We start from the raw sequence: 53,284 nt of genomic DNA, 5'->3' as shown, positions 1-53,284 counted from the left end.
GACCTGGTCGTCGGTCCACACTTTTGCAAAATTTTACCAGTTGGACGTTAGAGGGCGCACAGACTTAGCCTTTGGGCAGGCGGTTCTGCAGGCTGCAGTCTAGATATTCGCGTCCGAGGGCGCCCATACGTTTTGATTATTGTTTACTGGTTTCCCTCCCCTCTTTTTGGCATTGCTATGGGACATCCCATATAGTTATTACTATTCCGCTCTGTGTCCTGTGATGTACGATAAAGAAAAAGGGATTTTTAATAACAGCTTACCTGTAAAATCCTTTTCTTGTAGTACATCACGGGACACAGATCTCCCGCCCCTCTTGGGAATATTGGAACCTGTATTGCTTGCTACAAAACTGAGGTACTCCCTGTGTGGGAGGGGTTATATAGGAGGGAACTTCCTGTCTTTGATTGCCAGTGTCCATCACCTGAAGGTAGGCTCTATAACCCATATAGTTATTACTATGCCGCTCTGTGTCCCGTGATGTACTACAAGAAAAGGATTTTACAGGTAAGCTGTTATTAAAAATCCCTTTATTTTCATTACTGTGCAAATGTTTTAGGTGGGTGTGAACACATGCTGTAAAGTAAGAATGTGTTAATTTAATTTATTTTAAATTGTTAAAAAAAAAAAAATTTACAAAATGAAAATTGAGAGAACATTTTTAATCAAATCAATATTTGGTGTAACTACCCTTTGTCTTCAAACCAACATAATTTCTTTCACTTGCACCTTTGTAAAGTTGCAGAGTCAGGGATTTTGTAGGATTAAAGTCAGGTGTATGATTAACCAATTATACAAAGCAAGTACCAATGATCATCAATTGGTAATCATCAGATGATCAGCCAGTGGGACCCAGGTACACCCATGTTCTGTCTGGAAAAGTCTGTCTAGAAGTGGTCTTCATGGAACAATTAGAGCCAAAAAGCCATACTTCTGACCTGGAAACAAGGCTAGGCGACTCAGCTATGCATGAATACAAAGGAACTGGGGTACAGGAAAATGGCAATAAGTGATGAGTCAAAATTTCAAATATTTGCTGTAGCAGGAGGCAGTTTGTTTGCCACAGGGCTGGAGAGCGGTACAATAAGGCTGCTTTCACACTGAGGTGCTTTGCAGGCGCTATTGCGCCTACAATGCACCCTGAAAGAGCCGCTCCTTTTATCCAGTGTGAAAGCCTGAGGGCTTTTACACTGGAGCGTTGTGCTGGTGGGACACTATAAAAAGTCCTGCCAGCGGCATCCTTGAGGCGCGGTAGGAGCGGTAAAAATACTGCTCCTATAGTGCCCCTGCCCGTTAAAATCAATGGATTAGCACCTCCAAACCACCCGCAAACCGCCGCAATGCAGCGTTTTTGCGGGCGGGTTTAAACCTTTTTTCGCCCGCTAGCAGGGGTTAAAATCTCCCCACCAGCACCCGAAAATCGCAGCAAACACGACAGTAAAACGCCGCTAAAAATAGAGGCGATTTACCGCTAGTGCACCAAGCGCCTCAGTGTGAAAGTACCCTAAAGCCCTGTACACACGATCGGAAATCAGATGGGAATCTAATCCCATGGATTTTTTTGTCAGATATCCTATGAAGCTGACTTTTATCAGTCTTGCCTACACACCATCAGTCAAAAATCCCACCGTGCCAAAACGTGGTGACGTACAACACTATGAAGAGCCGAAAAAAATGAAGTTCAATGAAGAGCATGCGTCGACTTGATTCTGAGCATGCATGGATTTTTGTCCAATGGAGTTCCACACAGACTATCGGATTTTTCTATTGGTTTTTTATCCATAGGAAAATTTTTAAATATGTTCTATTTTTTTTCCCCGATGGAAAAAAAACGATGGGGCCCACACACGATCGGTTTGTCCGATGAAAACAGTCCATCGGTCTGTTTTTATCCGACAAACCGATCGTGTGTACACGGCTTAAGTGTCTACAGGCAACAGTGAAGCACGGTGGAGGTTTCTTTGGGGCTGCATTTCTGCAAATGGAGTTGTAGTTTTGGTCAGGATTAATGGTGTCTAAATACAGGCAGATACTTATCCATCAAAACAAAACAAGGATGCTCCCATGGGCTTCAAGGCAGCAAAGGAAGGTCAGACTAATACAAAAATGTATGTAGAAAAATCGTTTTTATTGATACAAAAGTATTTGTTAAAACATCAACATGGCTAGGTTAAAACATGAGCTCTGGTATGCATAACCTCAACCCCATGCACACGAGACGCTGCTAAACTCGAGTTCAGAGGCATTTGGGCATTTTTTTCAACTGCCCCTGAACACATTTAATGTTATCCTATGTGTCCATGCACACGATCACGTTTTTTGGCGTTTCAAAGCAGTTGGGTTTAGGGCCGTTTTTCCAAACCCAAAATTTTGGGTTCAGAAGCTTTCAGCTTTTGCGTTTTAGACGCAAATCGCGGCAAAACGCAGCAAAACGCCGCTAAACGCGGCAAAACGCGGCACAAATAGTTTGATTCTGAGCTTGGGGAGGGTCTACAGTGTTTTGGGGATAAACGCTGACAGCCGCAAATCGCGGTAAAACGCCGCAAATCGCGGCAAAACGACGCGCAATTAGCGGCAAAAACGGGCGTTTTAAATGCCGGCTTTTGCCTTTGAAAAGCTGAGATTAGAGGCGTTTGTAATAGCGTTTCGTGTGCATGGGGCCTAAAAGATGTCCCTATTCTACTGGCAGGAAACAAATATTCATATACTTTTTCCAACTTGTATTACTGCCAAGAAGGGACCCCAATTGGCAGAAGAGACAGAAGGTTTTGAGGAAGTCTACATCCATAGAAGATCCGTGGTTAGTTGGAACAACCTACCTCCCGGGTTTCCGTAAAAAACGCATAAATGTGTAAGCCCTGGTTCACACTGACAGCGGCAATGAAATCGTGTGAGTTCAGCTGAACTCGCACAATTTAATTCCTGCATGTCAGTCTCAATTTTGTGGGCGATTTCAGAGACACCTGTGCGGGTTTCTGCCAGATGTCAATGGAAATCGCACCCAAAAATCGCCAAATGTAGTACAGAAACTACTGTAGGGAATCGGTGCTGCGCCACAAATGCGGCATCGCACCAATTCAGACGGTGCCATTACCGCCAATTGCTGCCAATTTGGCATGCGATTTGACATGTCAAATCGCATGCCAAATTGTATCAATGTGAACTAGGGCTAAGTGTACCCTAGAAGAACTGATGCTGTTTTGAAGGCAAAGTGTGGTCACACCAAATATTGATTTGGTTTTCTCTGACATGCATTATGATCTGGGGAGTCACAGGTACCCCAATATGACACTATGCATAACATCAGATAATCAAAAGGCACAAAGGATTGAATTTATTGTTCAAAACAGCACTGTATGTAAGTACAAATCTGGTGCTTATATACAGTGCATCCGGAATGAATTCACATCGCTTCACTTTTTCCACATTTTGTTATGTTACAACCTTATTCCAAAATGGATAAAATTAATTATTTTCCTCCAAATTCTACAAACAACACCCCATAATGACAACGTGAAATAAGCTTGTTTGAAATCTTTGCAAATTTATTTAAAAATGTAAAACGAAAAAATATCATATACACAAGTATTTACAGCCTTTGTCATGACACTAAGGCCCCTTTCACACAGGGCGGATCAGTAATGAACCTCTGTATGCTCAGCGGGGATCGCTCCGTTGATCCCCGCTGAGCCAGGGGATGACAGGGCGGTCCCCGCACTTTGAGCAGGGACCGCCCTGTCTTTTCTCCGCTCCCCTCTATGGGGGGATCGGATGAACACGGACCGTCTGTCCGTGTTCATCTGATCTGATCAGCAGACGGAAGGAAAAATAGGGTTTTCCTCCGTCTGCAGAATCGGAGGAGTGCAGAGGCGGGCAAGATCAGGTGTCAGCGGATGTTCATGACACCCGCAATCTCATAGGGACCAATGTATATCCCTTTTTCATCCGCACACGGATGGATGAAAAAGCGGACATACGGGCCGCAGGTGTGAAAGGAGCCTTAAAATTGAGCTCAGATCCATCCTGTTTCCACTTATCATTCTTGAGATGTTTCTACAACTTGATTGGAGTCCACCTGTGGTAAATTCAGTTGATTGGTCATGATTTGGAAAAGCAATAACCTGTCAATATAAGGTCCCACAGTTAACAGTGCATATCAGAGCACAAACCAAGCCATGAAGTCCAAGGAATTGTTTGTAGACCTCTGAGACAAGATTGTATCAAGGCACAGATCTGGGGAAGGGTACAGAAACATTTCTGCAGCATTGAAGGTCCCTCTAAACACAGTGGCCTCCATCATCCATGAATGGAAGAAGTTTGGAGCCAACAGGCCTCTTCCTAAAGCGGGCCGCCCGGCCAAACTGAGTGATCAGGGGAGAACGGCCTTAGTCAGGGATGTGACCCCGATGGCCACTCTGACAGAGCTCCAGCGTTTCTCAGTAGAGAAAGAAGAACCTTCCAGAAAAAAACAACCATCTATGCAGAACTACACCAATCAGGCCTGTATGGTAGAGTGGCCAGATGGAGGCCACTCCTCAGTAAAAGGCACATGACAGCCCGGCTGGAGTTTGCCACAAGGCACCTAAAGAATTCTGAGACCATGAGAAACAAAGATTGAACTCTTTGGCCTGAATGGCAAGCGTTATGTCTGGAGGAAACCAGACACTGCTCATCACCTTGCCAATACCATCCCTACAGTGAAGCATGGTGGGGGCAGCGTCGTGCTGTGGGGATGTTTTTCAGTGGCAGGAACTGGGAGACTAGTCAGGATCAAGGGAAAGATGAATGCAGCACTGTACAGAGAGATCCTTGCTGAAAACCTGCTCCAGAGAGCTCTGGACCTCAAACTGGAACAAAGGTTCATCTTCCAACAGGACAATGACCCTAAGCAGTGCACACAGCTAAGATAACAGGGATTATTGCGGTGCGATGAAAAAAACCAGACAAAGTATGTATGTATATATAAAAATATATAAAAAAGGTTTATTCATTCAATTTTTACAAAATATAGTAATTCAATATACAGATAGTGCATAAATTATTTTGTGGGAGCAAGATCTAGAAATAATTTTTTCGATCAGGTCGACCCTACTAGTTTCGCCTCTTGGCTTCTTCAGGGGAATTTAGGACAAGATCGTCTCTCTAGATTACTCTAAAGAGATGAAAAAGAATAAAACAATTTTAACATATGCATACAATATAAGCTCTAAAAGAACTTCGATTATATATGTTCAACAAAACATGTCATGTATATAGAGTACAAACAAAAGTTTGGCTGGGATCTCTGGCGGGGCAAGAGAAACCAAAGTTCATAGGAGCAAATGTGCATATATCCACAGCCTGGTAGCAGCCAATGCTGTTCAGCCCATGAGAGGGGGCTGGCAGCAAAATTCCATAGGTAGGAGAAATAAAACCTACCCTAGCTTCATGCACAGCCAGTCAAGGAAAAACCCCCTCAGGGTGGATATTGAAATCCAAGTTCAACTGACAGGACTTAAAAATACAGAAGAAAAAGAATCTATCTAAATTTTCGCAACAGCATATTCAAATGCGACAGATTTTTAAAAAATTTTGGCCCCTACTTCTAGCCGACAATAAGATATCAAAATATATAAAACCATATCCTGAAATCACATTTAAACGGACTCCCTCACTGAGGGATCGCCTTGTCCAAAGTCACCACACCAGAAAGGAATGTGAGACATCTACTATTAAAGGTACTTTTTCTTGTGGTAACTGTGACATTTGTCGGTTTATATATACCAATGACGTCACTCTTTTACCCAACGGTCGCATTCACAAACTAAAGTTCCGTGTCACCTGTCAATCGGTGGGCGTCGTCTACTTGGCATCTTGCCAATGTGGATGTTTCTATGTTGGCAAGACCAAGAGACCGTTTTTTAAACGCATTAGAGACCATGTCAACCCTCTATATAAGCGTCTAATGACCACTGCTTTAAATAGACATGTAGGTTGCCTACATGACTTTGATCTTAACGCTGTAAGTTTCTCAGCCCTGGAGCATGTTCCTATACATGTTCGAGGTGGAGGAATTGACCAGACCTTACTCCAACTTGAAACCAAATGGATACATCAGTTAGATGCCACTAAATTTCCGGGGTTGAACGAATATATCAGTTTCAAGCCCTTTCTGTGAAAGAAATATTTATAAGAAATTCTATTATTATTAAATAAAATGGTGTGGCCTCTACGTTATTCCATCTAGGAAAGGTGTTATGGTCTGGTCATTTCCTCCCTCCTCATTACATCCTGCTCTATTGCCACTCTCCAGCAGGTCCTACATGTATCCTACTTTGACCACCAAACTCTTTGCCCCATATTCCACCTAGTGGGCAAGTTCCGGCACTGGCTAAAATCAACCCACCTGCTCCCATTTATGATGGGGGCAATAATGTGTTATATATTGCTATATATCATTATAACAACCACATTTACTTCCTTTGAATATTGATGTATAATTTATGAATCAATAATAATGTTGTCGATTTTTGATTGTATGTATTGAAATATACTGAATACATATGTTTGTACATATAGTGTAAACCCTACATTTTTCATTTTATTGGTAAATATGTTGTATATAATTTTTTATTTTGGCTTGGGTCTCTGGCTTGGCAATTTTTCCTTTCTGGGTTCACCTATATGTGGGACTAGCTTGAGCCCTAATTAGTTCTGGAGGTAATGCGCATCCTTCCCAATAAGCCACTACAGCCCTTTTCCATACATCAGCCCATTCACATCCCTGTTCAGGGTCTCTCTCCCCTTCCTATTAGTGAATTTTTGTTTGTCTTAATTCTTTATTATATTTTGACTTCTACAATATAGGATCTACTGCTTTTGCTTTCATGTTTGATTGCTTGGTTTGCCTTGATCAGTCAGCTTGCGGTCATGGTCCACGCCGCTCTGTGTATGTGTGACTGTCTTGGTGCTGCTGGCTGGCAATCGCTCTCTTTTAGTGCTCCGTGTTCCTCCCCTCTGCACTCATACGTTTTCTTCCTTTTTTCCTTTTTCTCCAGAGTGCGGCTCCGCTGATTGGCCGGTGTCATCATATGACACGGCTGCTTCAGCGCTAAGGAGTGTGGGAATTGTAGGCATCTCAGCGACCATGTGACCTCTGAGATCCAATCGCGATGCACCCGCCTCCCCAACAGGCTATATATAGCATGATATGATCATTATCTGTCTGCTACCAACAGGGTACTGACATATGTCTTTATTCCTCTTAAAGATAGGTAAGTTTCCATCCTGCAACCATTCACTCTCCTCACTATTGTCTCCTCTGTGTAAGGTTTGAATACTTATGGCTAAACCTTCACTTTTTCATTTATTTTCATTCATTTTCTACCCTTTTTAAAGGAGATTATCTGTGGACTTTTCAGCTGCAATTGACTGGTCCTTGATTTTTGCTGCAAACGACTAGCCTTTGACTTTCTATCACCAGCTGATGTTTGCTTGCACTCAGACTGTTCATCTAGTTAAATACTCCATGTAAGTTGATCCCTTGCTTACACTTAATAATTTAGTTACCCATGTTCTCATTAACTTTATGAAGTATACAAAATCTATTCAAACACTTTTTTTTCTTCTCAGATGAATTGAGGCTCTTCAGTGCCCATGTTATTGTCTTACTTAATTCCCCTGTATTCACCTTGATTTTATTACGCTTCAAGGTATGGCTGTTTTACATATATTAACCCTATTGACTCTATTATGGATTTGTTTAATTAGTTGAAACAGATCATAATTTAATAACCCATATTCTAACATAGATTCTTTTTCTTCTGTATTTTTAAGTCCTGTCAGTTGAACTTGGATTTCAATATCCACCCTGAGGGGGTTTTTCCTTGACTGGCTGTGCATGAAGCTAGGGTAGGTTTTATTTCTCCTACCTATGGAATTTTGCTGCCAGCCCCCTCTCATGGGCTGAACAGCATGGGCTGCTACCAGGCTGTGGATATATGCGCATTTGCTCCTATGAACTTTGGTTTCTCTTGCCCCGCCAGAGATCCCAGCCAAACTTTTGTTTGTACTCTATATACATGACATGTTTTGTTGAACATATATAATCGAAGTTCTTTTAGAGCTTATATTGTATGCATATGTTAAAATTGTTTTATTCTTTTTCATCTCTTTAGAGTAATCTAGAGAGACGATCTTGTCCTAATTCCCCTGAAGAAGCCAAGAGGCGAAACTAGTAGGGTCGACCTGATCGAAAAAATTATTTCTAGATCTTGCTCCCACAAAATAATTTATGCACTATCTGTATATTGAATTACTATATTTTGTAAAAATTGAATGAATAAACCTTTTTTATATATTTTTATATATACATACATACTTTGTCTGGTTTTTTTCATCGCACCGCAATAATCCCCCCAACTCTTCCAAAAAATTCCCCTCCTTTGAATCTATTTTGGGATGAGGTGCTGTATCCTTTTTTAGGACTCTCGATCACATACCCCCCAATCAGCTAAGATAACAAATGAGTGGCTATGGGACAATTCTGTGAATGTCCTTAAGTAACCCAGCCAGAGTCCAGGCTTGAACCCGACTGAACAGCTCTCAAGAGATCTTAAAATAGCTGTACACCGATGCTCCCCATCCAACCTGATGGAGCTTAACCACTTGACCACTGGGCACGTAAACCCCCTTAATAACCAGACCAATTTTCAGCTTTCGGTGCTCTCACAATTTGAATGACAATTACTCAGTCATACAACATTGTACCCAAATGAAATTTTCGTCCTTTTTTTCACACAAATAGAGCTTTCTTTTGGTGGTATTTAATCACCGTTTGGGTTTTTTATTTTTTGCGCTATAAGAGAAAAAAGACTGAAAATTCTGTAAAAAAAATGAATTTTTCTTTGTTTCTGTTATAAAATTTTGCAAATTTAGTATTTTATCTTCATTCTTTTGCATAAATGTGAAAGATGAAGTTACGCCGAGTAAATAGATACCCAACATGTTACCCTTCAAAATTGCACACGCTCGTGGAATGGCGCCAAACTTCGCTACATACAAATCCCCATAGGCGACGTTGCAGAGTATGGATGTTATTGCAGAGTATGGATGTTATTGCAGAGTATGGATGTTATTGCAGAGTATGGATGTTATTGCAGAGTATGGATGTTATTGCAGAGTATGGATGTTATTGCAGAGTATGGATGTTATTGCAGAGTATGGATGTTATTGCAGAGTATGGATGTTATTGCAGAGTATGGATGTTATTGCAGAGTATGGATGTTATTGCAGAGTATGGATGTTATTGCAGAGTATTGCACAGGGAGGGATGGATGGCTGGATCTGTGACTGCATTTGTCACAGATCCAGCCCACAGTGCTGCTGCTGCTGCCGCTCTCCCCCTCTCCTCTTACACTGTACCGTTCGGTACAGAGAGGGGAGGGAGGAACCGGCGTCATCACATGACACCGGTTTGTTTACTAGTGATCGCTCCGTCATTGGACGGAGCGTTCACGTGGTAAACCACCGCTATCAGCTATAAGGCGGTTGTTAACTGGTTAAGAGGCCCTGCAAAGAAGAATGGGAGAAACTGCCCAAAAATAGGTGTGCCAAGCTTGTAGCATCATACTCAAAAAGACTTGAGGCTGTAATTGGTGCCAAAGGTGCTTCAACAAAGTATCAAACAAAGGCTGTGAATACTTATGTACACTTGATTTTTTTTTTACATATAAAGATATATAAATTTGCAAAGATTTCAAACAAACTTCTTTCACATTGTCATTATGGGGTATTTTTTGTAGAATTTTGAGTAAAATAATTGATTTAATCAATTTTGGAATAAGGCTGTAACATAACAAAATGTGGAAAAAGTGAAGCGCTGTGATTACTTTCCAGATGCACTGTGTGTATATATATATATATATATATATATATATATATATATATATATATATATATATATATATATATATATATATATATATATATATATATATATATATATATATATATATATATATATATTACCACATTTCATCACACAATAAATATGCTGTTATGCAATATAGTATAATACGCTTCTACTCTTTTACAATAAGTACTGTATGCCCGTATATGCCATTGCGGAATATGGCTTTGTTGTCTACCCCCTAGAGCGAGTTCTGAAGTCAGCTTTGGTTAATATTTAACGTCTGTGTTCTTTACACCTTCTCTTCAACAGAAGAAACTTGGGGGAAGGGAAGCAGAGATAAGGAATTGGAAAAGTATGACTAAAAAGGAAGGAGAAAGTCATATGTCACTGCATGGTAATTAAAAATGAAGAAACGAAAATGTATTCTCATTGATTGCCATGATTTGTGAAGACAAATGTCTTGAATAAAAACTACTTTTGCACATCTGCAGATATTATACTTTCGATAAAGAAGTACATCTGTATTCATCATGCAGAGAGATGCATTACCAAGATGATTAACAAAAGAACGCAGACCTCACCTCATCTCTATATTTTCCCTTTGTGTACAGGCAGAGCACAGTTATCAGCTCACAAGATTCCTGGCAGGATCACCAGGTATTTTTTTTTTTTTTCAATTTTAACAGCTATAGCAAAAAAACTTTCAATGGTATATTTAGCAGACCAAAGGGGAGCAAATAAGAGAAGCTCATTGTTAGGGCAGCCCAGGTGCAGCATGCATCCTTCCATTAAGATGAAGGATGTGCACCACTGTACTCGTGTATATGGCGGTGCTATAGTAAACACACGTATAGCATATGAATAAGCAGATCATTTTCATTCATTTAGGGTAATTATATGGCTGTATGCACCTGGGCTACTGGGGTGGTAAAAATACACTGGGCTTAATACTGGCCTGGCTCAGGCGGCCTGTGTGCAAGAGCCCTTAATCTAGCCATATCACCGATATAATGGAACTGTTTTTTTTGCTAATTTAGTTTGCCTCTCTGTAACCAGTGTGGCTGCAATCATTTTGCTAGGTAAATTTAGTTGTGCTCACTGTAATAAGTGCAGCTGTATTTGATTAGTTAGGTCTGTTCAGTGTTTAAGCTGCTGCTGGTTTGATTGCTTCTTCTGCTTTCCAGAGAACAGGACATTCCTCTGGAACATAGGCATGGAGCAATGTGAAAAGTATGAATATTTACGGCATACTGTTATGCCGCGTACACACGATCGGTCAAACCGATGAGAACGGTCTGATGGACCGTTTTCATCAGACCAAGCCGATCGTGTGTAGGCCCCATCGGTTATTTATCCATAGGTTAAAAAAATTCAATCTTGTTTTAAATTTAACCGATGGATACCTAACCGATAGAAAAAAACGATCGTTTGTAGGCATGTTAAAAATCCATGCATGCTCAGAATCAAGTCGACGCATACTTGGAAACAGCATTGAACTTCATTTTTATCAGCACGTCGTTGTGTTTTACGTTGCCGCGTTCTGACACAATGGTTTTTTAAACCTATGGTGTGTAGGTACGACTGACCATCAGTCAGCTTCTTCGGTTAACCAATGGAAAAATCCATCAGACCGCTCTCATCGGTTTGACCGATCGTGTGTACAGGGCATTAGACAGGTCAATTTGGTTATCTGCGGGCAGGTCGGTAAGTGAGCTTGGAGTTTTCCTTGGAATTATCTTTGGCTTTTTTTCTAACATACTGTATGTTGCCTTCCAATGCTGCTTGCTGTAATGGCCAGTTATGCCTTGTACACAAGACCGGTTTTCCCGTCTGAAAAAAACTCTGATGCCTTGTACACACGTTCGGGTTTCTCGGCGGTCAGAAGACCGCCGGGAAATTCAAGGGGAGAACCGAGAATCGGCTCGGTCACTTTTCCCGGTGTACACATGCCCGGTTTTCCTGACAGGTCAGGAAAAACTGCCATGTGTATGCTCCACAGCAGTGTTTCCCCATAGGAAAACTGCGGGAAAAAAAACGTTCTAATTTTTTTCCCCGCAGTTTTTCTTTCGGGAAAACTTCTAGGGAGCATACACACGGCCGGTTTTCCAGACCAAAAGAAAACATGTGTGTACGAGGCATTAAGGTTTTTCCGACGGAGTTCAGATGGAATTCCGCTCAAGCTGTCTTGCATACACACGGTCACACTAATATCCGACAGTCAAGAACGCTGTGACATACAACACTACGATGAGCCGAGAAAATTAAGTTCCATGTTCCCGAGCATGCGTCAAATTGTTTCCGAGCATGCGTGGTGTTTATTTCGTCGGAAAAGCATACAGACGATCGGAATTTCCGCTCAAATTTTTTTCCGACGGAAAAATTAAAAACATGTTCTCTATGTAATTCCGTTGGAATTTCTGACGGAAAAAGTCAGATGGGGCATACACACGGAATATCCGATCAAAAGCTCCCGTCTGACTTTTTCCGTTGCAAATTCTGCTCGTGTGTACAAGGCATTATAGGTGGGGACAGTGGCATCCTTTTTTGTATGAATATTTATACAGCCCTTGCCAATCTCAGGAAGGGTGGCCCTGAAGGTTGCTGAGAATCTGTATAAATACTCTGAGACACAGAGCTGCTGGGTCCTTTCCTTCCTTGAGAGGATTACAGCCTGGAGGGCTGGCTGCCCTTTGGGCAGCGTTGCCATGTGCTTGCTTATCATGAGGCCCAAGGTGGGCGAACTGAGGGCCTGAATGATGAAGCTACAGAGAGCTGACTAATGGGCTGTCATCTGCACACAGGGCCGCCATTAGGGGGGTACAGGCAGTACACCTGTAAGGGGCCCGGAGGTCCCCAGGGGCCCGGATGGCAACCCCCCTTTTTTTTTATATAATTTTTATTTTAGTTCTATATATATATATATATATTAAGGGCCCAGAGGTCCCCAGGGCCCTGGATGGAAACTCCCCCTTTTTTTATATATAAATGTTTATTTTTATTTTTTATATATTTGTTTTTATTTATTTTTTATTAAAGGGCCCAGAGGTCCCGGATGGCAGCCCCCCTTTTTTGTAATTTATTTTTATAAAAAATAATAAAAAAAGCCCCCCCCGCTTCTCAATTTCAGGCGGCAGCACCCCCACCCCCACCCCCCCCAGTTCTCTGCCCCAGGGGGCCCATGCCTGAAGCTGTGTAAGGGGCCCCATAATTCCTGATGGCGGCCCTGCCTGCACATCTAGTCTGGTATCACAGGAGAAACAGTACAGACTGCTGAGAGATCTTAGAGGCTTCTGGGCTGCTGCTATTGCGAAGGACTTCTGCTTCAGCGTTACAGAAAGGAGTTCACTGTCCTCAACTTGTACATAGTCCTCTTTTTGAATTATCTCACTCAATTCCCTCAACCTTATCCTAGTTACTCCAAAAATAAACACATCGAAGAGAACACCCCTAGACCTGTTATTCAGCCAAAGAGTGAATGTGAACCTGTGCCTGGCTGCGGGGCAATCTACTGGGAAAGGGGTCCTGGGTAATTTCCAGCAGCTTCTTCAGGGGAAGCACTACATTTCATTGTAACCACTTCAATACTGACGTATTGTCATATCGTATATCTGCCATCCTGGGTGGACGTCATATGACGTCCTCGCGACCTCCCGGCCCGCGGATGCCGATGCGCGTGCCTGGTGGCTGCGATGACCCCCAGGTACCCGCGATCGGCAGTTACAGAGCCAGGGACGTGGATCTCTGTGTGTAAACACAGAGATCCACGTCCTCTTAGGGAGAGGAGACCGACGGTGTCTCCCTTGTACATAGGGACACCGATCGGTCACCTCCCCCAGTCAGTCCTCTCCCCCCACAGTTAGAATCACTAAATAGGGAACACATTTAACCCCTTGATTGCCCCCTAGTGTTAACCCCCTTCCCTGACAGTCACATTTATACAGTAATCAGTGCATATTTATAGCACTGTTGGCTGTATAAATGTGAATGGTCCCAAAATAGTGTCAAAAGTGTCCCCAACTGTCTGCCGTAATATCGCAGTCCTGACAAAAATCGCTGATCGCTGATAGTAAAAAAAATGATAATGAAAAAAAATGTCATAAATCTATGCCCTATTTTGTAGGCGCTATAACTTTTGCGCAAACCAATCACTACACACTTATTGCATTTTTTTTACCAAATATATGTAAAAGAATATACATTGGCCTAAACTGAGAAAAAAAAAAATTTGAAAAAAATTGGGATATTTATTATAGCAAAAAGTAAAAAATAGTGGGCCAGATTCAGAAAGATATATGACGGCGTATCTCCTGATACGCCGTCGTATCTCTGAGTGCGCTCGGTCGTATCTATGCGACTGATTCATAGAATCAGTTACGCATAGATATCCCTAAGATCTGACAGGTGTAAGTGTCTTAATCCGTCGTATCTTAGGCTGCAATTTCGCGCTGGGCGCTAGGTGGCGCTTCCGTTTGTTTACGCAAGGAATATGCAAATTACTATTTACGTCGATTCAAAAACGAACGACCGCCCGGCGCTTTTTTTTTTACGTCGTTTGCGTTCGGCCTTTTCTGGCGTAAAGTTACCCCTGCTATATGAGGGGTATGTGTGGCATATCCTAAGCGTATTTTAAGTATGGCCGTCGTTCCCGCGCCAAGTTTTGAATTTTTTTACGTCGTTTGCGTACGTCGTTCGCGAATACGGCTGGACGTAATTTACGTTCACGTCGAAAGCAATGACGTTTTGCGGCGGATTTTCGAGCATGCAAACTGGGATGTTTTCACGAACGGCACATGCGCCGTTCCAAAAAAACATCAAATACGCGGGGTCAAGCCAAATTTAAGTAAAACACGCCCCCTACATCCCCATTTGAATTACGCAACCTTACGCCGCAACACATACGTTACACCGCCGTAACTATAGGCGCAAGTTCTTTCTGAATACAGAACTTGCGCCCAAAGTGAGAGCGGCGTAACGTATCTGAGATACGTTACGCCGGCCGGACAGATACGCTCAGGTATCTGAATCCGGCCCATTGTATTTTTTTTTTTTTCAAAATTGTCGCTCTTCTTTTTTTTTTAGCGCAAAAATAAAAACCGCAGAGATGATCAATCACCACCAAAAGAAAGCTCTATTTGTGAGAAAACGGGACATCAATTTTGTTTGGGAGCCACATTGCACGACCACGCAATTGTCATTCAAAGCGTGACAGTGCTGAAAGCTGAAAATTGGCCTGGGCAGGAAGGGGGTGAAAATGCCCGGTATTGTGTGCTTGGGATACATATGGAAATAAACGCTAAAGACACCTATTAAGAGTATCACATGCAACCTTTTTTGCAATTTATAAGTACATTAGGATAAGAACACTAATGTTTATATGAGTTTATAATCAACTAATATCTATATCACTGATACACATTAACCTTTGTCACAGTCTAGCACTTGCACTTTCACCTGAGAAGTGTGACTCACTGTTGCAGGTTCACTCTTTAGGTGACGGGCAGCGCCACTTACTTCTTTATCAATCTATTAATCTTCAACTGTTGCTCCTTCATTGGAGCCACTTGGGGGAGGCAGCAGCCCAGCCTACACCTAAGCGCATATTTTCCTCAAATGATATATGCATTGTATGTGTTATGTGTTTATGTAATGTTTGTATGATATATACGTTATTTCTGGGAAACTCATTATTATACCAGCCCAGCCGCATTACGTCATTATTTTCTTGTTCATAAAAGGGAAAACCATGTATTTTAAAGCACATTTGAAGAGTGTATTATACTTACCAGTGCTCATCAGCACAGCCTCATCAGTACTCATCAGCGAAGCCTCGTCAGTGTCTATCAGTGCAGCCTCACCAGTGGCAATCAATGCAGCCTCACCAGTGTCCATTAATGCAGCCTGATGAGTGTCCATCAATGCAGCCTCATCAGTGCCCATCAATGCAGCCTCACCAGTGTAATCAGTACACTCTGTAGCTCCAGACCATCCTGCCCCTCTGGACTACAATACCCATAGTTCCTTGCAGTACAGGAGGGAGTGTGCTCTGTTCTCTCCCCTATGCTCCTGGGAGAGTGATTGGAGGAGGGAGCAGAGTTAGGAGGAGAGGGGCGGGATGCTGGGAGAGGTAGCGGTCATGTGTCCCCGGGATCGCTCCGGATCTTTAGCTGACAAATGGTGAGGAGGAGTGGTGGCTACAGTAGCATACAGTCAGGCTCGAGCCGCTCCAGCTCCTCCGCTCCAGCTCTGCGAGTACTACCACAACCACGGATCTGGTTCCTCTGACAGCCCCGTCCACTGGGAAACTGCCTGACCAAGTGCCCATGGCAAAAGTAGGGACAAAACCAGGGACGGACAGGGTCTGGGGACCATACCTTCAGTCTGGAACTGTCCCTGGGAATCGGGGACATCTGGTCACCGTATATTGTAGGCCAGCACATTTTACAAAGTGCTGAATTAATGGAGTTCAGCTTTACATTTTATGCACCAGTGTTGCTGCATACAGTAAACTGTAACCTGCTAATGTTTCTGTATGTAAAAATATTGAACAAGAAAATAATATTCCCCTCTCCCCAAATCAATGGTGGTCAGAGACACTTTGATCCCCCTTCCCCAAAAGCATAAAAGCATTAGTGGTCAGTGGTAGACATGTGCAATTCGTTTAGTTTCTAATTAGTTTTTTAACGAAAATTCGGAAATTCGTTAATTTTTTATTTCCGAATTTTTCAATTTTCGAATTTTCGTTTTTTTTTTCGAATTTTTCAATTTCGAATTTTCCAATTTCAAATTTTTCGAATTTTCAAATTTTTCAATTTCGTATTTCCGAATTTTTACATTTCCGAATTTTCAATTTCGAATTTTCGTTTTTTTTTTAATTTTCGAAATTCTTAATTTTCGAAATTCGGAATTTTCGAAAATTCCGAATTTTCGTAAATTCCGAATTTTCGAAAATTCCGAATTTTCGAAAATTCCAATTTTTCATTTTTTATTTTCGAATCTTTCAATTTTAGGAATTTCTAATTTTTCATTTTTTTTTTAATTTTCGAATTTTTCATTTTCGATTTTTCAAATTTAGAATTTTTAAATTTTCGAAATTTCGAATTTTCTAATTTTCGAAATTCCGAATTTTCGAATTTTTCATTTTCGAAGTTTCGATTTTTAAAAAAATTCGAAAAATAAAAAATTTTTAAATTCGAAAATTAAAAAAATCAGAATTTTCGAAATTGTGGAGTTTCCGAAATTGTGGAATTTTCTTTTTTTTTTTAATTTTCGAATTTTAGAAATTTCGAATTAAAAAGTTTTCGTACTTCCGAATTTTTTCATTTCCGAAATTTTCCGATTTTTTTTGAATTTCCGAAAATTATTTTTTTAATTTTCATTTCATTCGTTTTTTTCGGAAATTTCGTTTTTTCGTTTTTTGCTTTTTCGAAAATCTGAAAATTCGGAATTCCGAATTTCCGAATTCCGAATTTTCGAATTTCCCGAATTTACGATTTTCCGAAAAAACGAAAAATTTTTTTTTTCGATTTTCCTGAATTTCCGAAAAAAAAAAAAACGAATGAAACAAAAACGAATTTTTTTTTTTATTTTCCCGAATTTCTGAAAAGATAAAAAAAAACAAAATAACATAAACGAAAAAAACAATTTTTTTTGGCAGTGCACATGTCTAGTCAGTGGCAAGATAAAAAATATACTTCATTGTTGCTTTGTTTGAACTTACCTGTTGAGATCTTTCCTTGCCTACTGCTCTTAATAGGCGCTGCCGAGTAGGAGACACAGGATCCAGGAAGGTTGGTAGGTTTGCTATTCACTGAAGGCTATTTGCTGTGCAATGTATAGTAGCACATTAATTATTATCATTACTTTTTGTTGCAAATTTGAATACATTTTACTAGGGATACACAGATCCCTTGTAAAACTGCTAATAAGTATGACTTTGATTTTCACTTCTCACTTCTCTTACTGCATCAGGATGGTGACAAGACCAATGCAAAACACCCAGGAAAAAAAGTTAGACAGGGCCCAATTTGAGGTTATTTACTAAAGTAGGGTTAGGGAGTTATCCAGTTCTGAGTAAAATTAAAAGTGACAGGAACAGAGAAGAAATTCAGGGATTTCCCTGCTTGTCATTTGTGTACTTTAACAAATTTAGGATTTTACTTCCATAACACCTTTTGTTGGTTGCTACTGTGTAATGATAAATACTCATTATACTGCATTTTAGTAATATGTTCTCTTTCACAAAAAGATAAAAATATTATTTTTCCAAGTGTTCTTCGGGGACAAAGTTTGTCTTCAACTGGTAGGTTGGACACACTGAAAAGCAAAAACTTCACAGTCCTATTTAACCACTTAAGGACCCGCTCACGTATATATATATGTAGCGCTACCCCCTCAGGAGCCGCTGGTTGTTTTGGGATCGGCATATTAAGTTACCTCTTATCGTTGTCTAGGGTGATTGTAGTGAGGAGAGCAATAAACGAATGTCCAATCAGCGAATGAGATTTTCCGTATGCTTTATTTCCTGGCCCAACACGACCAACATCAACATGAGGTAAAGAGAAAAGGTGGATGAAGCCGGAGAGAACTTTGCAGTATCAGGCCTGGATATGAAAAGAGCAATTCTGCTCTCAGTAGTAGTAGACACAATTCGTCGCCACTCCAGCCAGTGTGGGTGAAGTGCCTCCGGACAGACTCCTGCCACGAGCCTGGCAGCCGGAGCGCCACTTTATGGTTGCTGGGAGGAACAGGTCTCTGCCACAGACTTGGCTCTACGGACCTCTGCCACAGGCCTAATACTTGGATGAGCTAAATGGATTGAGCGAATCCTCCCAGTAGATTAGGCTAGGGTCACTGGGTGACAGTTGAAGTGTACCTGTCAATGTCCCGGTCACCGGATCCCTGATGGTTCGTTCAGGCCCCTCAGATAACCTGCCTCTGGGTTTTCCTTGAGCTGGTTCCCCACCGCACAGCACATAGCTTGGGATCTCTTCAATAAAGATGGGGACCCAGTAAGTCACTAGGCCCCCTTTCAGCAACATGGAGCTCCGCGTAGCATGCGACCCAGGCCTGGTAGGCCATATCGCCGGGGTCCGTTGGATGCGCACACCCTAAAGGTGGGTGCCGCACCTGAAACCCGCGAAGAACCAAAGAAAATGGCGTCTGCCACAGATATACTCTCCCCCAGCATGCCCCGCGAGGGGGGAAAACTCCTCTAATTGGCTACTAGGGAAAAGTGGCTCTGCCAGAACCTGCCAACTGTCGCCCAGGGGTGGGATCGGCACCCCTGGAGCGCAGACTGACCTACAGGACAGTTCAGGAATGACAGCAGCCCAAATTTAACAAATTAGGAATGGGAGCAAAATAACTCTCCCATTGTCCCACTAACTTTAGCGTAGCGCCCATACTGAAAGTAAGGGGGCGCTACATATACATCAGCATTTTAAAGATGGATATCTCGGTAACGGTAGCAGCTGCTGCCACAACGGAACTATCCATCTTTTCAGTGAGCGGTCCTGTTAACGATAACGGTGGTCTCTGCGGCGGATTCGCTGCAAGATCACCGTTATCTGTGGCGGGAGAGGGGTCCCTCGCGCCACTCACCCGCGCCCTCCGCCACTTACCGGAGCCGTCGGCAGCGGCTTCTTAAAGGCATATTTTCCTGTTGTCATTTTTTCAAATGACAAATTTTTCTTTATTTTTTTATTGCATTTAAATCTAAATATGAGATCTGAGGTCTTTTTGACCCCAGATCTCATATTTAAGAGGACCTGTAATGCTTGTTTCTATTACAAGGGATGTTTACATTTTTTTTTAAAACAGTGTAAAAATGTCTAACTAGCTCCTGGGCCTACATCTTAGTTGTGAGGCCTCAGGCCAACTTGGCCCCGAGGCGGTAACTGCCAATGCATCTCTGAGGCCAGGAGGGCCCTCATGGTGGCATCGGAAGACGAACCCCACAAAATGGCGTCTGCCCCTTCTGTACCCTCTCCCAGAATGCACAGCGGGTTAACCACGCCCTCTTGGCTGCTTCTGGGAAAGAGGTACCCAATGCATCCAGCCTGTTGCCTTTCCAACTCTGACCAGCGGTGACAGCAAAACCCACTGTCAAAGGGAAAATCATACAACCAGCTAAACTGGTAAATCTCTCTGGGCCAAACTACTGCCCAGGCAACTATAATTTCAACATATAGCGCCCACTCATTGGGAGCAGGGCGCTACACATGCAATTTCCTGAGAGCACCATTTCTGGCTGCAAACTTACAGAAACTGGGCAGTGCTTGCTCCTAGCACACTGTACAGTGGTAGTACTAGGTTTGTAGATTTATCCCCCGCTCTGACCACTTCTATTCCAGATTGAGCCTGGGTAGAAACGGCTCTGGGTAGAAACCAGTGGGACACCATCACTGGCACTCTTTTCCACTTGCCTAAATCTCAGTGAATAATTAAACAGCCTGAGAACCTAGTGCCTTGCCTTCCAATTGTGTGCTTGGCCACCTCTACTACTGCATGGGTCCTGAGAGATTGCAGTGGGACTTTTAAAGATATGCAATCCACAGCCTTTCCTTAATTTTGGCAATATGTTGACACCATAAAGCAGACTCTGATTTTGGCGAACCCACACAGCCTACTTTACATTTGCTTGTACTGTGTGATAGTGGTTGGGGGTTAGTCATTTTGCTAGCTTGAGGCTGGGTTCACACTAATGCAAATTGGATGCAGTTTCCCCTCCGCATCCAATTCGCATGAGAAGAGATAATGACCGGCTCTTGATGGAGCCGGTTCACACATCTCCGGGGCGGCCACGAAGTGCACAGCAGAAGGGTCCTGTATGTCTTTGGCTCTGTTTCAGGTCCCAATTTTATGCAACAATTCGGACCTGATTCACCCCTAAAACGGAGAACAGGGACTTACCGGACCCCGTGCTGCAAGTCGCTCCTCACAACAGTGTGAACTCAGCCTTAACCATAAGGCTCTGAAAGTGGTGTGGTTTTGTCACTCAATAAACTTCACTTTTGTTATTTCTAACCCCCCTTCTTGGGACTGCTTCTAGACCCCTCTCAGCAGACAATTGGCTGACTGCAATAAATGGTGGGAGTAAAAAGGATTTTTGTGCTCAACACAGACCCTTCCCCTCAAGTGATTACCATTTTTTGATTTGTTGGTCTGTGGATACGGTTAAGATGTTCTATTAGAAAGGTCATCTTCCATTACTACCATTTGCTCACTGATGGCTACTTCCGAGTTTATTCTGTACATGGAGTATAGTCACTAAATGTTGTGCCATTTGCTTTACCTAGTGTCCAACCTCCTAGAAGCAACAGCTATACCATTAATAGAAGACTAACCAGCCAGGTACTTTGTCTGAGTGCCCTGTGCTTCAGGTACTCTGTTCTGAGTGTACTGTGCTTCAGGTATTCTGTTCTGAGTGTACTGTGCTTCAGGTATTCTGTTCTGAGTGTACTGTGCTTCAGGTATTTTGTTCTGAGTGCCCTGTGCTTCAGGTACTCTGTTCTGAGTGTACTGTGCTTCAGGTACTCTGTTCTGAGTGTACTGTGCTTCAGGTACTTTGTTCTGAGTGTACTGTGCTTCAGGTACTTTGTTCTGAGTGTACTGTGCTTCAGGTACTTTGTTCTGAGTGTACTGTGCTTCAGGTACTTTGTTCTGAGTGTACTGTGCTTCAGGTACTTTGATTTGAATGTACTGTGCTTCAGGTACTCTGTTCTGAGTGTACTGTGCTTCAGATACTATGTTATGAGTGTACTGTGCTTCAGGTACTCTGTTCTGAGTGTACTGTGCTTCAGGTACTTTGTTCTGAGTGTACTGTGCTTCAGGTACTCTGTTCTGAGTGTACTGTGCTTCAGGTACTCTGTTCTGAGTGTACTGTGCTTCAGGTACTCTGTTCTGAGTGTACTGTGCTTCAGGTACTCTGTTCTGAGTGTACTGTGCTTCAGGTATTCTGTTCTGAGTGTACTGTGCTTCAGGTATTCTGTTCTGAGTGTACTGTGCTTCAGGTACTCTGTTCTGAGTGTACTGTGCTTCAGGTACTCTGTTCTGAGTGTACTGTGCTTCAGGTATTCTGTTCTGAGTGTACTATGCTTCAGGTACTTTGTTCTGAGTGTACTGTGCTTCAGGTACTTTGTTCTGAGTGTACTGTGCTTCAGGTACTTTGATTTGAATGTACTGTGCTTCAGGTACTCTGTTCTGAGTGTACTGTGCTTCAGATACTATGTTATGAGTGTACTGTGCTTCAGGTACTCTGTTCTGAGTGTACTGTGCTTCAGGTACTTTGTTCTGAGTGTACTGTGCTTCAGGTACTCTGTTCTGAGTGTACTGTGCTTCAGGTACTCTGTTCTGAGTGTACTGTGCTTCAGGTACTCTGTTCTGAGTGTACTGTGCTTCAGGTACTCTGTTCTGAGTGTACTGTGCTTCAGGTATTCTGTTCTGAGTGTACTGTGCTTCAGGTATTCTGTTCTGAGTGTACTGTGCTTCAGGTATTCTGTTCTGAGTGTACTGTGCTTCAGGTACTCTGTTCTGAGTGTACTGTGCTTCAGGTACTCTGTTCTGAGTGTACTGTGCTTCAGGTACTCTGTTCTGAGTGTACTGTGCTTCAGGTACTCTGTTCTGAGTGTACTGTGCTTCAGGTATTCTGTTCTGAGTGTACTGTGCTTCAGGTATTCTGTTCTGAGTGTACTGTGCTTCAGGTATTCTGTTCTGAGTGTACTGTGCTTCAGGTATTCTGTTCTGAGTGTACTATGCTTCAGGTACTTTGTTCTGAGTGTACTGTGCTTCAGGTATTCTGTTCTGAGTGTACTGTGCTTCAGGTACTCTGTTCTGAGTGTACTGTGCTTCAGGTACTCTGTTCTGAGTGTACTGTGCTTCAGGTACTCTGTTCTGAGTGTACTGTGCTTCAGGTACTTTGTTCTGAGTGTACTGTGCTTCAGGTACTTTGTTCTGAGTGTACTGTGCTTCAGGTACTCTGTTCTGAGTGTACTGTGCTTCAGGTACTCTGTTCTGAGTGTACTGTGTTAGAATATTTAGAAAAAGGAACCTAATTTAATATTCCTCTACAATCAGAAATATTCAGAGAACCCGATTCAAAAATATAATTTGGTTTGTTTTGTCGATGACGAGTTTCTAAGTAACATATTAGACCAAGTAAAAACATGTCAGACACAGATATCAATTTATTGAGGTGTTTTTGAAGTCAAAGCCACTGGAAATTGACACAGCAGTTTCAGCTGCAGGGCAAAATCTGGAAAATAATGTTGCGGATAGAAAAGCAAAGTGACATGAGTTGAAGTAGATATTCACCTGATCCTGAAAAAAAAAAACACAGAAGAGATCAGATAGATATATAGCAATTATGTGTTGATGTTATTGTCGTTCACGAAAAATCAATAATTATATTCTAGGTTTCTATCCTTTTATTGTGCTCTTTCATCTAGATCTACATTATAACAGTGAATTAAAGGACCCCTGTCAGATAGCAGAGTCAGTTCCTGGACTAAATTAAGGAATTCTTCTCCTCTCTGTGTGAGGCCGCGTACACACGGTCGGTCCAAACCGATGAAAACGGCCTGAAGTCCAGTTTCATCGGTCCAAACCGACCGTGTGTACGGCCCATCGGTCTGTTGTCCTTCGGACAAAAATTAGAGAACTTGCTTTAAAATCGAACCGATGGCCCGCTGTCCGATAGGTCCAAACCGATGGTGTGTACACAAAAGCATCGGTTCAAAACCCACGCATGCTCAGAATCAAGTCGACGCATGCTTGGAAGCATTGAACTTCGTTTTTTTCAGCACGTCGTGTGTTTTACGTCACCGCGTTCTGACCCGATCAGATTTTGAACTGATGGTGTGTACACACATCAGACCATCAGGCCGCTTCAGCGGTGAACTGATGAAAACGGTCCGTCGGACCATTCTCATCGGATGGATCGACCGTGTGTACGCGGCCTTAGATGTACTGACTGAGCAACAACAAGGGTTTTTAATTTCTTATAATAACACTACCAGTTATACATTTAAACAAGATTATAACTTCACATTTAAATGTTACTTAGTTTACATCCACCATTTTCATCCCTTTTATGTGCACCCACAATATATTTAGTATATGCATACACATTGTGGAAATTATTTCTTTGGACCTTAAGAGAATTATAGATATGCATCTCCAAATTTAAGTTGTATAAAGCACATGTAAATAGGGAAATGCATTTACAGTTGCAAGAATTTTGCAAGGAGAACTTAAAGCGGCAGTTCACCCGAAAAACTATTTTTAACATTAGATTGAGGCTCATTTTGTCAAGGGAAATCGGGTGTGTTTTTTTTTTTAAATCAAAGCAGTACTTACCGTTTTAGAGATAGATCTTCTCCGCCGCTTCCGGGTATGGGCTGCGGGACTGGGCATTCCTATTTGATTGACAGGCTTCCGACAGGCTTCCGACGGTCGCATACATCGCGTCACGAGTAGCCGAAAGAAGCCGAACGTCGGTGTGACTCTATACGGCGCCTGAGCACCGACGTTCGGCTACTTTCGGAAAATCGTGACGCGATGTATGCGACCGTCGGAAGCCTGTCAATCAAATAGGAATGCCCAGTCCCGCAGCCCATACCCGGAAGCGGCGGAGAAGATCTATCTCTAAAACGGTAAGTACTGCTTAGATTAAAAAAAAAAACACCCGATTCCCCTTGACAAAATGAGCCTCAATCTAATGTTAAAAATTAAGTTTTTGGGTGAACCTCCACTTTAAAGGAGTTGTAAACGAAAAAAAATTTTGTCTAAAATTAATGTCTGCAAGGTAGACAGACAGAATAGTGTAATGATTCTGTTAAAAAACTAGTAAATACCTATTAAATTCCTTCATCTATATCACCTCCGGCATTCTAGTTTCTGTTCTCTCATTCACTTCCTGGTTTGCATTGCTCGTTCATGTAAGAACTACATTTCCCAGTATGAATTGCGGCACGCCCAGTAATTCACACCTCCTTGAGGTCTCTAACACGTAGAGAGCATCCTGCCACACAGATGTAGTTCCCAGGAGGGGGTGAGCACGTTACTGACCACCGCAGTAAAGCCTCCCTTCACGGTGGTCAGTAAAATCAGACAAGCAGGAAGTGAACAGAACAGAGAAGAAATAGAGCAACTTCTGAGCAAAAACAAACAATGAGGAAGTGAAAAGAGGAATGTCTGCAGGTAAAGGGTGCTTATTATGAAAAAAAAAATCTTTACAACCACTTTAAGGCCATCTGTCCACCAGCTGAAGCTCAACAGAAGATGGGTGTTGCAACAGGACAACGACCCAAAGCATAGAAGTAAATCAACAACATAATGGCTTAAACAGAAGAAAATACGCCTTCTGGAGTGGCCCAGTCAGAGTCCTGACCTCAAACCGATTGAGATGCTGTGGCATGACCTCAAGAAAGTGATTCACACCAGACATCCCAAGAATATTGCTGAACTGAAACAGTTCTGTAAAGAGGAATGGTCAAGAATTACTCCTGACCGTTGTGCACGTCTGATCTGCAACTACAGGAAACGTTCAACCAGTTATTAAATCCAAGGGTTCACATACTTCTTCCACCTGCACTGTGAATGTTTACATGGTGTGTTCAATAAAAACATGGTAACATTATTTTTTTACTTTACTTTGTGTGTTATTAGTTTAAGCAGACTGTGATTGTCTATTGTTGTGACTTAGATGAAGATCAGATCACATTTTATGACCAATTTGTGCAGAAATCCATATCATTCCAAATGGGTTCACATACTTTTTCTTGCAACTGTATACATTAAATAAAATACCATAGAGAATTTGTTGGGCCTCCACTGAATACATCTATATATTTTTTTAAATATTATTTTTTACACCACACTATGCTACCATAAGCAGATAACATTATAATAAGTTACAATGCATACCTCTTATTGTGACGTTGGGGATTTTGCTGCATCAAACATTTTCTTTCTCCCTTCCATACCTGACATGGCCTCTACATTCTTACGCCAGTCACTGACTTCTACAGGACGCTCCTGAAAGGTGAGAACATAACATTTAATACATTATTAAACACAGCTACTATTGTCTATCTCCAGCAAGTATATTGCATAGAACAATAACTTTGTCATATTGGTATATAAATAACTGGAGAATGCAAAAGCATATTGGAACAACATTTAAACCAGGCAATGATCAGAGATCAATCATATCAATCATATATGCAGGTTGTTGATAGAAATAAGTTGCTACCCAGGAACAAATTGAAAATACAGGACAATGTATGATGAAACAAAATAAAACAGGGATTTTATGTTACTAATCTATACAAAATAATACCTAATATTAAAGTGGAACAATGTACACATTCTTCCAAATTGTTTACAAAAAAAAAGTGAAAAGTCTTGATTGCTTTGGTATTCACCCTTTGTCTACCTGTGTATAACGAATGGGCCATGTAAAGACTTCATTGTTCAGAATACATTTAAAAAGCACTACAAAGATAAAGAAGCTATCAAAACATGTCCTGGAGGAGAAGCAGTTATGCCTCGTACACACGATCGGGATTTTCCGACAGCAAAAGTCCGATGTGAGCTTTTGAACGTAAATTCCGACCGTGTGTATGCTCCATCGGACTTTTGCTGTCGGAATTTCCGCCAACAAAAAAATGAGAGCTGGTTCTCAAATTTTCCGATAGGAAAAAAATTCCGATCGTTTGTAGCAATTCCGACACATGCTTGGAAGCATTGAACTTCATTTTCTCGGCTTGTCGTAGTGTTGTACGTCACGCTTTTTTGACGGTCGAAAGTTCAGAGAACTTTTGTGTAACCGTGTGTATGTAAGCCAAGTTTGATCGGAATTCCGTTTGAAAAACCATCCAAGGTTTTTCCGACGTAAAATCCGATCGTGTGTATATAATATACCAAATGTTGAAAATACTCCAGCTCACCCTTGTTTTATATTATATCCATTATTAAACATAAAAAATAATACTACTTATTGCAGCCAAGGTTTGGACCCCCCATCCTCTGGAAAAAGAAGGATGAATGAAGTCGGACATATAGAAGATTTGGTAGTCTCTTTAAAAGACTATTCTGAATTTGTCCAAAAAATTATACTCTCGGGTAGACTACTGCAGGGCTCAAAATTTCAAGTCCTGAGCTACTAGCCAGGTCTCAAGAGTTACTCGCCACCAGTTGCCCCGCCCAACCTCTACCCTGCCCTGCCCCTAATCCCGCCCCTAAACACGCCCTCATATATTATCTCATGAAATTACACTTAAATGTTCTATGCAGAATTAAGTTATAAAAATATTAACAACAACTTTATCCATACCCAAAAATGCAGCCTGCCTGTGTCCACCAGTGCAGCCTGTGTCCGCCAGTGCAGCCTGTGTCCACCAGTGCAGCCTGTGTATTGGTCCTCAGTGCAGCCTGTGTCCCCAGTTTCAGCCTGTGTCCCCCCCCCAGTTTCAGCCTGTGTTCCCCCCCAGTTTCAGCCTGTGCCCCCCCCAGTTTCAGCCTGTGTCCCCCCCCCCCAGTTTCAGCCTGGGTTCCCCCCAGTTTCAGCCTGTGTCCCCCCCCCAGTTTTAGCCTGCCCCCCCAGTTTCAGCCTGTGCCCCCCCAGTTTCAGGCCGTGTCCCCCCCCCCAGTTTCAGCCTGTGTTCCAGCGATCGTAGGGGATGAGAGGGGAGAGCCGCCACTGCCGCCTGGCTGATTAGAGTGCTGGGGAATATGACAGCTTTCTTTACAATAGCTATGTGTTTCCCTGCCGTGCGGCTCCATATACAGCTCCTCCCCCTTGTGCGGGGAACTTTGATTGACAGATCACCGTCCCAGGATTGGACGGTGATCTGTCTATCAAAGTGCCCAGACAAGAGGGAGGGGATGTATATGGCGCCGCACATCGGGGAAACACACAGCTATTGTAAAGAAAGCTGTCATGTTCCCCAGCGCTCTAATCAGACAGGCAGCAGCGGCGGCTCTCCCCTCTCATCCCCTAGGATCGTTGGGACAAAGGCAATACAACTCGGCCCGACGGCGGTGCTCGCCCCCGCTCCCAGGCAGCCCACACTCGCCCCCTCTCAAAATCCACTCGCAAAATGCGAGCAGGCGAGTGGATTTTTTGAGGGCTGGACTACTGTATATTCAGTCCAATGATTACCTCTGCAATCCATGATTTAATTCCAGAGTGTCATGGAACGCTTGTCCATAGTACAGATGGAGTTTTCAGGCACATACATGCAGATGTTCGCAGACGTGTGCAGGCTTACATATGCACATGCCTGTCACCAATACTGGCACCAAACGGTTAAACAGGGCTTCAGCACTGGCTTGTTGCTATTTGGTCTACAGCGTTCTGTGAATGTGTTCCTGATTCCTGTGCCTGACCTCTCATCTTGACCATCCTTGTCTGCTACCTGCCCTGGCCTGGGCTTGTCCCCAAATTCAGTCTCTGTCTTCTGCTCTTGCCTGATCCATTCACCATTGCTGACATTGTTCTGTGACCTGGCCATTCTTCTGTCTGCTGTCTATGTCTGGCCTGCCTGCCCATTGCCTGACCCTACATCCAGCTCTTCCAGTTTGCTACAGCTCCTCCAGTCCTGCACACTATCTTCCAGCATACTGCTACTTATCAGCAAAGACTGTAAAGGTCTTTGCTGAAAGCTCTTAAAGCCAAGCAATGTGTGTATTTTTCTTCAATTACCTTCTCAGTATCCTCTTTCTTCACAGATTTCAGGTTGGCACGCAAATCCATGGAGACCTTATGTTTTGAGCCCAGGAGAGCACGGAGCATAGCATCGGCTGAAACTCGTACTCTACGAAGTGGCGGTCTCTTAAATTTGCCGCGCAGATCCAACACCTTCATTCTTAGGTCTTGAATCTATAATGGGGTACATTTTATATATAAACATTTTTTTACCTTATGTATTATCAGAAAATCATGTTTTCTGTGTTTTAAGATTTATACAGGGTCTACACAATGTTCATACAACACAACACTGTTCATGTTCTAACTAAGGGGAATTATAACCTTAAAATATGGTGTAGTTCCTGTAGATACCTCTAAAAATGTTGGTATGACTGAGCAACTATATAGACTTCTCTAAAAGCCCTAAGTGGCAAGGTTCCAATTTAGAGTAATAATGTCCCTATCAATAGCAGCAGCAATAACGTACTTCTCTTGTATTATGAATAACTTTTGCTTCAATGTCATATCTTTCCTCATCAACAATGCCGACTTTCTCATGGAGTTCCCGGCACAGTTCCTGCAATAATAGTGTAAGGAGAGAATTCAGTGTCAGTACTTTGACATCAAATGCTGTTTTCAGTAGAGAATCAGAGAGCATATTGGTACAAATCCTGATTGAATAAATACCTGTAAGGCGGGCAGTCCCAAACCATGTGTGTTAGTTTGTGGAACCCTTTCATTAAGATATTTCTGCTTTTCCTCTTGTTTTGTCATATGGTCTTGGTCCCATGCTTCTATTGCCTTTGCAAGCATCAAACTCTGAGAAGGTACAGCAAAAAAGAAGAAATATACCCAGAGATGCAATGTTGTATTACCCATTATATTTACCAGAGCGTTCTATGGCTGTTCCTGTGCCTAAGTGGACTTTACATTGTTTGTGAACAGAAAGCTTTCAAGGATCTTATTTCTTACTTGTTTATGAAGCATGCACTGAATTTTCCAGAGGCTTTCCAATAGCTAGATATACAATTTTAGGCAGCCCCCGCGCTGATTTACTCAAGTGAGTCTCCTATTAATGGTGGGATACATACTAAGCTATTGTACTTCAGGGTAAATGCTAAGAAGCCGTTTTTTTCTTTTTACAACACTAGCTAATTATGTCATCACATTAAAATAGCTGTCTGAGAAAGTTTGTGGGAGTTAAAGAAGAAACTATACCTAGACTGTGCAGACTTTTTTTCATATTCCAATCAAGCAGCAAATATACTTTAAAACAAGCCTTAATTCATCTCTGTAGCTTTAGGCATTGTGAAGAAATGAATCTTCAATTTCACAACAGGGGCCCAAAATGTTAGGAGTTTTTACTTATTATTTTGTACTGCACCAACATTTTAGCAGGCTGACAGCCTTCTAACATGATCAGCAGATGTTTCTAAATCAGGGGTCTTTAAACTATGGCCCTCCAGTTGTTCAGGAACTACAATTCCCATCATGCCTAGTCATGTCTGTGAATGTCAGAGTCCTACAAGGCCTCATGGGACGTGTAGTTTGGCAACAGCTGGCAGGCCGTAGTTTGGAAATCCCTATTCTAAATTGTTGGAAACTGATTGAAATGTGACTTTAGTCTTTGTTGTGATTTTTGGAGATCTTTCAGAATAAATAATCTAACATTGCAAGTAGCTACAGAAATCAGGGATGGTTTATTTTAAACTTTTTTATTTGTTAAAAATATATAAATACTCCAACATCTATAATCTGGGCACAGATGCCTATTTAGGCTGCCAAAGATACTATGGGACATTCAGATCATGCCTATAAATCCAACGACCCTCAGGCATCTATGCTAGCCACAAGTCTCTTTACATTTCAGTAAATATACATTTTTGGCCTATAGTGAAGGTGCAGAAGATGCTAGTCTAAGGCCCTGTACACACGGGCTGATATCCGATGAAAACGGTCCGCCGGACCGTTTCCATCGGATATGTCCGCTGGCGGATTTTGATCTGATGGCTGTACACACCATCAGATCATAATCCCCGTGGAAAACATCCGCGGTGATGTGGCCGCGCCGTCGCCGCGACGATGACGTGGCGACGTGCGCGACCCTGGAAGGTAAATACTTCCACGCATGCGTCGAATCATTTCGACGCATGCGAGGGATGGGGATCGGACGGACTTATCTGGTGAGTCTGTACAGACGACCGGATAAGTCCGAAGGACAGGTTTCCAGCGGATAGATTTCTTAGCATGCTAAGAAATTTTTATCCGCTGGAAAACCGTCGGCTGGACAAATGTCCGCTTGAAAATGTCCGCTAGGCCCTACACACGACCGGATCTATCTGCTGGAACTGATCCGCGGATAAATCCCAGCGGACAGATCCGGTCATGTGTACGGGGCCTAATAGGGGAATAACAGTAGAAAATGGACCTTCTCTGACATGTCTGATTGTTATCCTACCACCATCACCCACAAGCCTTGTCCTGCAGTGTCTGCTGGGGATGCATATGGGTTTACTACATAGCAAAAAGACTATTCACTCTGAATAAAATTAAGTTCTGCTGACTTCCATTATCCAATCATGTGCAAGCAAATATGATGTATTTTTGTTTTTTTTACCATATTCTTGCATGTAATTGGGTATTCCTTGCAAAATGAAATTTCATCACATTCATTATGGCTCTGTGGAAAATGCACTTGCAAAGTGAACAGTCTATTTGCCTTTAGTACTTCAACCCCAACATGTTAACAGAAAAGAACAAGGTAGGATTCTGCAACAAACGTTGCTTAACTCTTTGCATTGTTTATAACTGACCTGGAGAAAATTAGTTGAACTTTAAGTTAAGAGTTAGTAGCATTTGTAATTATTACTAAGGATGTCAAGAAAATGTTTTTTAAAGATTGAACTAGATTCAAGTATTACTTAAAGACCCAAATAAAAAAAAATAAAAACATTTCCCATGCAGTGGGACTGTGCTATAGGAAGCGGCTTCCTATGATGGAACACTGAGATGAGGAGGAGCCAAGAGCGCTGGCCGGAGACCTCAGAGGAGGAGGTTCTGGGGCGCTCTTTGCAATACTATTGCACAGAGCAGGTAAGTATAAACCTGTTTGTTTTTTTATTGAAAAAAATAAAAAAACTTTACAATTACTTTCCATTTTCATTTTTGTGTTAAGGTATGTTCTAAGTGACTATTTTTTAAACCATTAAGATGATACCAGATACATGCCTATATCATAAAAAAAATCATGTAACCACCTGTTGCCTCTGTGTCCAACCAAATATAACTTTTTTCTTGCTGTTGTTTCTGATGCTGTACTGACATTATTGCTTACCTTTAGCAGGAGCTTACGTGAAGCTGAAATCTTTGACTTCCTCTATAAGACAGAAAAAAACACACCAATAAATCATCACTCATTAATTTATATTAGCTGGCACTTTTATGAATTATTGTATAAAATAGACACAGAGAAAAGGGTAAGTGCATTTACAAGAAAAGCTATCTTCAAAGAACAGTCTTTAGCCCTGTCTCCATTGTTAGAGGAAGCCTTTTTTCCATGTGCCCATTGCTGGGCTCCTTTAGAAGCTGCTGTTTTCCTCATTTTCATATACATTTGGTATTTTCTGAATCCATAAAATGGAGCAAATATGCAGCCAGTGAAATCAAAAGTTCTGGTATGCAGTGTTACCTTCAGTCACATGCTTTTAGTCACATCTACCATGTAAGGAACCAAATAAAAGTGGTATTAAACTCAAGACCAAAAATGTAATATATTGCAGCTTAAAGCGGTAGTAAACCAATTTATTTCTAAACCCTGCAAGGTAAAGGCATAATGTGCTAGTATGCATTGCATATTATCACATTATAAAAAACGTACCTTAGTATGAAGCCCTCCAACGCCACGCTATCCCCGCTGACAGACTCTTCCATCTTCACCCAGTCTTCCTTCTGGGTTCACATCCTCCGGCCGCCTGACTGGCCGCACCACGATGACATCACTCCCGCGCATGCGCCCAGGAGCCACGGACAGCGTCACAGATCTCTGATGGGTTGGCACAAGTATACCATCCATTCAGAGGGCATGCGCCGGTGACGTCACAGGTTGCATGCAGTGTAATAATGCACAGTTTAGAAGATATTTACAATACCTACAGTAAACCTTATTATAGGCTTACCTGACGGTACAAGTTTACCAAAAGGGTTTAATTCCACTTCTACAAACCTTAGATGTGGTGGCCTTATTGTTTTTTTTTAGGGCTCTTTAACCCTCTGTTTTCACCTGGTGATCTGGCCAGTAACATACATCTGTGTTAGCCCCCACTCTTGATGAAGGAGCACAGGAGGCACCTTTGGACAGCAGCATTGTTAATCTGGGGAGAGGGGAGTGGAACTCCACTTTAAAGTGGTTGTAAACCCTTACAGACCACTTTTTACTACAGGTAAGCCTAAAATAAGGCTTACCTGTAGCTACCCCGGATATCTCTTAAACCTGCACTGTATTAGCATGTGTCGACGTCATCAGCACATGCGCACTGAAGCAATGGCACGTTTGTGACGTTGCTTCGGCTAGTGTGCTGTTACCGGCGGCTCCCGTGCGCATGCGTGGGAGTGACGTTATTGCGGCTCCTCCCAATCACAGCCGGAGCCGGCAATAACTGGAAGTGTACGGGGACCGCTATGGGAACTTCGATCTAAGGTAAATATTTATTTATGTGCTAGCTCATTATGTTTTGGTTTTGCAGGGTTTTTTTTCATAGTGGGTTTACAACCACTTTAAAGCAGGGGTTCACCCTTAGAGGGCACTTTTTCCCCTTAGATTCCTGCTTAGATTCGGCTATTTGTTTTAAAATATGTGCAGTACTTACCCGTTTACGAGATGCATCCTCTCCGTCGCTTCCGGGTATGGGCTGCGGAATGGGCGTTCCTTCTTGATTGACAGTCTTCCGAGAGGCTTCCGACGGTCGCATCCATCGCGTCACGATTTTCCGAAAGAAGCCGAACGTCGGTGCGCAGGCGCAGTATAGAGCCGCACCGACGTTCGGCTTCTTTCGGCTACGAGTGACGCGATGGATGCGACCGTCGGAAGTCTCTCGGAAGACTGTCAATCAAGAAGGAACGCCCGCTCCCGAAGACCCATACCCGGAAGCGACGGAAGAAGATGCATCTCGAAAACGGGTAAGTACTGCTCATATTTTAATACAAATAGCCGATTCCCCTAGACCGAACGAGCAGGAATCTAAGGGGAGAAATTTTTTTTTTTTTATAAATGGGTGAACTCCCGCTTTTAAGCAGTAATATATTGTTTCCTTTTGGGTTTCCACCACTTTAAACCCTGATTAGCAGTACTAGGTTTAGGCCTATTTATTATGATGTAAACGAATGCATACAGTAGTTTGAAACTGGGTGGTTAGTTAAGTCAGCTGCCATAGAAAATGTTAGGCTACAGGGTATAATGAGACTTACTATATGAACAGTAACAAAATGACAAACTGGCAAATTGGATAATGGTGCTGGGAGAAATATAGATCAGTAAGTATCCCTGCCCAACCCATCAAGCAAAAAAATCCTGCTGGTTATACAACCAATTGATTGTTTGATATAATAATATTTGAGAAAAAAACAATTGCATCTTTTGGATAAGTGCTTTGATCAGTAAAATATTTAAAGTGGAGTTCCACCCATAAATATAACATTACATCAGTAGTTTTAAAAAAATGTCATTAGTCCTTTAAGAATTTTTTTTTTTTTTTTTAGATGCCTTCAAAGTGTTGTTGCTAGGCAGAATAGTTAATCTTCCCACTTCCTGCACCTAGGTGCTTAAGCTTCACCGCACAGACTCCTGGGAATGTAGTGGGTGTAACTTTCGAAGAATCTTGTGACTTGGACAGTACAGGTGCTGAAACCTGATCTGACACTGCTTGTGCAGCACTGAGCATGTGCGAGATCTGCAAGGCTGAAATCCAGGAAGTCATACAGTCTGGCTTCATGATGCCCACACTTAAGATGGCCCCAGTCAATTTCTATTTTATAAAGTGTCTAAATGCTGTAACAACCTAACAAAACAGACCTTAGTTTACAGACTAACTTTACTAGAATACATTAAGATTGTGTATTACAGGGGTATTTATATATAAAAAGTGAAATTGTGGCCGGAACTCCGCTTTAATAGAAAAAATATGATCTGTTTTGGTAGATGATCCAAACAATAATCGGCCATATAGGTTGTCTTCTTTGTTTGTGTAAAAATGAAATTTTCAAGCAAATGATTGAAGACCATCAAATCTAAGGCTAGTCCTTGTTTATTGATGCATGTATGACCAGCACACACAAAGTGCATTCCTAAATAATGGCATCGTTTTTTTTGCAGTGTCACTAAGGTAAGACAGGGTAGTTTAAAGATTATAAATTGTTCCTTACCTCTCTGTTTTGTTGCCATATGCACAATGAGAAAAAGAAATCAGAAATGTTACATTTAATAGCAATAACAATATAAAAACCAATATAAATTCCTTTTTATAAAAACACATTTTTACCCTATTAAACACATTTACAGTTTATTTTAAATGGCTGCCTAATTATTTTTGTCAAGGTTTGAAAATAGTTGTAAAAGGATGATGGATAAATACAATATCAACATAGGGATCTGACATTTCTTTATTTATTTCACAAATCTATTCTAGAGTAAATACATTTAACATTGAAAGCGCCTTATTGCAGATTGTGATGCCACACTAATGTACATGAGAGGTTCACTTTATGCTGTTAAATTCCTTCTATGTTTTTATGCAACTACATACTGTAGCCCAAAAAACACACACACACACACATTACCACAATTTCTTAAAAGAGAAGTATGTGGTTTTTTTTGTTTTTGTTTTATTTTATATTCATACTTACCAAGGTGGATACAGCATCAGACCGGCATTTCTGCACTAAGAACTCACTCCTCCCCGAGCAGAGAGCTTCTTCCTGTCGGTCAGCATCTCTCCTGCTCTGCTCCTTTATGGTCATTGGAGCGCTGCCATCAGTCAAGGCAGCGGGCGGACCCCGACTCGGAAGTCGTGATGACGCGGTGCCTCGACTGATTTCAGTGACGTCAGCGGAAAGCGAAATTCAGACCGCTCTCCCCTGAAAAGGGGTCATAGGCGTGCAAAATGAATTGCACTCATGTGACCCTTAGGAGAAGCCCAGCCTAAAAAGCTCAGGCTGGACTTCTCCTTTAATGCAATCACGTTTTCCTACATTTTGAATGTAAAATATTTTAATGTTTTCATAATTCAACCTAAGTTTAAAGTGTTGCTAAACCCAGGACCCTGCATTTAATATATCTGGTCTCCCACAGTACACACAACATGGAAATGCAATAATTTTAGTAAGTATAAACTGCTAAATACCTTTTCTGAACAGCAGTTAGAGCAGTCAGGTGACTTCTATCAGTGTCCAGCAGAGCACTGGTTAAAGCTTGTAGGAGGAGTTTTCATTCACCTCTGACTGTCCTATTAGGTTGCAGGACCCCTGACCCTCTTTCTGGACAGTGCTGATTGGCCCTGTGCTTGTCACATGCACTCTCTCAAGAAAAAAAAACTTTCTAGCAATACACACAAAACTGAGCATGTGCAACTTGCCCTCAAGGCTCTATACTATCAGAAGATGGATTGGGGACAGTGGAAGAAGGGGAGGAGACAAAGTCAGGATCGAACAGCCTTTTTACACAATGCAGAGGATTAACCCCTTAGGTTTCACAGTGCGTATAACAAGCATGCTTTACTTCTTATACTGTATAGACTGATTTTACTGTTGTGGGTTTAGTAACACTTTAAATTCTGTTCTGTCATCAGATTGCTGAGTAAAATATGCACCTAGCTTTGCTCTATATGGTCCTCTCTCCACCCTGATATCTTTGCACTTTCTGGAGCTATCCATAGACATGAGATAACAGTAATCCAATACAGATGTTTTAGCTGGATTGCTCAAAAGTTTCATGTTTTTGGTCTGTTTTCATCAAATAGGAGACAGCGGCGCTGCACAAGCCCCTCCCCGCTCAGTGAGCAGAGAGGGAACTGTCATCCGCCGGCTCAGAGAGTGCCTAGTGTGAAAGAGGCCTAAAGGATCACCTGGGTATTTAAGACATGGAAGTTCTAGTTTTCATACATACTAAAAGCTTTGCTTTTAAAGCGGGAGTTCACCCCCAAATCAACTTTCTGACATTAGTTCCAGCATACTGCTAACATCTGCAGTATGCTGTTTTTTTTCGCTACTTATCGTTTTATGAGCCGTTGTTATCCGGCTCCGAGCGGGGAATCCTGCGGCTTCCGAAAATACCCAAAATGACACTCGGGTGTTGTGTAGAGCTGACTGCGCAGGCGCCGTAAACACCCGAGTGTCACTCTCGGGTATTTTCGGAAGCCGTGGCGCGCTTTAGCCGACCGTCAATCAACTCCTCTTCGCTTAGGAACGCCTAAACCCGGAAGCGATCACCGCTCGGAGCCGGATAACAACGGCTCATAAAACGATAAGTAGCGAAAAAAAACAAAAAAAAAACAGCATACTGCAGATGTTAGCAGTATGCTGGAACTAATGTCAGAAAGTTGATTTGGGGGTGAACTCCCGATTTAACTTAAACTGCAACATGTTCAAACACAAGCACATTTTTTTTAGCTTTCCTTGGAGCGAGAAAAGGTTTGTGCCTCTATCTGTGTCCTTATTTTTTCCCAGTTTCTACAGAAAGCAAGGGGTAAGGCCTTGTACACACGACCGGATCTATCCGCTGGGATTGATCCGCGGATCAGTTCCAGCAGACAAATCCGGTCGTGTGTAGGCCCGAGCAGACATTTTTCGGTGGAGATTTCTCCAGCCGACGGATTTCCAGCGGATAAAAATGTCTTAGCATGCTAAGAAATCTATCCGCTGGAATCCAGTCCAGCGGACTGATCCGGTCGTCTGTACGGACTCAGCGGATCAGTCCGTCCGCTCCCCTCCCTCGCATGCGTCGTAATGATTCGACGCATGCGTGGAAGTAGTTGCCTTCCAGCGTCGCGCACGTCGCCGCGTCACGTCACCGCGGATGTATTCCGCGCGGATTTCGATCTGATGGTGAGTACAGCCATCAGATCCAAATCCGCCAGAGGATTTATCCGCTGGGAACGGTCCGGCGGACCGTTTCCAGCGGATATCCTCTGGTGTGTACGGGGCCTAATACCTGCACAGTTGACACAAGCAGCAATAAAACAAACTCTCTGTCAGAGGTAATAAATAAAAAATGTTCTTATGCCTTTTTTTAGACTCTGAATTTACGTATCAATCCTCATTAAATGAAGTATGGCTACTTCATTGTGTAACTGTGGTGTCTATAGCATAAGATCTTTAGAGCAGATCAACTAATTCAGATCTCATAGCTATTAAAGTACACAGAAGATGTGGTAATCATAGGGCATTGTTTTCCCAAGGCTAACAGACAATCAGCCACACAGGGAGGCATTAGAAGGCAATTGGAAAGGTGTCAATCCATTTACAGTGGGGGAAAATATTTGATCACCTGCAGATTTTGTAAGTTTGCCCACTTACAAAGAAATTAAGCGTCCGTAATTTTTTTTATAGGTGAATTTTAAATAATAGAAAGAGAAAGAATATCAACCAAAAATCCAGAAAAAAACATATGATACAAATGTTATAAATTGAGTTGCAGTTCAGTGAGTAAAATTATTATTTTATCCCCTACCAACCAACAATAATTCTGGCTCCCACAGACCAGCTACAGTATGTGCTCATGTGGTAGATTAGTAGAATTGGTTTTGTCAATTTAAAAAGGTGCTTCTAACGACAAAAGACACCCGTTCACAGAATCTCTTTCTTCCATTCAAACCCACCATCATGGGCAAGACCAAAGGGCTGTCGAAGAATGTCAGGGACAAGATTGTAGGCCTGCACAAGGCTGGAATGGGCTACAAGACCATCAGAAAGAAGCTTGGTGAGAAGGAGACAACTTTTGCGATTATTTGCAAATGGAAGAAATACAAAATAACCATCAATCGCCCTCGGTCTGGAGCGCCATGCAAGATTTCGCCTTATGGGGTAAGGATGATCATGAGAAAGGTGCAGGATCAGCCCAGGACTACACTTCAGGAGCTTGTGAACGATCTCAAGGCAGTTGAGACCACAGTCACCAATCAAACTATTGGTAACACAAAATGCCGCCATGGATTGAAATCCTGCAGCGCCCACAAGGTCCTCCCCCTCAAAAAGGCACATGTACAGGCCTGTCTGAAGTTTGCCAATGAACATATAAATGATTCAGAGAAGGATTGGGAGAAAGTGCTGTGGTCAGATGAGACCAAAATTAAGCTCTTTGACAGTAACTCAACTTGCCGTGTTTGAGAAAAATGCTGACTATGATTCTAAGAACACCATCCCTACAGTCAAGCTAATGCTAATGGAGCAAGTTGTTTAGTTTCAGTGCCAATTTTGGCACTTGGAATACGTTTTTGTGGATGCTTGTTTTTTTTGTTTGTTTGTATTGAATTGTATATGTGCCCAGCCTGGGTGTGCCCAATAGGCTTTGTTTTTGTGTCTTAAAAATTGAAACTAAAAAAGGTACAGGCCGCATTGAGGGGCCAAGAGACAGGGCCATGTATTGTAAAATCTTGGGTGAGAATATTCCATGAAGATGGTCATGGATGGGTCTTTCATCATGACAATGACCCAAAACATACTGCCAAGGCAACAAAAGAGTGGCTCAAGAAGAAGCACATTAAGATCATGAAGTGGCCTAGCCATTCTCCATACCTTAATCCTATAGAAAATGTATGGAAGGAGCTGAAACTTCAAGTTTCCAAACAACAGCCAAGAAACCTTAAGGATTTAGAGAAGATCTGTAAAGAGTGGACCAAAATCCTTCCTGAGATGTGTGCAAACCTGGTAACCAACTACAAGAAACATCCTACCTCTGTGCTTGCCAACAAGGGTTTCGCCACCAAGAACATATTCATATTTTGCTTGGGCATCAAATACTTATTTTACTCACTGAACTGCAACTCAATCTATAACATATGTATCATGTGTTTTTTTTTTTTCTGGATTTTTGGTTGATATTCTGTCTCTATCATTTAAAATACACCTATGATAAAAATGATAGGCCCTTCATTTCTTTCTAAGTGGGCAAACCTACAAAATCTGCAGGGGGTCAAATAATTATTTTCCCAACTGTAATTTGCAGAAACTCCCCTTCGGTCAGTGTATGCAGTTGCCACTGACACAAATAACAGCTGAATAATTAATTTGCCACTTTTGGTAATCTTGGAAATAATAATAACACTCTGAAGTTGGTGAAATTACCTATTTATTCTCTTACTGTATGTCACTATCAGTCCTTCATTTTATTGCTAGCTGTTTAAAAAAGTATTTTCATTAAAATATATATATATATATATATATATATATATATATTTATTTATTTTCTTATGCTAGGTTTACACCTCGATTGCAATGTATTTCTGCATATTTTTTGTGCGTTTTCGCGTGTATAGGGCAGCCCATTTATTTTAATGGGCTGTCCTTTGCGTGCGAAATGAGTGAAATAAGTTACTTACCCTTTTTCAAAATCACTCCAAAGTGTATGGTGCTGTGGCAACATGCAGTTTGGCACACATGAAAACGCATACATTGGCATGTGGGAGCCAATAACAATTACTTCAATACATCTGTTAAAAGGACAGCGTGTTTCTGTGCAAGTTGGAAAAGAGTACAATTTTGTACACATTCCTGACAAACACATGGTGTGACTGTGACATTGTTATCATGGTAATCAAAACAGAAATGACTTTTGTCACCTTGTTATAATGGTACTGACGCATAGACAGACTAAAACTTGGAGGTGAGAAAAAACAATTTTTGATGTTTACTCACGGTTCTGGCATGATTGGTATCTGTATTTTACGAAACCTGTATGGAAAGAAAATGCAGCCAAATATGAGAAACGTGAGCAGCTAAACATGTTATTAGACATTATAGACGGCTGACAAGCCTGACATATTAACCTCCCTGGCGGTATTATTATTTCAGAAAAAAGGTGCTGAAAGCGGTACCATTATTTGCAAGGAAATTTGGCGTTTTATACTGTAGGCCTGTAATTCTTAGGAATAACTCATTTAAATCTGACCAAACAAGAGTCTAGTAGGCATCCCGGGTATGATTTTTTTTAAAAAACAAAATAATAAATTATAATATAACAAATAATTATAAATAATTATAAAAAATAATAATATAATTATAATAAAAATTATTCAATAATGTAATCAACTCAAAATCACTGAAATTTGCTCAGTTGCATAATTGTCGCTGTCATTGCTTTTATTTTTTTATAACGAATTTCCCCACAAAACGCTATCGCACAATTCTGCAAGTGATTCTAATTTATTATCGCTGTTTTCTAGCTGCTCTAAAACCATTTTTGACATAAAGGGACACTTTTGGTTGCTATGGACAATCTACAGTTTGCAGGCAGAAAGAACAGTTTTTATTATATGAAATTATATAAAAGTACTTGTAGGACACTGGGCAGACCACTAGGGACAAGGGGGGGGGGGTGTATTTTTTACATACAGTACTGTAATCTATAAGATTACAGTATACTGTATGTATTGTGTTTGTTTACCTTTTTGAATTTGGCGCCATTCTCCGCCTCTGTGCATCGTAACGTCGCAGGGAACGGAGATCGGCGGCACAGGAGGACACTGTGTGAATCGAGCAAAGTCCCGCTCGCTCACACAGCGTGGTGGCATCGCTGGATCCAGGGACAAGGTAAGTGAATGCCTGTGGATTCAGCAAAGCGAGCCCGAGTCTGACTCAGGGTTACCGATCGTAGCCAAAAAATCTCACCCTGTGTCAGACTCGGGAATACCGCCAGGGGGGTTAAGAAATTCAGAGAATAAACAAAGACCTTGAACCTCTGATATCGTTTTGCTACCCACCAAACAAAAACAAAAAGGCCAACTAGGTGTGCAGAAGTAATATGACATTTCAGGGCAATATTTTTTCAAACATTTTATCTGTCGGCCTCTGTAAAAAAAAAAATAACATTACAGCCCAGTGAAGTGGGAGATATCAGTAACATAATATATTAAACCACCACCAGGGAGTGTGGTGTATGGGGATGTGTGTGAGTGAATGTGTCTGGCTTTGGTTCACAGGGAAGTTTGACAAACCCAGTGTGATATCCGAAATTCTGAAAGTAAATTTGAACGCCATTGAAGTCTACGGGTGCAAATCTTGATAATCAGTTCTGGCCATTTTCAAAGCTATTAGGCTAGGGATTAGCAAATTCTGTCATAATCCCACCAACTGATTATAAGTAGTCAGATTAACTGTGCCAAGTGTCCTAATTCTAGCTTTGCCAAATACCCCTTTAGGTGTCAGGTACCTAGCCACTATTATTTGCCAAAGAAGACCACCCTTGCCCTCCACCAGCATGAGTATTGGCATAAGGCAGCAGCGTGCAGAGGAGGACTACAAGGAGGAAGTGTAGGTTTGGGGTTCTAAAGGTGAGCAGGAGTAGGATTGGGGTGCTCAGGGCCGGCCTTAGGTGTTCAGGCACCCTGTGCAAGGTAATCTTGTGTCGCCCCCCCCATCTTCACGCTCGCCCCCTGGTCACCTAAACATGCACAAAGAGGCTGTCCGGGGGCCCCTCTATCCTCTGCCGGGAGCCTGGGGAGCGACAATGAGGAGGTGAGGCAAGAGTCATCGCCGCCCCTAGGTGGCAGTGCGCCCTAGGTGGCTGCCTTCCTAATCCGCCTAGTGGTAGTGCTGGCCGGGCCCTGCTGCGACTCACATTTTGCGAGCTGTGATGGCCGCACGGCGCCCCTGTTGCCCATGGCGCCCTGTGCGGCCGCACAGCTCGCACACCCCAAAGGCCGGCCCTGGGGGTGCTAGCAGTGATGAGGAGTGTTGTTGTGCTGCCTATGAGGAGAAGGAGGAGTATTATTGAGTTGCCAGTGAGGAGGGGGGCAGTTGGAGTGCTAATGGTACAAAGGAGGATGGTTGGGGTGCTAGCCAAATTTATTTGAACTCAAATACCAGCAATTCTCTAACTGGAATCTGTTGCACAAGAAACTAAAATTCCTTTATTCCATTTCACCTATTTATAAAAAAAATAAAAAATATAACTATACCAGTAAAGTGATCTGAATAGAAAAAAAGCAAGAGACTGGACAGCTCAAATTGTAGCATATTTACACACACACAGAATTATTTATATTTAGAGTTTTTCCTTCTAAGGCTGTCCCTGTCCTAGTGAAATAAACACAGTCAGAAACGGCAACGCAAATGTAATATATCAGAGAGGCAGTATGGGGGAAAACACTGACTGTCATAGACGGTTGGTTGTGTTTGTGACTAGTATATACATTTATTTACACATTTTATTATATACATATTCACAATTTTTTTATACCATTTCTTTAAATGTTCTTAGTTTTTTTTACTTGTGTAGCGCTAACCCCAGCAGGAGCCGCTGGTTGTTTTGGGATCGGCGTATTAAGTTACCTCTTAGCCCCCTTTCACACTTGTATGACTTCAAAGTCGCGCGATTATTCCCGCGATTTTGCCGCGATTCGCGGCCGCGATTTCAATGAATGCCTGTGTAAGTGGCATCAAAATCGAACCAAAGTAGTGCAAGGACTACTTTAAAGTAGGCACAACTTAAAGTCGTGCCAGTATGAATGGTAGTCATTGAAAATAATGGAGAATGACTTGTCATACGATTTTGCAGTCCAAAATCGTGAGACCAGTCGTATAAGTGTGAAAGGGGACTAACCGTTGTCCAGGGGTGAAGTTGATGAGTAGATTAGTAAGCGAATGTCCAGTCATCAAATAATGTTTTTTCTGAATGCTTTATTTTCGGCCCAACATGACCAACATCAACATGAGGTAGAGAGAAAAGGTTGATGAAGCAAGAGAACTTTGCAGTATCAGGCCTGGATAAGGAAAAGAGCAATCCTGCTCTCAGTAGTAGTAGATACCGTTCGTCGCCACTCTAGCCAGAGTGGGTGAAGTGCCCCCGGACAGACTCCTGCCACGAGCCTGGCAGCCGAAGTGTCACTTTAGGTTGCTGGGAGGAACAGGTCTCTGCCACAGATCTGGCTCTAGGGACCTCTGCCACAGGCCTTGTACTTGGATGAGCTGAATGGATCGAGCGAATCCTCCCAGTAGATTAAGTCAGGGTCACCGGTTGACAGTGGAAGTGTACCTGTCAATGTCCCGGTCACCAGATCCCCAATGGTTCGCTCAAGCCCTCTTGGAGAACCTGCCTCCAGGTTCTCCTCAAGCCGATCCCCCACCGAACGGCATACAGCCTGGGATCTCCTCAGTAGACGGGGGACCCAGTAAGTCACTGGGGCCCCTTAGCAGCATCAGTCACTCCAGGCCCGGAGGGCCCAGAGTCTGGAACTCTGTGTAGAGCACAACCCCAAGCCAGGTAGGCCATAGTGGTGGGGCCTGCGATGTGCGCACACCCTGAAGGTGGGTGCCGCACCTGGAACCAACAAAAATGGCGTCCGCCACAGATATACTCTCCCCCAGCATGCTCCGCGAGGGAAAACTCCTCTAATTTGCTGCTGGGGAAAAGTGGCTCTGCCAGAACCCCTCTAGTGCCAACTGTCGCCCAGGGATGGGATCGCATCCCTGGAGCGCAGACTGACCTACAGGACAGTTCTGGAATGACAGCAGCCCAAAATTTAACAAATTATGAATGGGAGCAAAATAACTCTCCCATTCCCCCACTACTTTAGCGTAGTGCCCATACTGAAAGTAAGGGGGCGCTACACTTGTAAGGCCATCCCTGTTCTAGAGAGGAAAACACAGGCAGAGATGGCATTGAAAACTGGATACTACCTTTGAAAAAAGGAAGTTGTAGGCATAAACTCCAACTTGTCCCAATGGAAAAAAAAAAAATGGGTTCTCTAGAAGATAAGGCTACCAGCTTACACACTGGCCTTCTACAAGAATCTACAAAAAATACCACTTGTAGGCAAGAGTAGACAGAGAGTAATTTCTCTAATGTTTAATAGAAGTGCAGCGAGAACCAGAGTAGGTCTTCTTAAATAAGGACTGAGAGACCATTGGTCTTTGATACAAAATTGAAAAAGGCAGAAATCTGACCTTTTACGGGTGCTGCAGAGAATACAGCAGTGTAAAATTAGCCACCAACAGCCCAGGGTTAATCTGGGATAACAGACCTAACTGATATATGCCTAAATTATTTTAGACACAGGGATATAGGGTTGGGGGGGAGCAGTGAGTATTAGTAATGTAAGCAGAAGTGGTTTAGGTGCACATTGTTCTTACACTGATTGATTGATTTTTTTATGATGATGCAAAAAAATAATCAATAGAAAATTATATAGTTGTTGATGTCAATCAGTTGTTGCAAACAGTTTTTGGCTGTACATCAGCACTGCAATTAAAACAACTCAAGCAAAGTTTGTTGTAAACCCAACAACTAAAATCTCAAATACACTTTAACAGCTGGTGGTACTGAAATAAAGGCTCTTGTTTGGTCACGTTGTGTTATGGGGTCACAGTGTTATGGGGTCACATGCGCCGTGCCCACAAACTGAGATACGCCTAAAAATAGGCTTCATCCGACCGATGTAACTTGCCTACGCCGTCGTATTGTGGGCGCATATTTACGATGGACGCATCTGGCGCTCCCATTGATTTTCTATTCAAATATGGAAATGAAGGAGATGCGTCGATTCACAAACGTACTTGCGCCCGGCGCATAATATACGCGGTTTGCGTAAGTCGTACGTCCAGCGTAAAGTTATTTCCCATATATGAGGCGCAACCCATGCAAAGGTGTGGACAAGGGAACTCAAGCCGTCGTATTTTACGTCGTTTACGTTGTACGTGAATATGGCTGGGTGTAGGTTACGTTCACGCCGTAGGCAGTGATCCGTCGTATCTTAGGTATTCGTTCCGACGTGATTCTTAGCATGCGCACTGGGATGCATCCACGGGACGGCGCATGCGCCGTTCGTTATTCGTATCTGGCTGAGACTCAGCCCATCATTTGCATGGGGTCACGCTTCATTTGCATTGCTCACGCCCACTTCGACTTACGACAACTTACGCCTAAGAAACCCAGAGCAGATTTGGTGGCAAGTGCTTTGTGAATTCGGTGCTTGCTTCTCTGCGCTACGTTGATGTAGCATATATGAGATACGCTACGGTGGCATAAAAATGCGCCGATGTCTGTGAATCCGGGCCATAATGTTTATCTTGGTCTCATCAGACCACAGGACATAGTCGCAGTAATCCATGTCCTTAGTCTGCTTGTCTTCAGCAAACTGTTTGCGGGCTTTCTTGTGCATCATCTTTAGAAGAGGCTTCCTTCTGGGACGAAAGCCAGGCAGAAATATTTGATGCAGTGTGCGGCGTATGGTCTGAGCACTGACAGGCTGACCCCCCCACCCCTTCAACCTCTGCAGCAACGCTGGCAGCACTCATACGTCTCTGGATATGACACTGAGCACGTGCACTCAACTTCACCATTGTGACTGCGACAAAACGTAAGATAAAATCCTACATTTAAATATCATGAGTTCAAAAGTAAACATTCCAATGGGCACAAATGTTCTGGTGAAAACTATCTAACATGGGAATTCCCCTCAGTTAAGATTTTCGTTTAACTTCCTGTTTTGCTTCCAAGATAAGAAGTGAGAGGAAATCTCCCTGGAAGGATACAGAGAGCAAAAAAAGAGAGTTTAACCCTTCCCTACACATTCTAATACTAAGAAAATAACTTTTGGCTACACATACATTTTAAGATGGCCATTTTTTTTTTATTGTCAGTCAGTTTGAACCACTTTCCATCAACCAGATATCGTAAATACCATCGAAAGTCATTTCTGAAAACCACGCAATTTATGACCATGAATGAGGTCAATTGACCACCATAATTTAGTCAATTGTGTATTGAAAATCATGCTATAAATTGATAGTTTCAACAGTGTATTAAAAGATCAAATCGAAAACAGAAAAAGTTCTGGCAATTTAATAAGAAAAATTTGCATTTTTCCACCAAGTTTAATCAGGGCAATTTCAGTTTTATTAACTTGTGGACAATCATAACCACTATTTTATGTTTTGATTGCTTTGCCATTTTGACAAAAAAACTGTGTTGAAACTTTGATCACACTATCAAATTGGCACATGTAAATTGCCAGCTTTGAGGACTTTTCCAACTGATCTTTTTATTGTCTCCAAGTGAAATCAGAAATAAAATCAGCATAATTTTGCCTATGGCCTCATTCACACAGGCAATGACATACATGTGTTTATAAGACATTTCTAAACATATGGTACTGACTGTACTTATTTTAAATGGTACTTGCGTTTAAGTGCATTTATTTTAATTGCATTTAGAGGAAATAGAATGTGTCCAAGGGTAGATTAGATCCTCCAGATTGATTTCTCCCAGATAACTTTTTCCTTCATTTTAAATAAAATGAATAAAGGAAGTCTAATGCAGTGTACACACGATAATTTTTCAGCATGAAGAAAACGTAGTTTTTCAAAAACGTAATTTTAAATGAGGTTCTGAAAAACGACAATTTTTTTTCCAAATATGCTGCATTTTTTACCGTTGTTTTAAACGATGTCATTTTTCGGGTTGTGAAAAATTATCTTGTGTGGGCTAAAATGACTAAATAAACCTGCTCAGAAGCAAGTTATGAGATGGGAGCGCTCGTTCTGGTAAAACTACCGTTCATAATGGAGTAAGCACATTCATCACGCTGTAACAGACAAAAAAGCGCGAATCGTCTTTTACTAACACGGAATCAGCTAAAGCAGCAAAAGGCGAATGGAACTTCCCTTTAAAGTGCCGTCGTACGTGTTGTACGTCACCGCGCTTTGCTAGATCATTTTTTAAAAACGATGGTGTGTAGGCAACGTCGTTTTCATGATGAAGTTGGGAAAACTTTGTTTTTTAGACATGCTGAAAAACTACGTTTTCTTTCATGCTAAAAAATAATTGTGTGTACGTGGCATAACAGTAATTACAGATCCAATATTCCATTGGTCTCTGAACATGCTCTGTTGCGCTGTTTAGTCAAATGCTCTTTTTTTAGGCTGGGTTCACACATGTGGGGTATAAATTAAAGCTCCGTTTTCACAGCTAATTGTAAAAAAAAGTAGTTGTTCAGCGTTTTAGGTCAGTTTTTGACCAGGATCAGGTCAGGTTTGCATCAAGATCAGGTCAAGATTATTTTTTTGTTCACAACTGAATGACGTGCAATGCAGAAGCGTTCCCAAAGAAGCCTGAATTCACGCCTGAGCCGGACCTCACTGCTCAGAAAACTGACAGCACTCTTTTTCAATTTGCACTGATCCCACACTCTGGCTGCACTGGACATATGCACAATAGGCACAATAGAAAGAAAATTTCTTTCACATGTAATGCGAATAGGAGGAGGTTCAAAAAGCATCAAATTTGCATACATTTGAACCTAACCTTTAGTAGACATGTGCATTCGTTTTCATCCGAATGCATTTTCGTATAAATTTCGGGTATTTTCATTATCGTTTTAACAAACGAAAACAAACGCTCAGAATCCGAACATAAAAAATGTTTTTATTTTTCATTTTCGTTGTTACAACAGTTTGATATAGATAGAAGATTCGACATGACGCTGACAATAGCAATCTGTGTCTATCGAACCTGTGGTCGAATGTGCCTGACCTTAACTCTATTAGTCCAAGATTATTCTACATAGAGAGGAAAGATTCGACATAGAGAGAAAAGATTCAACATTATAGAGACAGTGTTGGGATAGACCATTTGACATGAACAACGAAGATTCGACGAAGCAGCGAAAAACATACAAACGTTGAATCTGTCATTGAAGGCTCATGGTGTCTGTCGAAGATTCGACAAGCAGCTAAACTGTACGATGCCGCAATCGTACATTTCCGGTCAAATGCTCGGCCCATAGGCTATAGAAGAATTTGAATGTTGGTTGACTAGTAATAATAATTTATAAATATAATTATTACCAGTCTTACAACACTAGAATTCTTCTATAGCTTGTAGGTGGAACATTTGACCGGAAATGTACGATTGCGGCGTCGTACAGTTTAGCTGCTCCGTCGAATCTTCTTAGAACATTCAACAGACACCATAAGCCTTCAATGACAGATTCAACCTTAATTAATTCGGATTTTCAGATAATTGCATTTTTTAATGAAACAAAATAAATAAAAACGAATTTCGGGAGTAACTAAATAAATGTATTTTTCGGACGAAAACGAAATTCCGAAACAAAATATTTCAGTGTGCACACGTCTAGCCTTTAGGTAGAGAGATGTCATATCTCCTTAGATTTCTGCTATATTTCCATTGTTAGATCATTTTAGCTGCTCATTAAACTGTAGATTAGGAGCTTGTTTATAAAGAATTAACATTGAATTGTTGCACTTTTGTTTCTAGAATTTTCCTGCTATTTAAAGCTTTTCCTAACAATTTTAATATTTTTTCGTTGCTTTCATCTTTTGACTGTGCATTTTACCTGGAGTACTTATAAGGCAATGAGAAGTTTAATTCTAGAAATTAAATTCAATAGTTACTTTTTTTACTATAAAACTGTGAAAATTAAATCTTTAATACAAGTACAGTATGTCAATAAAAAATGTATGTAAAGACAAAGCTTTAATTTTAGTTTTGTATAGAATAGTGCATGGTAAAACCAAGGTAATTATTATATGCCCTCTGCTGGAGAGTTTTTGCTTTGGAACTGTTGTCAGAGTGCAGTTAAAGAGACAGTCAGGTTGAAAAAGACATAAGTCCATCTAGTTCAACCATAAAAATAAATAATATCAAACAATCACATATACCCAATCCTATACCCACAATTGATCCAGAGAAAGGCGAAAAACCCCAGCAAAGCATTATCCAATTTGCTACAGCAGGGGAAAAAAATCCTTCCTGACCACCCGAGAGGCAATCGGATTTTCCCTGAATCAACTTTACCTACTGCATGTGCTCTTGGCTGAGTGACATCCAAAATTGAATTCTTGGTTACAGTAGTCACAAGGACAAATAGAGAGGTTAAATCCCCTCAATAGGGGCATAGACACAATAAAAAAAACGTTAGTTTCTAATACTAAAAAATGCCTTTACATACACTTAAGTCCAATCCGATGAGAATGGTCTGATGGACCGTCGTCATCGGTTTAACACGAAAACAATTGTGTCAGAACGCGGTGACGTAAAACACAACGACGTGCTGAAAAAAACAAAGTTCAATGCTTCCAAGTATGCGTCGACTTGATTCTGAGCATGCATTGATTTTTAACCGATGGTTGTGCCTACTAACGATCGGTTTTGACCTATTGGTTAGGAATCAATTGGTTAAATTTAAAGAAAGTTGGCTTTTTTTTAACCGAAGGTTAAATAACCTATGGGGCCCACACACGATCGGTTTTGACCGATGAAAACGGTCCATCAGACCGTTGTCCTCTGTTTAACCTATCGTGTGTATGAGGCCTTACATATTCTCACATAAATTCTGACACAAATTTAACTTTGGCATATCATTTAAAATGAATAAGTCTGTGATCAGCTTAACATGGCACTGTTATCTGTTTTTGCAATGCAATTCAAAAAATAATAAATTATCTGATAATGTATGAACCATGCACAGGTTATTGTGATCGGGAAGAATCCTTCCTTGTAATAAAAATATTTAAAAAAAACTTAAATGTGTTTTTTAGAACTATCAATTTATAGATAAAAGATCTGCTTGTGTGTGTGTTCAGGTCTCATGTATCCAGTCTAACGAAGGCAGTAGTATCTGAGCACTCACCTCTGTTGTGTCTGTGCTGGATGCTCTGTTAGGCCAGTCTGAACAGTGTGAGCCCTGTCAACATTTTTAATTCAAGACCCTAGTTTCCACAGAGTGACAACATTATGGAATCATGACACCCCTACAAATTCACTGAATGCCAGAGAGTTTTAGAGAGGAACATTACTTAGCGTTTGGATGGGTGGATAGCAGGGGAAAGGGATATTCTGCACCTGTCTTTTTTTGTTCTGAGAACAATGCTGTTATAAAAATGCTAGTAATTTTAATCCTGAGCACTATTGTGGGAGTGGAATGCAGAAGGTTTATAATCCTGTGCCCAGGCAAAAAAAGAGAGTAATTGCTGCTATAGAATTCAGACACACACAGCTCTTATAATAATTTTGCACAACCAGAAAATGTATTAAAAAATGGCATGACAATTATCTTTAAACCTGACACTCAGGGTCCAGAACAAGTCAGGAATATATATATTTTTTGTGTACTATTTTACTAAAAGGTAACTATGAGGCTAATATCCCATAGAAGATCCTACTAGCAAACTGCCAAATTATCTAGGGTTAAATAATAATTCCAGGCATTGGCATGTTATACAAACTGTAGTTCACCTGCATTGTGAATATAGGTGGTTGGCTGCTCGAGACTGGCATCAGTCAGAGATTCAGAGAATGCTTTGCATTTCATGAATTATTGCAAAGCATTCTCTGACTGGAAGAGGTGGAAAGGCTGGGCGGTGATGTCATGCTCTCAACCTTGTCCAATCAGAGAATGGTTTTCAGGCATTCAGAAAAAGAAAAGCATTCTCTGAATGACGCCAACGCCGAGCATCCAGCCTGCTGTATTCACAATGCATCAGGCCGGCCACTGAGTGCAGGGTCCAGAAGCAAGTGGAGTAGTGTCTACTTCAGCAGGGATGGACTGGCCATTGGGACTACAGGGAGTTTCCCGGTGGGCCGATGGCTCAGTGGGCCGGCTTCAGTGACAGCGGACTGCCGCCCCCCTCCGCTCCTCTGTCTCTCCCTCCCCGCAGCGCTCACCTGGGGGGGAACAAAGGAGCAGAGGGAGGACCAGAGGAGCAGGGGGGACGACAGAGGAGCATGGGGGGAGGGGACAGACAGCTGACTCAACAGCTATGGCCTGGGAGTTTCTCACTTCTGCCTAATCTTGTCCCATAAGGGGGCACCGAATTGATTCTTTCCCCCGGGTGAAATAATGTCTAGCTTCCCCACTGGTACTGCCTATAAAAGTACCAGCACCAGCCGTTCTACTCTAATAAAGTAGAACGGCTGTTTACAGATTGTGGAAGGTTCATATGTTGGCTTTTAGCTATGTTCCTGCCCAAGCCTAATTGTGTAACAACTGACCACTATTTCAGCTTGCATCCCAACACTCCTCTTTCCCTTTTCATAGCCAAAACATAAAGGTGCTTCCAATTCAAGTTCGCACACGTGTACAGTTGCAATAAAAAGTATGTGAACCCTTTTGGAATGATATGTATTTCTTCACAAATTGGTCATAAAATGTGATCTGATCTTCATCTAAGTCACAACAATAGACAATCACAGTCTGCTTAAACTAATAACACACAGACAATTAAATGTTACCATGTTTTTTTTTAACACACCATGTAAACATTCACAGTGCAGGTGGAAAAAGTATGTGAACCCTTAGACTAATGATATCTCCAAGAGCTAATTGGAGTGAGGTGTCAGCCAACTGGAGTCCAATCAATGAGATGAGATTGGAGGTGTTGGTTACAGCTGCTCTGTCCTATAAAAAACACACACCAGTTCTGGGTTTGCTTTTCACAAGAAGCATTGCCTGATGTAAATGATGCCTCGCACAAAAGAGCTCTCTGAAGACCTACGATTAAGAATTATTGACTTGCATAAAGCTGGAAAGGGTTATAAAAGTATCTCCAAAAGCCTTGCTGTTCATCAGTCCAGGGTAAGACAAATTGTCTATAAATGGAGAAAGTTCAGCACTGCTGCTACTCTCTCTAGGAGTGGCCATCCTGTAAAGATGACTGCAAGAGCACAGTGCAGACTGCTCAATGAGTTGAAGAAGAATCCTAGAGTGTCAGCTAAAGAGTTACAAAAGTCTCTGGCATATGCTAACATCCCTGTTAGTGAATCTACGATACGTAAAACACTAAACAAGAATGGAATTCATGGGAGGATACCACAGAGGAAGCTACTGCTGTCCGAAAAAAACATTGCTGCACGTTTACAGTTTGCACAAGAGCACCTGGATGTTCCACAGCAGTACTGGCAAAATATTCTATAGACAGATAAAACCAAAGTTGAGTTGTTTGAAAGAAACACACAACACTATGTGTGGAAAAAAGGAGGCACAGCACACCAACATCAAAACCTCATCCCAACTGTGAAGTATGATGGTGAGGGCATCATGGTTTGGGGCTACTTTGCTGCGTCAGGGCCTGGACAGATTGCTATAATCGAAGGAAAAAATAATTCCCAAGTTTATCAAGACATTTTGCAGGAGAACTTAAGGCCACCTGTCCACCAGCTGAAGCTCAACAGAAGATAGGTGTTGCAACAGGACAACGACCCAAAGCATAGAAGTAAATCAACAACAGAATGGCTTAAACAGAAGAAAATACGCCTTCTGGAGTGGCCCAGTCAGAGTCCTGACCTCAACCCGATTGAGATGCTGTGGCATGACCTCAAGAAAGCGATTCCCACCAGACATCCCAAGCATATTGCTGAACTGAAACAGTTCTGTGAAGAGCAATGGTTAAGAATTACTCCTGACCGTTGTTCATCTGATCTGCAACTACAGGAAACATTTGGTTGAAGTTATTGCTGCCAAAGGAGGTTCAACCAG

General features: G+C 41.9%; 1 protein-coding gene and 1 long non-coding RNA gene across 2 annotated transcripts; one reads left to right on the top strand and one right to left on the bottom strand.

Annotated features, from left to right (window-relative positions):
- The first annotated feature begins 7,215 nt into the window (after positions 1 to 7,215).
- On the top strand, positions 7,216 to 8,258 carry LOC120928648. Its single transcript, XR_005747280.1, has 5 exons — positions 7,216 to 7,253; positions 7,378 to 7,509; positions 7,612 to 7,691; positions 7,816 to 7,890; positions 8,157 to 8,258. It is a non-coding gene; the product is annotated as an uncharacterized LOC120928648 (long non-coding RNA).
- Positions 8,259 to 23,058: 14,800 nt separating this feature from the next.
- TNNI1 (troponin I1, slow skeletal type) lies at positions 23,059 to 50,544 on the bottom strand. The gene is made up of 9 exons (XM_040337727.1): positions 50,441 to 50,544; positions 40,485 to 40,520; positions 35,001 to 35,004; positions 31,918 to 31,959; positions 29,271 to 29,402; positions 29,071 to 29,160; positions 28,599 to 28,775; positions 25,817 to 25,927; positions 23,059 to 23,209 (listed from the first exon to the last, which is right to left on the bottom strand). Exons 2-8 carry the CDS (start codon positions 40,493 to 40,495, stop codon positions 25,820 to 25,822), a joined length of 564 nt encoding a protein of 187 aa, XP_040193661.1. The 5' UTR covers positions 40,496 to 40,520; positions 50,441 to 50,544; the 3' UTR covers positions 23,059 to 23,209; positions 25,817 to 25,819.
- Positions 50,545 to 53,284: the final 2,740 nt, after the last annotated feature.

This window comes from Rana temporaria, chromosome 2 (genome assembly GCF_905171775.1).
Source record: "Rana temporaria chromosome 2, aRanTem1.1, whole genome shotgun sequence".
Classification (NCBI taxonomy): domain Eukaryota; kingdom Metazoa; phylum Chordata; class Amphibia; order Anura; family Ranidae; genus Rana; species Rana temporaria.
The sequence above is the reverse complement of the archived record's forward strand: the minus strand, read 5'-3'. Positions and strand labels throughout refer to the sequence as shown.

Coding starts and splice junctions, on each gene's coding strand:
- TNNI1 (XM_040337727.1), bottom strand. Junction 29,161..29,270: donor TGGGACTGCCCGCCTTACAG/GTATTTATTCAA, acceptor CTATTATTGCAG/GAACTGTGCCGGGAACTCCA. Junction 28,776..29,070: donor TTATTCATAATACAAGAGAA/GTACGTTATTGC, acceptor ACCCCATTATAG/ATTCAAGACCTAAGAATGAA.